The 72089-nt window shown below is 43.0% G+C and overlaps 1 protein-coding gene across 1 annotated transcript; it reads left to right on the plus strand.

The window, feature by feature from the left end:
- The first annotated feature begins 5083 nt into the window (after positions 1–5083).
- Positions 5084–38439, plus strand: LOC311234088 (uncharacterized protein). The gene is made up of 2 exons (XM_084321199.1): positions 5084–5243; positions 36032–38439. The coding sequence occupies exon 2, from the start codon at positions 36071–36073 to the stop codon at positions 37709–37711; it is 1641 nt and encodes a 546-aa protein (XP_084177325.1). The 5' UTR covers positions 5084–5243; positions 36032–36070; the 3' UTR covers positions 37712–38439.
- The last annotated feature ends 33650 nt before the right edge of the window (positions 38440–72089 follow it).

Here is a 72089-nt window from a genome sequence, read left to right on the forward strand (position 1 = left end):
CCGAGTGCGGTCCCTACCTCCTTTTTTTGCAACTTAATTAATGTTGGACTACGCACCTGTCTGAGCGCAGTGGTTACCCCCTTTTTCTACTAAAATGTGTCTACAATTTAACATGTCTCTTAGAGGTGCACTTCGCCTCAGAAACAGGAAGTTCCTCTCTCCCCCTAACACAAGGCTATGTCCTGTGCAGGTTTCCGTTTGCAACTAAATGTATAGTCAGCAGAAGGTAACCTGTCTCACAGAATTAACTGTCTGCTCTATTAACTGTCTCTTTGCGCCCAATTGTCACATGATGTTCTTGTGTCCACGCTTGTTAATAAAACTGCTGTAAAACGGGAAGTGCTCTCCAGTGTGCTCTGACATAGAGACACTCCCTGTACTGCAGAACTTGTAATAAGAAACATTTTGTCTTGTTGTTCTTTGAATACTGGATAAAGTGCATCTTGAAGCACATTTAAATATCTCTAACATTCTGTGTCTAATGTAATGCAAGTTTGTTTAGTGTTTTGCAAATCACTGTGTGTATTGTTTTGCAAAAAGTGTGAGGCTGACATTGTGCTTATAGGGGTGCAAATCTGGGCCTATGTTTTGCTCCTTGAGTGTAAGGTTTTGATAATTGTGTAATACTTTTGATTTGAGTGTTTATGCAATCGAAGAAAACTGTAAAGACTAGAGATTAACTGTTTCTTTCTTATGTACATGGGCTTTGTTTGTTTGTTTATTTGCTTATGTGTATGATTCTTAACTGTGTTTTTATTTTGTTATTGGTGTATATGTGTGTGTATATATATATGTATGTATATGTGTATATATGTATATTTGTACTCCTGTTGGGGCCTCTTGGACCAGATCAATGTTTTATCTGGCTAAATAAAGGTTAAATAAATAAATAAGAAACTGATGATTTGGTCCTGTTAACTTTGAATTTTCTATGGGGACTGCCTAGCCCCTTTCGTGACTGCAGTCACTTGCTCGACCTAACTAGCCATGGGAACATTCACTCTGAAGCACTGGTTATTTACGAACTGTTCGTTCTACATTACATACTGTGGCAACCCCAAGCCACCCCTGGGCTTGGTGATTGAAGGACGTTACGTAGCGACCCAATGGCTGGGCGCTGTGCATATTTGGGGCGTCCGCTTCCGGACGCACCTGTCGCTAGAGGATCATCAGGAGTGATTATCCAATCACGGCACGGTGCGCCTGTTGAGGAGGGGGGACTTGATGGAGCCGCGGAGCCCCCTCTCATGCCCCGAGCACACTGCTCACGAATGAACACGGACGGACGGACGGGCGGCTGCCTCTTCACTTCCGCTCCCATGTTAACGGACGATAGTAGGCACACTGGCCGCGAGCGGGAGCGCGCCTCCCGAGTGGCTGGCGAGCGGCAAGCAATTTTTTCGCCTCGATCCTATTTGAGGCGGCGCGCCACGCGCATTGTCACAGAAATACAATTGAATATCTGCATTATTACCACAGATATAGATGTTGTTCAACCAGCTGTGTCTGTATCTGCAAATAAACGCCTTGAATGTTTGTCTGTATGTTTGTTTATACCTATAACTATTACAATGTTGCATAATAATAATAATAATAATAATAATAATAATAATAATAATAATAATAATAATAATAATAATAATAATAATAATAATAATAATAATAATAATAATAAGCTCTTGCTGCTGCTGGGGCTACACGCTGCTCTTTCAGGAGTACAGTCACACTGATCATCATTCTAAAATGACTGACTTCGCATATAGACTAGGCATTTACAGCTGTCCCAATGTAAATATGCCTTCCTCGGTGCGCTTCCGCACGCTCAAGTCGTAGGTCCAGTGTGCCTGACCAGGCGCGCGATCTCACGAGGGAGCCGCACGTGAAATTCATTCGTGAGCAGTGAGTTCGGGGCGTCAGTCTCCCGTAGCAGCGCAAGGCGAGAGGCCACAGAGCGGAGACGCCGCCCGGCCGACAGATCCATGCCAGAAAGCAGTTATTATTTAGTGGAAAATAAAGAAGTATGATTTTGGGAACTGCAACCTGTCTGTGTGTTGTTTATTCTGCCACCCCTACACCTGGAATTGCCACAATACATTTACATTTTGTCATTTTGCTGACGCTTTTATCCAAAGCGACTTACAAGTTCTGTACGACAAGACAGCAAGAAGGGTACCACTCTATCAGCTGAGTAACAATGTTTATCAAAGTGTTGCGTGTTACAGTGTAGGTTAGTTTATTAGGACAAGTGCATGACAGTAAGGTTAGTCAGGGACCGGTTAGATTTTTTTTTTTTTTTATATTATCATTTCAGATAATGGTTCAGTTCTAAATTTATCACAGAGAAATGTCCAAGGTACTCACAGTTGCACTAAGGTTTCACACACAAAACCGGGGTGGTTTGAAAGCTTGGCGTTGCTAATAAACATTTTAAGTGAGAGCAGGGAGCAGGTGGAAGATAACCTGGAGAAGTGGAGGCATGCACTGGAGAGAAGGGGGATGAGGGTGAGCAGAAGCAAGACCGAGTATATGTGTGTGAATGGGAAGGAAGACGGAGGGGTGGTGATGATGCAAGGAGTAGAGATACCAAAAGTGGACGAGTTTAAGTACTTGGGGTCAACAGTCCAAAGTAATGGGGACTGTGGTAGGGAGGTGAAGAAGAGAGTGCAGGCCGGGTGGTGCGAGTGGAGAAGGATGACAGGGGTGATCTGCGATAGAAGGGTACCAGCAAGAGTAAAGGGAAAGGTCTACAGCACGGTAGTGAGACCAGCTATGCTGTATGGTCTAGAAACAGTGGCGCTGAACAACAAGCAGGTGGCGGAGCTGGATGTGGCAGAGATGAAGATGTTAAGGTTCTCTCTGGGAGTAACAAGGTTGGACAAAATCGAAAATGTCTACATCAGAGGAATGGCTCATGTTGAGCAGTTCGGGCAGAAAGTGAGAGAAGCAAGACTTAGATGGTTTGGACATGTGCAGAGGAGGGAGGTGGGGTACATCGGGAGGAGGATGCTGGAGATGGAGCTGCCAGGAAAGAGGAGGAGGGGAAGGCCCAAGAGGAGGTTTATGGACACAGTGAAGGAGGATATGCAGGCAGTGGGAGTGACGGAGGACGACGCAGATGACAGAAACAGATGGAAACGGATGATCCGCTGTAGCGACCCCTGACGGGAAAAGCCGAAAGAAAAAGAAGGAGTATAAACTGGTCAACACTGCATTATTTCCAGCGTTGGGTGCATGATGCGCATGCGCTGTGATCACAGCGCAGGCGCACCAGGCAGCCAAATACGGAAATAACGCCGTTTTGAGCAGTGTTGACCATAGATATCTATATATATCTATGGTGTTGACCGCGTGAATACCAAACCCAGCCGCATTTCTCGGAGACGCTCTCTGATTGGCCGACGCCTGTTTCTACACTGGTTTAGGCACTCTTCGAAGTTGGCTAAGGTTAGAGTTTGTCTTAGAGTGCTTAGGCACTCTTTCGAAGTTGGTTAAGGTTAGAGTTTGTCTTAGAGCATGGCGATAGAACGCCAGGTAGTTTGCAGGCTGTTTGACGTGGAAATGGGCAAAGACACAGCTCGTCACGGATTGGGCAAACGCGTCAGTGGCCAATCAGAGAGCGTCAGTCAGTGCCAATCAGAGAGCGTCTCAGAAAAATGCGGCTGGGTTTGGTATACACGCGTGTTGACCAGATCCAGTGACTCCTGAAGACATAAATGACAATTATATTGAAAGAAATCCTAGTTAAATGTTTCTGAAAGCGGTAGATGACAATGAAATTATAGAAACTACTAATAAATGTAAAAACAAGACATCTACAGACAGTAATGAAATAGATATGAAAATAGTAAAACATTTCATTTGTGGGATTTCAAAACCACTCACGCACATCTGCAATTTATCAGTCAAAACTGGTCGATTTCCAAATAAAATGAAAATAGCAAAAGTCATACCTCTGTTCAAGACTGGAGATAAACACCACTTCACAAATTATAGTCCTGTACTTCCTCAGTTTTAAAAAATATTAGAAAAACTCTTCAACAACAGATTAGATAAATTCATTGATAAACATAATTTACTCACCGATAGCCAGTATGGATTCAGAACACATCGGTCAACATCACTAGCATTAATAGAACTCATTGAACATGTAGCTGGAGTTTTTTGATTGATTGATTGAAAATTGTATTAACAGATTTCAGAATGGGTACAGTACAGTACAGCTCAATACATACAATTGTTAAGGGGATGCAGACCAAAGAAAGACTTTCGTCTTGTTTACATCAGGGTCCTCCATTTTCAATTCATCATAACATATATGACATACAGAGTATTCCATTGATCTAAAAAAAAAAAAAAAAAAGCATTTGATACTATTAATCATGATATATTAATCAGGAAATTGGAACGATATGGGATCAGGGGGTATTGGGGACGTATTGGACTGAGTGAGAAGCTATCTAAATAAAAGACAACCATTTGTGACGATGAGAGATTATAAATCTGAATGTTTGGACATTGCTTGTGGTGTCCCCCATGGGTCAGTGTTGGGTCCAAAACTGTTCATCTTATATATATGTAAAGGGTCAGTTTTGCCAAACTGCAAAGCCGCCAGACGCCAGTTGTCATACATTTTAATCTTAAAAGTTGTTTATAAACCTATCCCAAAACGTAACCACTCCCACACGCTAAACATACAAGATAATTAATGTAAACATTTTCTTCCGGGCCCTACGATCTTGTGTCTAAAGTTTGCAGATGGCCAACAGTTGTCAAGCTGATAACTTCCGGTTTAGCGATTTTGCCTTCAAAATAAAAGCGCAATCAATTATAGTATTGATTGAATGGGTACAATACAGTACGGCTCAATACACACAAGTAAACTGGCTTTTTATCGAAGCGGTACCAAAACGAAATAAAGCATTGTAGCAAAATCAAACTCGGCATATTGATATTATTCGGTGTGATGCTTTTTGTTGGAGCTGACTTGAGAGCTTTTATTCTGAACATTTCTGATCGGATGTCTAAACAACGTTGTTGCTTGCGTGATACAGCCGTAGCCATGGGCCTAGCCTGTGAGCTGACGCCCTTGTAGTGTTGTTATTTGATGCAAAGATTTAGAAAATATTGTATTCACTCATCATGCCCAACAACAGCCATAAACATCTAACGTTAGACATTACGCCGCCCGTGTTCCCATTCGTTTTGAAGAAGACGACCGTGATATTCGCACCGTAGCTACTGCTGTAAGTTAACGTTACATTAGCTACAAGCTATATTCATTTCTTACTGTGTCATTTTGAGTGTTTCATAAATGTTTCAATAGACAAATAGGTTTACAGACATATTTGTAGACCACAACAAGGTATGTGTTGTTATATCGTTAGTAGTTTAACGGTTACACGTTTAGTGTGTTGTGATATAACTATGCATTTATTATCTACTGTGCTTGCTAGCTGTCAAATTCGCTAACAGATTGCAGAATGGGTACAGTACAGTACAGCTCAATATACAATTGTTAAGGGGATGCAGACCAGAGAAAGACTTTCGTCTAGTTTACATCAGGGTCCCCATTTTCAATTCATCATAACATATGACACACACGACATACAGATAGACTACTGCTACATCTATAAATTTATGACATACCATACTTAGTCATTTACTGTACATTGGAGGGTATTGGGTTAGGACATTTATGTGGCCAGTTTCGAATTGCAGTCTCCCGTAGGTGTTCTTTGAGAGTGGTTTTGAAAGTGGGTAGTGATTCACATTCCTTTACAGCTTTGGGTAGGGCGTTCCACATTGATGTGGCATAATTGCGAAACATGTTTAGTCCCTTGTTTGAGCCGAATCTGGGTTTAACATGATTTGTGGAGCTCCCTCTGGTGTTGTGATCGTGGTATATTCACTGACCTTTGGGAAGTATTTTGACATGTACATGGGTACCTTGGTCGTGTAGTGTATCTTGTAGACCAGGCCCATTGCAAGTTGCTGTACTCTGTCGTCTACTCTAAGCCATCCTAGGTTGTCAAAGTGGGCAGGGGTGAGGTGGGTTCTAGGAGTAAGGTCAAGCAGTAGTCTGACCAGTTTGTTTTGAGATGTTTGTAATTGTGTTTTTAGCGCCTTTGAGGTGCTTTGGTACCATGAGGTGCAAGCATAGTCGTAGTACCCTTGAATGAGTGCTCCTGCCTAGGACCTTTGCTCTTCTCTGTATTTACTAATGACCTATCTTGGGCTACCAAATGTGCTACAACAGTTCTTTATGCAGATGATTCAACATTGTATTACGCTGCACCATCATGTAATGTACTTAATGAAGTTTTGAGCAGAGAACTTAAAGTTGTGCATAACTGGGTAGTATGTAATAAACTTGTCCTTAATATCTCCAAGACTAAATGTATTGTACTGGGAACAAGGCACAGGTTATCTACAAATCCAAAGCTTAATTTAAACTTGTGTAATTCGGCAGTTCAACAAGTTGAAAGTACTAAACTCCTTGGAGTGATGCTGGATTGCACTCTGTCTTGGTCTCAGCATATTAATTATATTGTTTTAAAAATGGGAAGAGCAATTGGTATTTCCAGGAAATGTGCTTCTTTTGTTGCCCGTCCCCTTTTATGTCAGATAGTGCAACGTTTAGTTTTATGTCATCTTGACTATTGCTCTGCGATGTGGTCATCTGCTGCCAGTGGTGACCTCAGGAAGCTCCAGGTGGTCCAGAACAGGGCAGCACGGTTGGTACTGGGCTGCTCACTAAGGTCTAATGTGAGCCGTATGCATGCCCGCCTCTCTTGGCTTAAGGTTGAAAATAGATTGTCTTTTAATATACTTGTGCTGTTCAAGTTGGTCATGAGCAGTAAAACTCCTGTTTTTATACATAATCAGATTGTTTTTAGTAATACTGTGCACAAGCATTACACTAGCATTACACTAGGGCAGCTTGAATTGCCAGGTCCTAGAACCAGCGCTTTGGGGAGATCTTTTATTTTTAGAGCATTAACTCTTTGGAATGGCCTGCCTCGGAACCTCTGCTGCATTTACAGTAGATTCACTTTTTAAAATAATCTTAAATAGTTTTTAAATTGTTTTTAACACTGTAAAGTAATTTTTTGTTTTTGTTTTACACTAATGTAATTTTAGCTATCTTAATTGTTACAGTAGTTTCATTATGCATTGTGTGTACTGACTTTTAATAATTTTGTTTTTGCAATAGTGATTGTTTTTGTATGTTTTTTGTGTGTGGACCCCAGGAAGACTAGCTGGTTGCTATCGCACCAGCTAATGGGGATCCCTAATAAAATAAAAAAAATAAAATAAATCTGCCAGAGTCTTCAGGGTATTCTTGTTTACCAGAGAGGAGATCCGGTACAAGAATCGAGTTTGTTGGTTGACTTTTTTTATTACATTGGATGCCATTTTGTCACAGGAAAGATTTGCCTCTAGGATGGAACCCAGGTACTGTAGGTAATCTCTTCTTTCCTTGTGACAATATTGTCACCCACTGTAACTGAGAAGCCGTCGGTCTTGCTGAGTTTGTTATTTGAACCGAAGAGAATGGACTCTGTTTTGCCCATGTGTAATGATAGTTTGTTATCAGCGAGCCATATGCAGATTTTGCCTAGTTCCGAGCTGAGGGTTTTTTCAACCTGTAACTTGTTCTTGTCAGAGACCAGCAGGGTCTGAGTCGTCCGCAAACAGGAACAAGTTGCAGTCACAAGCTGACGACATGTCATTTGCATAAATTAGGAACGTCAATCCAAATGCATAGCGGAATCGTCCTGACGTCACGTGACATCAGTGTTAACATTAACTATAATGTTAATATTTTGATCGTCCAAACGATCAAACGTTGGATGACAAACAAGCAATGCAATGTAGCTACTAGCTCATTGGAATCTGATGGGAATGAATGAATGAATGAAAACTTTATTTAACAGATTGCAGAATGGGTACAATACCACGACTTTGTGAATTGGTGTGATGAGAATTACTTGGACCTCAATGTCTCTAAGACTAAGGACATGATAATTGACTTCAGACACAACCCCGATCATCAAGCCAGTGTAGCTAGTGTAATTCACGATGAGGACGTCCAGATTGTTGAATCGTACAAATACCTGGGAACTGTGTTTGACTGTAAACTGAAGTTCAACTTAAATACAGAGTCTATTGTTAAAAAAGGTCAGCAGAGGATCTACCTGCTGAGAAAGCTGAACTCTTTTAATGTTAGTGCGAAGATCCTGATCGCTTTTTATAGTTCTTTTATTGAAAGCCTCCTAACTTTTTCTTTTATCTGCTGGTTCAGTGGCCTGTCCATTAAAGATAGGAACAGCCTACAGTCAGGGGGTGAATTTAGAGCCCGCCACCCGCCATTGGCGCTCAGTTTTTACGTTTGGCGCCTCCCACTGAGAGGTCTGCCCGCCGTGTGGCGTGTAATCAATCAATCAAGTTCATAACGATACTCTTATTTTGAAAATCTGTGCGGGTCTCATTTCCGCCCCAAGCGCAGCTCCAGTCATAATATCGATGGCTCCGGCAGTTAGCAACATTCGGTTCGTATGATACTCTTATTTTGAAAAAAAAACGTGGCAACGAGTCATATGCGCCCAGCCCTGCAGCGGGATACTATTGGCTTCTGCTCGTATCAACACAGAGGCAGTCTGCTCTAGTCTAGAGCGGACCTCCATGAGCTACCGTTACTGTTTAAACAATGACCCAGTCAACTATTCACTTTTAGTTTAATACATGACGAGGCATTGTCTAACGGTATCTAGCTGGCTAGCTACTGATAGCTGCTGATATCAACAAATGCTCCAGCAATAGTCGACTCGAGTGCATAATACCTCAGTTCCCTCATTAGCTAGCTCACGTTAGCAAGCTCACGTTAGCTAGCTCACGTTAGATCTATATGTCCCAGTAAACTAAATTGTCTTAACGTTATCTAGCAGGCTAGCAGTAGCTACAGATAGCTCCTGATATCAATGTCTTATAACATTGATTCAATGCGTATTCTAGCTGAGGGCATGTTGAATGTGATTTGACCAAAGAACCGTAACATTATACCAATAGGGTACAGCTGCAGCGCCGGAGAATCCTTGCATGCTGAATGTAGGGTCTAGCTGAATATAGGGCCTAGCTGCAGCGCCGGAGAATCCTTGCTGGAGCTGGAGGCTACTCAAGTATACACACAGACAGTGGAGCTGTTTGCAGATAGCGAGCATTTTTACTTATTGCGTGGTGGCGATGTCTCGCAGATAATACAACTACAAGTATGATTATATAATATATATTTTATTAAAAAGAATTTGTTTATATAAAATATATATATATTTTTTATTAAAAAAAAATTTGCAGGTAAGAAATATGCTTGGCGGGTAGATTCTTCCCATCTACCCGCCACTGGCCGGTGAGTCAAAAAGTTAATTTCGTGCCCTGCCTACAGTACATAGTGAAAGTGTGCTCCAAAATAATTGGAGTAAAACAGAGAGACCTATGTATGTTCTCTCTTGCCGTTTTGCGTTCTGATTGGCCGAGCGCGCGCATGAGCCGCGACGCGCTCCTCAGCCAGCTCCTGAGCCAGCTCCTCAGCCAGGCTCCGCTTAAGGCAATTTATACAAATGGAAGTATTGATTACGCCGTAACGAATCATTAAAAAAATATACCCTTAACTGGAATATGTTGTGCCTTTACACATATGTTGGATTATGTAATTGGTTTGTCATGACAAACCAATAAAAAATCGCGAATTAACCGGTGGCTACAACAACACACAGTAACTACATGCATCATTGTTTACAACTGGACACGGACGTGTTAAACGGCAATCAATTATTTTAATATAACAGTCCGGTTCTGTGTTTGTTTGTGTCTGTAGATTGTTGGTGAACAACTAACTTTAGGTTAGTTTAACGCGTCCGTGTCCAGTTGTAAACAATGATGCATATAGTTACTAGGGCTGACCTTCGATTTTTTTTGGCAATCGAAGCTTCGGGGCCGAGCTTCGATTTTAATTCGAAGCTTCGAATTAAAAAAAATTAATTTTCTTTAGATATAATGATTTTTTATTTTTTTTTATCTTATGTTGTGGGACTTGTACAGCACTTTGACAAACTTTGTTGTTTTTAAATGTGCTCTATAAATAAAGTGGATTGGATTAATGAATTAAGTAGCCCCTTTCGTGACTGTGACACAGCCAACACGGCTGTGTGATTTAATTCAAGGTGGATCGCTGTTGTCGTTTGAACAACTTCAGATTTCATGGGAACTACCAATCCCCCAAATCAAGAATGTTTAAGATGAATGAAGTAAGATTTTGATTATTTGAAATATGGCCTGTGTAGACTAAACTATGCACAGAATTATGTCAGTCTACAAGGTCCGGCTACCTTGTAGACTCCACTACAGACTAGGGATGCCCCGATCGATCGGCCCCCGATCGATATCGGCCGATAATCAGTATAAATATGCGATCGGTGATCTGTGATAATGTTTTATTTTCACCGATCGTCAAACCCGATCTCATTCGCTGTCGCTGAGTTCTGTCTCAGACACCGGTGGTGCGGTGTCTGCTCTCGAGTCCAGCCCCTCCCGCACGCATGTAAACACGGGAGGACGGGGTGTCGGCGTCTCCCTGAGCTAACGTTAGCTTAGCTACAGTTACAAAATGACCCAGTCAACTATTCACTTTTAGTTTAATACATGATGAGGCATTGTCTAACCGAACGGTATCTAGCCGACCAGCTACCGATAGCTCCTGACATCAACAAACGCTCCACAAAGTCTAGTAGAGTGTATGATACCTGTTAGCTGTTAGCTGTTAGCTCACGTTACGTTAGCGCAAGCTAGGTCACTGTTCAAAACGAAATGTCCCATTGAACTAAATAATTCACTGAGGCGTTGTATTAACGTTATATATCCGGCTAGCAGTAGCCACAGATAGCTCCTGATATCAATGTCTTATAACACTGATTCGATGTGTATTGGAGCTGAGGGCTTGTGAATGTGATTTAACGTTAAACCAATACTAGGGTCCAGCCTGGGTCCAGCTGCAGCGCCGGAGAATCCTTGCCGTAGCTCGAGGCTCCAGCTGCAGCTCCGGAGAATCCTGGCCGTAGCTGGAGGCTACTAGAGTACACACAGACAGTGGAGCTTGTTGCGTGGTGGCGATATCTCGCAGATAATACAAGTACAAGTCTAATTATATAATATATATATTTTATAAAAAAAAAAAAAGTTTTTATATAAAATAAATTTTAATTTCTTTTAATCAAAAACGATCGGTATCGGCCGATATGGCTCACGACGATCGGTGATCGGTATCGGTGGCAAAAAACGTGATCGGGGCATCCCTACTACAGACCAATTATCAGTGAATGTTCATGCATTTTTAAGAAGGGCTACTTCCACAAAAAAACAAAGAACTCACCAAAACATCTCAGTAGCACCTTATCTAAATGTTCTATTTCATATATGGAGATTCATATTTATTTATGTATTGCATGCATTTCTACATTTCTACATATTTCCTATTTTGTTTATTCATCCCAGTATCTTTCTTTCTTATGTGTGGTATTCTACAAGGCATTTACATTCACATTTACATTTAGTCATTTAGCTGACGCTTTTATCCAAAGCGACTTACAAGTTCTGTACGACAAGTCATCAGGAAGGGCACAACTCTATCAGCTGAGTAACAATATTCATCAAAGTGTTGCGTGTTACAGTGTAGGTTAGTTTATTAGGACAAGTGCATGACAGTAATAGTAGTTAGGGTTAGATTTATTTTATTTTATTTTATTTCAGATAATGGTTGAAGAAGTGCGTCTTTAGTCGACGGCGAAAGATTGGACGGGATTCGGCTGTCCTAACTGGGGTGGGTAGTTCATTCCACCATTGTGGGGCAAGGACTGAGAATAGGCGTGTAGGTGGTGTATATGTGTTTGAGGATGATATCCTTCAAACAGGCAATAGTGATTGTAGCTAAGGGGCTACACAACCCGGACTGTATTAAAAGATTGTTTAGATTAAACCACTACTGTACGCTAAGCTTTTTCACTAGGGGCACACTTGCCCCTAAATGAGAAATTTAGGGGCAAAAAAAACAAACAATTTTACCATTATTTATATCGATTGTTTTTGATTTAAAAAAAATAATTTTATATAATTTTTTTTAATAAAATATATATATTATATAATCATACTTGTAGTTGTATTATCTGCGAGACATCGCCACCACGCAACAAGTCAAAATGCTCGCTATATGCAACCAGCTCCACTGTCTGTGTGTACTCGAGTAGCCTCCAGCTACGGCCAGGATTCTCAGGAGCTGCAGCTGGACCCTATACTGTAGCCTCCAGTAGAGCTGCCGCGATAACCGCATTACCGCGGTATCGCTGTTGCATCACGCTCACCGCAGAGTTAGGCTGAATACCGCGTCACCGCTGTTTTTTATCATAATAATAAAGTTGGCTCTGCGGCTCTGCAGATACCCCCTACTCGACGCGTCACACTTTGTAGCCTCTGAACGAAAACAGAACGCCGCCATCTTTACTGCCTCGCTAAGGATGCATTTCATTCAGGATTTGTTTGCGACAGAACCAAGTGCAATAAACAAAAAAGAATGGATTCACTGTGTATTCTGCCTTATTTATTGATGAAACAAAACCGACATCAACCCAATTTACCACCGAGCGGAGAGTTTAGTGTCACAACAAGATCGCTGATGTGTTAAGTTTGTTGTTGTTATCCGATATACACAAGAGGTAACGTTAAACCCGGGTTTGCTTGGTAGAATACACAATGAGAGGTAACGTTAGCTTTGGCAGAATAGACGCAACGAGAGTCTGGTTAATGTTGTTATTGATTGATTGATTGAAACTGTGTTAAACTCTGGCTTGCTGCAAGCCCTCGGACATCTATGCCCACGGAGCTTTCAGTGTACACAAGCGAGCGGCGGCGGCCCCGCCTGCATCCCCATTCCCCAAACGGAGTAGTACCTGGCTGCAGTGGAAAAGGAACGAAGTACCAGGTGCCTAAAGCGGGTCGAGTCGAGTAGGTAATATGCAGTGGAAAAGCGCCATTAGACTAGAGGCAGGCTATAAGAGTAGACTACTAAAAAAAAAAAAAAAAAAAATGCATTCAAACTTTTTTTTTGTGCGCACTGTGCGGTAATTACCGCGGCGGTAGGAAATATTTAGCAAATTCGTGCGGTAAGGAAAATATCAATACCGCGGCAGCTCTACCCTCCAGCTACGGCCAGGATTCTCCGGCGCTGCAGCTGGACCCTATTGACTATATTCAGCGTGCCCTCAGCTCGAATACGCATCGACTCAGTGTTATAAGACATTGATATCAGGAGCTATCTGAACTATTTAGTTTAATGGGACGTTTAGTTTTGAACAGTTAGGGTTGGGTACCATTCACATTTGAACCAGTACCTGGGGATCGATAATGGTATACGACGACAGGGCTTGAGACTAACACCGTCCCGTCGTCCCGGGGGAAATAAAATATGTATTTGGGATGAAGAAAAATCCTCCACGGGGCCGGGACACAGTCGGGACGAAGAGGATTTATTTTCCCCCACTTGGAAAATGTCAACTGCGCCGACTGTCGGTGCGTGTCTTCCGAGTGCTCGCTTTAGTTGACAGTGGCACGAATATTTACCAGAGAGGAGATCCGGTACAAGACTCTAGTTTGTTGGTTGACTTTTTTGATTACATTGGATGCCATTTTGTCACAGGAAATATTTTCCTCTAGGATGGAACCCAGTAGGGAGTAGGGAATCATTTAGAAAGCATACAATGAGACTAGTACAGTTAATTTGAGATTACAACAACGTTACACTTTTGGTTAGGCTACTACTACCCAACGTTAGTTCTGTTTTGAATAGGAATTGTCCCTCCTCATGCCTTTGCTCCTAATGTGTTAAACCCTTCAAAACCTACCGGCCCCTCCAGGGGCCCATTTACCACTGCTGCTTGAATGAATGAATGAAAACATTATTTAACAGCTCGCAGAATGGGGGGCGGCTGATTGGCGCAGTGGGCAAGGCCAGGGCTCTACAGTGCGACCATTTTACTTTCATTTGCCCCTAAGAATATGTGTGTGTGAACCATTAGCGGCTGCGGCGGCCGCCATGAGCTCGCAGAACAAGGCAAGCAACTCCCCTTGCATACCTTCTTCCACTCACGTCACTCACGTACGGGAGGCTGCACCGGGCGCCATCGTACGACACGGCAGATAGCTGGGCATCTCGTCTCGGGGGTGGAGGTTCTAATCCAGTCCCAGAGTACAAGGAACCCCAGGGAGACGTAGCACTCCCTGCCACTCCCCGAGGGGGAGAGTAACACGTCTCCGCCGGGCCTTCGAACAAGAGAGCTCCCGCCCCCTCCATGTAATCCTTAGTTTCCATCGGAAATGGAGAAGAGGCGAGAGAACTCTTGCTCGGCTCCAGCACAACACTACAACTAGGCCGTTCACCCCCGCTGCTCTGCGTCTTACGACGAGAGCGAGGCAAAGAGTCTGCGACGCAAATCCCCGGCCACCAGAGGAACTGTCGGCCTATCGGCCGACTGTCCCCTGGCGGGGGAACCAGGGCCGGAACCCGGCCACCTCACAGGAGATGGGGGCTCAACGGCCCCTCTGCGAAGCACACTCTCTTCCGGGCGCCTCCTCTGCTGCTAATCGTTAAAAAACTACAAGTCCCACATTGCACTCAAGCCAACGGTCCAATCACAGTAGAGTGACCTGACCGGTTTCAAGGGAAAGAAAGGAAATGACCAATCGGAAGCTTTCATTTGCTTTTTTACTTCCGGAAAGTCCGCCATTGCGCTATGCAAGGCTTTTCCGAGACGGTAACATTAAGTTTTATGTAACTTATTCTAGTCTTACCAATAGCAATAGATTTTAGAACACCTAGATTTATCGATAGCAATAGTAATATAACGTTAATGCAACAAAACTAATGCCTTGCGTTGTTAATCATAACGTTGATTAGGGGTGGACGGTATAAACAGTATACGGTATAAACGGTATTAATTTGCTCTACGGTATGGATTTTTACTATACCGTGTAACCGGTAGAGCAGCTCTAAAATAGCAATGACGTCATGTAACCACAGCGCGACTATTTCAATCGCATTTGCCCCTAAAAATAGATAGAATTAGTCATAGATAATAGATATGTGCAAACTGGAAAAAGTTATTTAGGAGGCTTCGCGCAGTGGGCGTGTCAACACGCAATTGTCATTTCATAATAAACACATATCACCGCGGCGCACAGCAAGTTTCAATTTCAGTTCCTGGCATTTTTAACCAGTGGAGAAAGGTAAGAGATGATCGTTTTTCTTATATGAATTATTCTACGTTAATAAAACATACCTGGTGATCAACTACAGTTTGCTGTAAACATTATGATATGCGTGTAGTGTTATGATAACGACGGCTGCAGCGGGAGCCGGGAGGACAGCTTCAGCAGTGGATTTGCGAATAGCATGCAGCTGCAGAGCCAGCGGCGCTTTCAGGTCAGGTCCGCTCAACAGCGCCCCCCCACCCAACGGCTGAAAGCTGTGACCAGACCTGAAAGGCTCTGCGGCTCTGCAGCTACATATGCTTCTAGCAAAATCCAGCATCCAGCCCGGCTGTTTGCAATGGGAGCAGCACGGACTCGGGACTTATTTTATTTGGAATATAATGACTTTATACGCAAAAGTAGCCTAGTTTTAAGTTAAAATATTATAAATCTACATGCCTTGAGGATGTCATTCTTTATATAGCCTGCCTATCAGGCAAAAAAAATTATTCTAACGGAAACACTGATACCGTGATATATACCGTTACCGTCTATGCTTCAAATTATACCGTGATATACATTTTAGACCATACCGTCCACCCCTAACGTTGATGCAGTAGCATATGTCGTTGTGTTGGCTGTAACGGACATGAGAATAACATAACACTGTGTACACATTAAAATTGCGATAATCGGGGCGGCTAGGTGGTGTAGTGGGCAAGGCACTCGCCACCAATGTGGAGACGCTGGGTTTGCGTGTTCGAATCCAGCTCTCCACATTGTTTTCAGTTTAGCTGGTCGCCCGCAGTAATACACATTGGCCGTATTACGGGGAGGGAAACTGAAGGGTGGGGATCGGGCGTTGTGGACAGCGACTCCTACAGGTCGGTTGGTGCGCCTGCGCAGTAGAATCAGGAAGTGTCGGGGGCAGCGTGAGCCTCCCACGCGTTACTCCTCGCCACTGAGAGATCGAGCTGCGCAGGTGAAAAGATGCGACTGCTGTTACCTCAAGTACTGGAGGGGACTTGTGCTATGTATGACTTAGTCCACATTGCAGCCGGCTTGTGGGAGGCAAGAAACAGCGTTCGTGACAGGGGAGGGTTGAATTGGATGATACGAAATTGGGATGGGAGAAAATATAGAAAATGGGAGAAAAAGTGGATAAAAAAAAGAAATTGCGATAATCGATTCTAACATTTTCAAATCGATGCAGTGGAATTTTCCCCTTAGGATCGATGCATTGCGATGCATTACACCCCTACACCAAAGTCACTGGCCCACTGTGCGTGTGTGTATGTGCTAACTTGGCTAGCGTTATCAACAGCAGAGATGGGTGCAAGCGGTGTGACGTAATTGGCAGAATCGACTGTCAATCAATAGTCTACCTGACACGCAAACTCATAAACAATGTTTCTGTACCGGAGGTGTACAGTATTTCAATAGGCAACCCTGAAAGGATAATTTTTCTAGAAGAGCAACACTAGCCAAAACATAGGCATTGTATGCATAAAAGGGGCAAAAGCTAAAGTTAAGTGACTGTTACTTTTGTAGCAGTAGTTCAATGTCACTGTTTTTTTTATTAGGCCTAGTTGTTGGCTACAAGTAACTTTGCCACAGTAGGCATTGATCACTTAATAGTTCAAATGTCTGTGTCCCATTCCCGTTTGCACACGCAGATACACACACGCGCACACAGTGGGCCAGTGACTTTGGTGGTATGTGCTATTGCACAGATGTGTGTCCCGTTCCCGTTTGCACATGCACGCACAGTATACATTTATAAAAAAACAAAAATAAAACTCTGTTACTTGAAATATTTTCACTGTGCTCCTAAATATTTTTGTGTGCTTTTAAATGTCTTTGTGTGCTCCTAAATTTGTTCATTTAGGAGCACATGTGCTCCTTGGGAAAAAGGTTAGCGTAGAGCCCTGAAGGCGCTCGCCACTAACGCAGGAGATGCTGGGTTCGAGCCCAGCTCTCGGCGTTGCTACCGGCTGGCTGGTCGTTCATACTAACACAATTGGCAAGTGTTAGCGGGTCGGAAAGCCGGTGGGTGGGGATTGGATGTTGTCGACAGCGACTCCTACAGGTCGGTTTGGTGACACCGGTGCGGCGGAAACAGGAAGTAGCGGGGGCAGCGTGAGCCTCCCACGCGTTACTCCTCGCCACTGAGTTCGAGCTGCTGCAGTGAAAAGATGCGACAGGCTGCCTCCTCGTGCACCGGAGGGGACACGTGATGCAAGGCTTCTGTCCTCACTACAGCCGACCAGTGGGAGGCATAGTCTAGCAACGTTCAAAACAGGGGAGGGAAGAATTGGATAATACGAAATTGGGATGGGAGAAAAATAGAAAATGGGGACAAAAAGTGGATAAAAAAAAAACAGATTGCAGAATGGGTACAATACAGTACGGCTCAATACACACAATTGTTAACACATTGGTTGCCGTTCACATAGATTTAAGTTTCTGTGGCCCAGCGGTTGAGTGCCGGAAACGTAGATCTACGTTTTTGTCTCTGTTTTCCTTTTATTAGCTATTGCCATTCATAATCCATCGAGGCACCTTAATGGCATGCTGTACTGAATGTGTCTGAGATCACAGCCTAACGCCTTGCGGACGCTATTGCACTCCATTTGAAACAATGTGGTTTCTTTTCTCTACCGAGCTGCAGCGTGGGGGCGGGTTCTAAACACTCAAAACAAGGGCTTGTAGGGATGGCTTGGATACCCCGCCCGCCCGTTCATGTGCAATGCCGGATAACGTCGGAGACAGGGTCACTGTGGATATCTGGAATGGCGATCAGATAATTGGATTATTCTTTTTGCAGTACACCAGAGACCAGGTAAGGACTCTATATTACCAATCTTGCGTTGATCCAATATTTTTTTCCCTGCGATCGCTCTGTGTGTATGTGTGTACGTGCTGTGTAGGGATGGGTACCTTTCACATTTGAACCGATACTGGTACCGGTACCTGTGAATCGATACCGGTACCCAATGGTACCTTTTTTCGGTACTTTAGTCTCTAAAAATTGTATCTACCTACGTCAGTTGTAAAAAAATAAATCAAAACTTAATATTTAATAAATAAATAATGTATTATTATTACTTTATTATTATTTACATCTTACTGATGTAAAGTATTTTACAACTGATTAAACAAACAAACAATCTAGCAGCAATGAACTACTCTGCTGCTCATTGAGTATTCTAGCAGTTCTTTTCGCTCCCCACTCACTGTGTGCTTCTCCCCCGCTTTGGAGAAGACCCGCTCTGCGGTGTGTGTGAGGCTTGTTTACCGACATCACATCCTCTACTCTTCTGTCTTGAGTTGTGCCGGTGTTCTGCTTGCACTGTAGCCCTAGGAGCTAACGTTATGTCCGACTGTTAGCTAACGTTAGCTTAAGAACGTTAAACGGGTTACAAATATGTGAAACTATGGAAGGAGTAAGCCGACCGCTAAAAATAAAACCCACTGCGGCAGCGCGAGCACATAGCAAAAGAACGTTTCGAGAGGAGTGGAAGTTTGGAGATAGACGGTAGTGTTTCAAGAGACTGGCTACAGTAATATGATGCTGGGCTGTAGTGATGAGTTGTTCCGTGTGGCGCAAGTATGTAAAAAAGAAAAACAGAAACAACACGTTTGTCATCTGTAGTAAATAAATGAAGCTGGAATCCATTCGTGACCATGAACAGAGCCAGTGTCCCGTTGTGTCCCGGATTCAATCTCCTCTCCTCTAAAGACGCTCTGTGGCTAGGCTAACAGCCATGTCAGACAGAGCAGATGTGGAAACTGAGCTACACTTTCTAACAACCTGCCCACTACCAAGATATCAGAGACATATACTCCCCAGTCCCCATGAATTGCAACCACCCAAAGAGAGAGGCTCATTAGGCTTGCATTTCTTTGCATCAAAGATGCTACAATCTTCAGCTTTAAAAAATATGCTGTGTTTGACCAAGTGTTTCCTCAAGTTGCTTGTATTACCCTTCCCTGCTTTGCACGTCACGTTACAAATGTTGCAGAGAGTTGTCAGCATCTATTTTCATAAAGTGTAACCACACTTGCGACCGTTTTCGACTTGCCATATTGCCCTGACTGCTTTACCTATAGTCAAATCCTAGGTAAACATGTATTGTGCGCAACATGCCGTTCGTGCGGTTTCGTTTTGCGATAAACGAAACCTTGACGTCATCCAACTTATAATATAAATTTTAAATAAAAAAACAATTCATAGGGCATGCGTCTAGGGATGGGTACCGAATTCGGTACTTTTGAGGTACCGAACCGAAACACGTGACGTCGGTACTACCGAGTATCGAATCAAGTGAGAAACCGATTTTTTTTTTTATTTTTATTTCTTTTACTTTTTTATTTTCATGTCAACGTTCACACGCACAATATATGCTTACCTAGGATTTGACTTGATTCAACAACAAAGCAGTCGGAGCAATGACAAGCCGAAAACTTGTAGTTATTTGAAGTTTGGATTTTTTTTTTTCGACTGAGGTAGGTAAATTAAATTTCTTGAGACTAAAGTACCGAAAAAAAGGTACCATTGGGTACCGGTATCGATTCACAGGTACCGGTACCGGTATCGGTTCAAATGTGAAAGGTACCCATCCCTACATGCGTCCACCTATCTCACATTTCCAGCTGAAAAACGCTGGCAGTGCGCTGGTAGTACTGGGGTGGAGCGCTTGCGGTGAGAAAAAAATAACGCAGCGCAAGCCTTTTGTAGCTATGACAACGAGCTGTCAGTCACCAACCTACCTGATGACGAGAGAGAAAGAACTCTAGCGACACCTACATGACAGCCATCTTGTAATAATAACTTTTATCGTATTTTACCACCGCGGTTTTGTACATATAGTATATTTTAATATACTTTATTGTATATTAATTATATATATATATTGTTATTACCTGACACCACAGTTCGCCCTTTGCTTTTTATTAGCTTTTTATTAGTGTATTCGTGTAGTTATTATTATTATTTGTGCCGTCTCTTGTGGGTAGACAGGCAGGCAGCTCCGGTGTCGGGTTACAAACAGAGTGGTAGATATGATAGGCTGTGATTGGTTGTCTGAAAAGACACTCAGCGCATCGCTCTGAAAAGTTCAGAAAGTTTCAACTTTAAACGCTGTGTGCGGCCGCACAAAAAAGCTGAAAGGCGCTGAAAAAAGAAGCCGACTGCAGCGCTTTTCCTATATGCGGCCGCATACGCTCCCTCCCCATTGGGATACATTGAAAAAAGACGCTTGCGGTCATAAATATGAGGCAGGTGGACGCGGGCCCTTATACTGTACATTTTTTTTAAATAATCATACATTTTTATAAAAAAAAATGTAATACCGACAACGGTATCTCACGTGAATCGATACTCCGTAGTACCGATGTGTTTCGGTAAGTACCTTTTAAAAGTACTGAATTCGGTACCCATCCCTAGTGCTGTATCCCGTTGGTCACATCACGGGACGGAGGTGCACCCCGCTCCAACCCCCCTTTCATGCGTGCATGATGAAAGATAATACCGATAATCTAGCGTTGATTTCAGATTGATTGTTGATCCAAGCGAGGAATGGCAACGTGTTTATTGAATTACACAAAAATGGTGTTTTCGTGTCTTTTTCTGGGATTACTCAGAATCACTCAAACTATACTCATTCACCACGGTATAAAACAGAAATGTATAGATGAAAAAATTATCTGTTTTTTGTACGTTGACCGGAAGAAACCCACTGACAATCGACGGCGTTATTAAATCCATAAAATTATATAAAATATAGGTTTAGCTCTACAATCAAGGTGAGCGCTTACATGGGGTTAATGGGCGGCAAGGCCTATGCACTTCCCGGAAGGGGGCGTGGCACCCAATGTGTTAAGGGAATGCAGACCAGAGAAAGACGTTTGTCTTGTTTACATCGGGTCCCCCATTTTCAATTCATAGTGAATTCATGGCTTCTCTATACCGTAACTGTTTTAGTATTTGCGAAAAAAGGATTTTGAAAGGAAAGGAGCTGCCCGTTCTTCCCATACAGTATACGCCTTATTACGGTAATCCAAAAGTAGTCGAGGAAGTAAACACAAGTCTGCTCTGGTCTCTCAACTACCGGGGGAAATCAGCGAATTTTCAATGATTCCATTGTGATTTCTTTTTCTCATTTGCGCCTGTATACTTGCATATGATTTTCAAAGATTATATGTATTAGACATGCATAGGCGGTAGGGATGCCCCGATCACGTTTTTTGCCACCGATACCGATCACCGATCGCCTTGAGCCATATCGGCCGATACCGATCCAATATCGATCGTTTTTCGTTTTATATTAAAAAAAAATTTTTTTTAAACTTTTTATTTTTTTATATATATATTATATAATTATACTTGTAGTTGTATTATCTGCGAGACATCGCCACCACGCAACAAGTCAAAGGCTTTCAACAGCGGGGAGAGTATGCTGCCGTGAGCGGCATTGCTGAGCTCATCAACGACCCTCCGTGCTCCGATAAGGCTTTCAACAGCGGGGAGAGTATGCTGCCGTGAGCGGCATCGCTGAGCTCATCATGGTGTCCGCTGGACGAAGCCAGAGACGGTCTTATTATGGGGCTTATGCCGAGAAGCAGTAACACAACAGTGAACACATAGTTAAGTACGACTGACAGATGCATTGCAACTATGTGTTCACTGTTGTGTTACTGCTTCTCGGCATAAGCCCCATAATAAGACCGTCTCTGGCTTCGTCCAGCGGACACCATGATGAGCTCAGCGATGCCGCTCATGGCAGCATACTCTCCCCGCTGTTGAAAGCCTTATCGGCGCACGGAGGGTTGTTGATGAGCTCAGCGATGCCGCTCACGGCAGCATACTCTCCCCGCTGTTGAAAGCCTTATCGGAGCACGGAGGGTCGAGTCGCGCGATTTTTTATTGGTTTGTCATGACAAACCAATTACATAATCCAACATATGTGTAAAGAAACAACATATTCCAGTTAACGGTATATTTTTTTAATGATTCGTTACGGTATAAATTAGGTTAACTGGAGCTTAGTATTGCTGCCTGGCTAAGGGGCGTGTCGCGGCTCATGCGCATGCGCGTGCTCGGCCAATCAGAGCAACGCGGAAGGGCTTGTTGCTTGCCGAAAGTATTCACGCGTGCGGGAGGGGCAAGGGAGGAGGAGGAGGAGGAGCGGCAGTTTCCAGATCCGTGTGTCTGAGACAGACAGCGAGTGAGATCTCCGCTAAGAATTGGATAATGTTTTTCGATCGGTTTCCGCGATCTGCGAATATGACTCATTATCGGAATTCACCGATCGCATATTTATACTGATTATCGGCCGATAGCGATCGGTGGCCGATCGATCAGGGCATCCCTAATGGGCGGTCTTCAAGGGTCATTAGTAGTGATGGTGAGATGAAGCTTCATGAAGCATTGAGGCTTTCCATCCAATAGTGTCACACATGTGTTGAAGCTTCATGGTGGTTCATTTGCTCTACTGTGCCATCAAGTGGACAATAAATGTAGAACAGGCATGTGATGATGATACCAATAAACAAATAATATTGTGTCTGTTTTTCTAACAGAATCATGGCAGGGACAGATGAGAAAGTGCTTGTGTTACTACAACATTCTATTCTTTAATATAGTGTGTTTTTCTGACAATGATAGCAGGGACAGAGGAGAAAGTGCTTGCTTCATTCATTTTTATTCAGAAAAAGCAACTCAAAATCAACATGCCGTCCTGCATATATGGATCATACAGATTTAGTCAGATTAGGCACAGCAAGTTTATATTTAACGGAGCTGATATCGCCACCTTTTTGCGTTGTGTTTAACTTCGATGGCCCGAGGGAGTTTCAAACTCGGGTCTGCCGCGACAGGCGACAGCACAGACCGCTATACCAAGCGGTGAATTCACACTTAGTATCGTGTCTGTCTTTTTAAGTATCGTGTCTGTTTTTTTAAGTGGAGTGAGTTTAACTCGCAGTACCGTTACTCGCCAGTCACTTCACAACGCTTGAAGTCCATCGTGACTGTGCCTCGCGGTACCATCTGTTACATACGTTAGGATCAGTGATGCCACAGATTACTTGTAAAAGTAATCTGATTACTGATTACTCCTTTAAAAAGTAATCTAAGTTACTTTACTGATTACTTGATTATCAGAGTAACTTAGTTACTTTGAAAGTAACTAGGTTACGAAGTCGTCGTCGTTCCCCCAACAGTTTTTTTTTAAAACGCTTTATTGAAAGTGCATAAATTGTTTTTAACTTGTTTCTCTGCACATAACGTAAATTGTTAAACTAGTGCTTCAGCTTCTGTACCATCAAGTATGGTAAAGCAACAGTCTATGATGCTCACAGCATTAGAGCAGCCAGCCAGTGGTTTTACAAAACCAGTGTATCACATCTAACAAATGCAGGCTGAACTATTCAATTATATCAACTGTAACTATTAAATTGTTTTTATAAATGTATCTCTATAAACATACAATCAGTCTCTCTTTAACATGTAAATTAACTGTAAATCTGGCAAATAAGAGCTTTTGCTCTGCCACCATCAACCCTCCTGTACCTAGTCGAAGCGTCGGCTAGTGTTGTGATTCCAGATGCTTTCAATGCAATTGGATGTGCTGTTTTTAGCGCATCCATATATCCATATATTCCTCCGCATATGAATGTTTTTTTCACCCGGCTTAGCTGACACAAACGTGAAGTAGTGACTGAGGCTACGTTTAGACGAGCGTTTTGGGATGGAAGTCTGAACAGAAACCGCAAAAGTCATCTTGCGGTTTCACTTTTAATTTTGCCAAGCGTTTTGGGGTGGAATTCTCAGACGACGGAGCCCTGCTGTCACACGATTGGCGCATATGTCACATGACGTGCTGTGAAGACCCGCCCTACTCTGCCTCTGATTCGCAGACTGTGGATGGGGAATGTGATTGGACCAAAGCAGAGTCACTCACAGACAGAGGGTCCAGTCACGCCGCGGGACACATTCTTGTATTTAACCCTTTCACTGCCACACCACGTCACTCCCAAATAAGAAAAACAGCTCAAAATGTATTTTTGACTGTCGAAAACGAAATAAAATACTGCATTCCGCCTGCATTATGAATTTATGATGAGATAGTAACGAAATAGTAACGCACAGCCACTTGGACAAGTAACTGCAATCAGATTACTGGCTTTTAAAGATTAACGCGTTAGATTACTATTTTCTGGGAAAAGTAATCAGATTACAATAACGCGTTACTTAGTAACGCGTTACTGGCATCACTGGTTAGGATACACATTTATTTGTCTTTCCCAGTACTCAAGTGGATTCTCCAACGCAATGATGAATAATGAATTCCTATGTCGACACAATGTGAAGGGATAGGAAATGTCCATTGTGTTTCGTTGCCTCTTATACGTAAAATTGCGCACCAATCCCGAAGCCATTTCCTGAATCGGTGGCTGCGGATCGAGGCTTCGGACGTCATCACATACGTCACTGATACACGCCTCGATACACGCTCCACTTAAAATATGCCTGGATTACTCGACACAAGCATTGATGCCTCGCTTCAAATTACACATCAGTAGTCATTAGACCACCCAGCAGATTCCTGGATCATTAGATTGATTGATTGATTGAACATTTTATTAACAGATTGCAGAATGGGTACAATACAGTACAGCTCAATACACACACAATTGTTAAGGGGATGCAGACCAGAGAAAGACTTTTGTCTGGTTTACATCAGGGTCCCCCATTTTCAATTCATAATGACATTTACGACATACATGACATACATATATAGTACTGTTACATTTATGACATACAAGATACAAATATACAGTACTGTTTACCAGAGATCCTAACAGAAACTATATAATATACATTCGAGGGGGAGGAAACTGTACATTAGGAGGGGGTTGGACATTTACGGGGGCCAGTTTCGAATTGCAGCCTCCCATAGGTGCTCTTTGAGGGCGGTTTTGATTGAAGGTGGGTAGGGATTCACATTATTTTACGGCTGGGGGTAGGGTGTTCCACATTGTTGTTGCATAATAGCAAAACGTGTTTAGTCCCTTGTTTGTGCCGAATCTGGGTTGAACATGATTTGTGGAACTCCCTCTGGTGTTGTGGTTCCGGAATTCACTGACCTTTGGGAAGTATTTCGACATGTACATGGGTATCTTAGTGGTGTATTGTATCTTGTAGACAAGGCCCATTGCAAGCTTCTGTACTCTGTCGTCTACTCTAAGCCATCCTAGGATGTCAAAATGGGCAGGGGTGAGGTGGGTTTTAGGAGTAAGGTCAAGCAGTAGTCTGACCAGTTTGTTTTGTGATGTTTGTAGTCTAGTTTTTAGTGTCTTTGAGGTGCTTTGGTACCATGATGAGGTGCAAGCATAGTCATTTGCATAAATTAGGAACAGTAATGGTTAGGGGCAGGGCTTTACATTAACTTTTTGGCTCACTAGCCACTGTGGCTAGTGGTTTTCCAAAGTCACTAGCCTCTCAGCATTTTCACCAGCCAAAAATCCCCACACAAGCCGATCATAACCCAACGTTGTGATTATTAAAATGATCATGTGAAAATGGGCTCCAGACTAACTTTTTTCACCACCGTGATGAAAGAGTTTCCCATGTCAATAAAGCCCATTTGAATTGAATTGAATTCAAATTGAGAGAGAGAGAGCACGCTGGTTGAATGAATTGATGAACAATGTCGCCGTTGGAACGTTTCATTATAAGCGTCTTGCAAGTTGTAACGCTGGTTAATATGAAAATACTTGCCAGTAGTGTAAGGATGCATTAGCCATTAGCTAGCTTACTTACAGAGACTTGTGGAGGTTGTAGGCAGCTGTGTTCAACGAGCCCGCCAGCTTGATTGGCAGAAAACCGGTCCATAAACGAACGTTTTAATCCACACCAGTATGTAAACAAAGGTTTTAACCATCCACAACAGAATACTGCAGTCCAAATGTATTTCCGATGCTTGATTCTTCTCTCAGACCGACGCAATGTCTTGAAACTATTATGTTTATTGGCGACGCGAGTGCGACTCAGTATGAAAATAACTTTGAAGAGAGGTTTCAGGTTTCACCAACCGGCTTTTTTGTGTATTCCGTCATTCAGCATCGGGGTGATGATCAGAGCCAATCAGAGGCAGATCAGGGCTGGTCTTTGCATAATGAACGTGTTATAGCCAATCAAAGGCAGAGATTTCTTTAATTTTTTAGAACGCACATGGCCACGGTGAAAAAGAGCTAAACACACACACATACACGTAGACAGACCTTTAAGCCACTAGCCACTGGGGCGGGTAGAATGACGGAGGTACACGCCACAGAGGAATTCTACCCGCATCTGGCGGGTGGGCGGGTGCCAATGTCGAGCCCTGGTTAGGGGTGTAACGATGTGACCTCACGACGATTAATTTCGATTACAATTATTCAGGCAACGATTCAATGCATCATGACATCTCTTAATTTGACCATGATTCGATTCGATTAATTTTCTATCAGTTAATTCCCCAAAAAAAACTTTAATACAAAAGATTTGGCTGGGGGAATTGATTCACTCAGCATGAATGGACTATAGGTAAATAAAAACAATACACAAAAAAAAAATAACATTAAAAAAAATATGTGACGATGCAGTTGAATCGTCACATTAGAATCGATGCATTTCGATTAATCGAGTATACACAATGTATCGTGGCTTGTTTTACATGAGATGTAGTAAATTACCCTATCGTGAACATCGAGTATATGTTGACATGTCAGTTAGCCGCCGCGGCTAAAAACAAACTATCAAAACGTACATGGACCGACTTGCTTTAGTGCAGCGCTTTCCTCTCATTTCATTATAGACACAGACCTGCGCGGACCTTCAATGACGAGCAATTGGCATTTCATTAGACACAGACCAGCTCGGACCTTCAATGACGTGCAATTGAATTGAATTGGCGCGATCAACTAGCTAACATTAGCCGCTAATTAACGTTAGTCGCTCAGCTAACGCTAAACTAACTAACTAACATGACTACGTGACACCAGTTCCATTAGTGGGGGGGGGGGGGGGTATATTGACGAGGCTTGACAACAGAGGTTCAAAGATAACTTCACATTTATTGGCAATTCATTTCTTTATATCGCTTTATGCAGCTTCCTCCAGGTTCTAACGGTGTTGACAAAATGCCATCCTGGTGTGATCAACTACGCACAGCAACATAGGACGCTCAAACTCTAACCTAATATATCACGCTCTCTCGCTCTCTCTCTCTGTACGTTCAATGATTTAAAGTGGCCAACCGTTAGAATATAAATACTAACTGGATAGTTGATGATAAACATTTAATTTCATTATCTGAAATATTATAAAATCATTAAGTCTGCTATAAGCCATTATCCCTTTGTGTGTGATTATTATTGTCTCACAGTAGTGTGTAGTGTTGTCACCATACTGGAATTTCTAACTTCGATACGATACCTTGAAAAGTATCGATATTCTATACCATTTTCGATACCACAGGGGAAATCTAAATCTTAAAATGTAAAAAAAATATATATAATAATAATATATATATATATTTTTTTTTATTTAACTAAATTTTGCTTTTGTTGCTGGTCGATTCTCCTCAGCTTCTCTGGTACTATAAGAGAAGATAAATATAACATTACATACCGTGGACTGGACTCGCAAAACACGTGCGAAGATCACTCTCTAAAAGCCATGTCAGGAACACGGAAAAACACTGTGCTTCAAAACACACCAGCTCTCTAACGATGATCCCTGGTGATCACAATAGATACAGCTAGAGTGCGATGCTAATCACTGACACTATTGTGATGAAATAGCTATGTAACGTTACAGTACATACGACTAGAAATTATAGCTTCTTGCTAAATCTGGTGCACCCATCTATTTGTTTAATGCAAATTATTGTCAGTACACACTGTCCTTTATAAACTAAACTAAAGGTGCCTAAATTATTCATTACTATTTTTTTACCTTTTATTTTACCAGGTAGTCACTTGAGATCAAAGATCTCTTTTTCGAGCAAGACCTGGCCAAAATGGCAGCAAAAACAAAAAACAAACATACAAAAATACATAAAAGGCAAAGTGGGGCAAGGGGATACATTTGAGCTGCAGCAAATCAGATTGAATGGGATTGGGGGGAGATTGGAGGGTAGGGTAAAAAGGTAGAAAGAGGATGGAAGGTGAGGCCCTGCAGGAGGTTGCTGGGGAGAGAAGGTCAGGTTAAAAACATAAAATATAACAGCACATTATGCAGTGAAGCAGCGACATTCTCCCATCTCATTCTTTAAAATGCCCTTAATTTGAACTTTAAAATCAGATATGGTAGTGAGGGCCTGCAGTTTCAAAGTTTTTTGAAGTCCATTCCAGGCAGAGGGAGCAGAGAACATGAAGGCCCTTTTCCCAAACTCTGTGCGGGTTCTGGGTACTGAGGCATATAAATAGTCCTGGGATCGTAAGCTGTAAAATGGGTTTGATGTGATGGTGAGGTATGAACCGAGGTAAAAAGGGAGCTGACCAATAATTGCTTTATAAATGAAGGTGTACCAATGAAGCAGTCTACGGGCAGTCAAGGACGGCCAGTTAACTTTAGCATACAGAGTGCAATGATGGGTAAGTGATCTATATCCAGAAATAAATCTTAATACACCATGGTAAGCAGTGTCCAACATGTGTAGTGAGGTGGAACAGGCATTCATGTATAAAACATCACCATAATCTAATACTGGTAAAAAAGTGGCAGCAACTAGTTGCTTCTTTGCATTAAAAGAAAAGCACGATTTGTTTCTGAAAAAGAAACCCAACCTCACTTTTAGCATTAAAATGTGTATTTTTATTTTGTCACAATATTATTTGAAAAATATTGTGTAAAATTGAACTGTATTTCTGAGTTGCAGCACTTAAAAACATTAAATGGACTGTTATATCTTATAAAATTGTGGACATTTATTCATTCCCACTTATTAGACACTATTTCTGATGGTAAAATGTAGGGCTGACCTTCGAAGCTTTTTTTGGCAATCGAAGCTTCGGGCCCGAGCTTCGATTTTAATTAGAAGCTTCGGGGGGGGAAAAGATTTTTTTTTTCTTTTTTTTCTTTTTTTTCTTTTTTCTTATGTTGTGGGACTTGTACAGCACTTTGGTAAACTTTGTTGTTTTTAAATGTGCTCTATAAATAAAGTGGATTGGATTAATGAATTAAGTAGCCCCTTTCGTGACTGTGACGCAGCCAACAAGGTTTCACTCTGCTGCGCTGCCTGGGTGCAGTGGGGCTGCTCTCACAGCCAATGACATGACATTACATAATTATGTTGCAACCTTCGTCTATCAAGCAAACAATTATATAAATATTTATATGTAGTTGATAGAGACAAAGGCAGAATTCGACTTAATTAAGCACGTTTTATTAAGACATATTTTTATATGGGTCGGGACACTTTAAAAAAGCAGCACAATGAACACAAATCTGTCCGACATAGTCTTAAATAACAAATCAAATCAAATGTATTTATAAGGCCCAACAACACACGTTAATGTCCCCATGGGCCGTACAGGTCTTCTTTAAACAAGTCAAGAAGAAAACATAACAATACGTCAAGAACAGAACAAGGACACCATAAGGTCCAACAAATTTAAACTATATGCAAATAAATGAAAGAATGCAAGCACTCCCAGACATACCCCATGCGAAGGTAAGGAAAAACTCACTAAAACCTAACAATAGGTAAAAATGCTCCACAGGCAGTGTGGAGGAGAGAAACCTTAGAAGGGCCATTCAAGGGGGGATCTCCCTTCTTAGATGTCGGTGATAGTAGTGTTCCAGACTAACAGTTGGTAAGCATGCACTCAAGTGTGTAGTGAAACACAGATGAGTGCATGCAATAGCAACTGAACATTTTGAAAGATTTAAAGATAGAGCTGATAGCGATAGCAACTGAACATTTTGAACATTTTGAAAGATTGAAGATAGAGCTGATGGCGAATCTATTTGAGGCACAGGGGCGGCACAAAGAGGGTCGCGTCCTCCCCGTCTTAATCACGGGACATTCAACACTCCGGTCATTGCTCAGGGACAGCCGGAGACAGGGAGATAGGGGGCGGCGCAGAGAGGGTCGCGAACTCCCCGACATCATCGCGGGACGTCCGGCACTCCGGTCACCACTACGAGACCTCCGGAGACAGGAGGGCACGCAGAGGGGGTTGCATCCTCCCGGCCTTCATCACGGGACGTCCGACACGCCGGTCAGCACTCCAGGACAGCAACTCGCAGGGAGACGGGACAGGCGTTAGACAGCTCATGTGATTGTAGTGGGCGGACATAGCAATAGATACAAGTAGTAAGCATATATGTGAATGGAGTAGATATATGAAGTAAGCATATTATGTGAATAGAATAGAAGTACTTAACCCAGCAATGAAACCGCGTTGGCACATCAGTTGACAGGACCACGGACAGACGACGGTAAGTAACTGATCCAAGGCCTCGGTGGTGCATGTAGAGCAGTCACTGCAATCTTGCTCGGCCAAGACCCCGAGGCATCCATCACCTTAGTCAGCGCTGGGAGACGGGCACTCAGATAGATGGGGGAGGGGGGGGGGGGGGGGGGGGAAGGAGGGGAGGGAGGGGGGGAAGGGGGGGAAAGTTAGAGAGTTCCCATGTTTGTGGTGCTGCAAAAAAGCAGACATGGGGAAAAATAAAATAAACTTCCTAACTAAACTAGACAGTGTGTACACAAACTAGAGGGGGGAGAGGGGGGGGGAGTTCGCATCAGATCTCGGAATGGACTAGAACGAAATGGAATGGAACCAAATAGGTGAGTGAGAAAGGGCCCTAGGAGTGATAGGGTGAAGATGTGTAGATTGAGGCTGGGACACTGTGGGTTGAACAGTACCTTGTGCATTGTGGGAAAACATCCAGATGGGCGGTGTGAATGTGGAGAGACTGAAACTGTCGGGCATGTCTTCCTAGAATGTGAAAGGTATAGGAAAGAGAGGGAAATCTTTTATAAAAGTCTGGTAGAGTTGGGAGTCTCTTCCTCATGGATAATGAGAACCACCAGCTGATCATAGAGGCAGTGCTGACATTTCTGCACGCTTCAGAGTTGTACCAGAGGATATAGCGTTATTGTATTTATTAGTATTGGACAGGCAAGAGAAGCAAAGAAGAAGGAGATAGAGTCGATAGTAATGTGTTTTGAAGATGAGAAGAAGAAGAGGGTAAACAATCAAAAGTTGGTTTACCAGAGGCCTAACTATGGCACACCACTAGCGTGGTATAAAGGCCTCTGCATGCTACAGCAAATTCAAAGCAACTTCAACACAACATCGGCGCGATTTCAGCGCGCTTGTTGCAGACAGTCTTGTAGACTGTGTTGCTTGGGCGTTGCGTACCTGTGTCCAAAATCTAATCTAAAGACCCGTTGCGTTGGTATTGCGTAGCAGTGATTGGTTGGTAGTGAATGGGGGCGGGGCTGTCTGTCACTTCTAGTGTTCCTGGCTCGAGACCAAAAGAAAACTTTCTGACAGGAGCTCGAGACCAAAAGAAAACTTTCTGACAGGAGCTCGATAGCTAGTGTATTGTTTCATTACACTTGTTTAATTGTTTGTTTAAAATGAATCAAATGCAGGAACGTATTGCAGAGGAGGTCCGAAAGTACCAACATTTATATAATAGCGGGTCTAAAGACTACAAGGATAGCATTATGACGATGAATTCGTGGAAGGAGATTGGGGAAACAATGGGGATGGACTGGGTTGATATTACACTATATACAAGAACACAAGCGAAAACAAACATAAACAGGGCTATTATTATACTAACGATGTATGGTTGAGAAGGGAAATCCGTTTGTAATGGCTAGAGTGCGCACCTTCGGCTGCCCAAAGTATTCAGGCGGGCTGGGCGCGCTCGAGCCGCACATCCGGGGTACATTTTGTTGCATCATAGGCTGCGCGTTGATTTTGCAGAAGCATAAAGGTAATGTGTCTGCAACACCGTTGCTTTGTCGATGTTGTGTTGAAGTTGCTTTGAATTTGCTGTAGCATGCAGAGGCCTTAAGAACTGAGGAGGGCAGTAATACGCCTGCGGGAAATTCAAAAGAAGAAGAAGAAGAAGAGCTCATCAAAAGAACTGCGGAGGGCAGTAATACGCCACGATGCGTCTACACTGCCAGAAACTCTAAAGAAGAAGAAGGAGAGCTCATTGTGCATCTTGAAACTGTGCTGAGCAGTACTGAACAGATAGACTCACTAAACAACATAGATTGAAGCCTGCATTTCTAGACCAGGGTGCCTTGCCTACTGTTTTGCTGTTTATTTTTTTACGGCTTTCAGGTGAGGAGGAATTTTCATGTGTCGAGTCGGCGGTGATTTTGGAGACTGGGAAAATACAGTTTTCTTACCTTGTAGTAGTGATGTGAATATTTAGGAAAATAGCTTTAGGATCACTTCTGTAAAGAAAGACTTCGCTGTGGAAGAGAAATAAACCATTTGGATATCTTTGTTTTACACCGGAGCGGCTGTGGACCTTATTTTTCTTTATCAACGAATGTACTACTCACGAGTAAGCAACTTTAACCAGTAGAGTGGAACGTCGGCCCTGATCAGTGCATGTGAGCGGATCGGAGCGTGAGCGGCGCGAGGAGCGGGGCGGGCGGTTTTGACGTGAGCGAGGAGTGGGTTTTAAAATGGGTCGGCGCGACGTCCGGAGCGAGAGTTCTCCTCCGCTCCAATCCGCTCCGGGCCGCTCACAGTGGTTTAACACTGATGTAATATACATGTAGTACAATGCCAAAGCAACAGATGGCGATGTACAAAAATGAAGGCCATTTTCAACCAATGAGAAGGGTGAACCATCACTCACATCCTGTTAGACAAAAGTATATGACGCCATTGTTGTTGTCGTTAGCTTACATGCTAACGTGAATGGAAACGACCATAGCATTGTGGCTAGGCGAGCTACCATCGCTTAGAAGAGGTAGTGAATGGATAAACAACGTTATTTAACATTGCAGAATGGGTACAATTACAATACGGCTCAATACAAACAATTGTTAAGGGGCCCAGGGGGTGTAGACTGTTGTAGTTTGAGCTAATTTACACCATGCTCCAAAAATAAGAAAATAAAATCTGCCGAGCGATGGGGAGCGCTCGATTCAAGGTGAGCGGTGAGCGAGCGAAGAGCGACTTGGGGGCGGGGTCAACATGAGCGATTAGCGGAGCGGAACAAGCCGTCTAGAGTGAAGAGCAGATTTCACGCCCGCGCCGATCCGCTCACGTGGCCTGCCCTGATACGTATATTGTGCGTGTGAACGTTGACATGAAAAGAAAAAAGGTTAAAAAAATATATATATATTTTTTCTGTATCTCACGTGAATCGATACTCGGTAGTACCGACGTGTTTCGGTAAGTACCTTTTAAAAGTACCGAATTCGGTACCCATCCCTAAACTATACGTTTTTCTCTCTTGTTAGAAGAGGGATAACTTATTCAGTTGGATTTGATTTGATCTGTATTTATCTCGAACATTTTCAACCATAAACACACATTTGTAATAACAAACAAAAAAAAACGAAATAAAATACAAATACATTTAAATATATCTTCCTATGGAGGGAATAATCAACATAGCTCAAGACGAATGGTTTTGTTCGAGAAGGGACAGAAAGAAGCAAAGCTTATCTGGTCCTGCCCCTTACAATATCATATTAATATGTAATAAGTTATCTATCAATACATAGTTAACTAACGGAATAGATAGTTAACTAATCAAAGTATCAGAATGTTTATAGAAATTCCTGCGGCCTGTGGGCCATCTCCTCAGTCACGACTCACAAGAGCACTCGCAAATTATGCTGCATGCATGCATATCATTGTCAAACGGTGCGCGTCTCGAGTCATGCCACTGTCGGTCGCTTGGTTGATAGTGGCACGCACGAGACCACTGCACAAGACCTGCGAAAATATCAGAATGTTTCATAAAAATTCCCGCGGTGGCCATACTCTCAGTGCACGTCTCATGACAGCTGTCGGTGGCTATACCGGTCATCAACACCGTAATGACCAAACGACCAGGATGTTCTTCATAGCATTAACACATTTATTGACCCAGAAAATGTGTAGTTTGACACCAAAATGTATCTTCTATGTTCAACATTCTAACAACAAACCCTAACCCAATGTTCGACATATTTGTACCACATGCACAAACCTGCTTGATTATTGCCCCAAATAGCATGCAAGTTGGACAAAGTGGGTATGTCTGGAAAGAAGAGGCGTGTGGGTACCTATAATGTGCACTCTGATATATTCATGTGAACAGCCAAGGGACCTTTTGGAAGATGAGCATGGCAGTTTTCTCTAGGTCGAAAATTTTACATAATTTTGAATCATTGCCTATTAACCCATCTCCCGCCAATGACGTGTTACCACGTCATTCCTCGCCATGCGTAATCTGCCAATGATGTCTTACAGCGTCTTTGAGATCAATATTTCAAATTTTTGTCATGGTATTCACATTTCACCCACGGAGTCTTGACTGGTGCTGTAGATCTCCGCTCAACTCTCCAACGCTTCAATACCGCCACCTGGTGGCCGATCGGCGAGTTGCCAAAACCGGAAGTGGCCGGAAGTGCTTAGTCCGTCCGCTATTCCGTCCGTCTGGACTCTATCCAGACACCGTGCATATCGATCCATTGCCATAACTCAATAAACAACATGATTGGACGTATATTAGTATTATACAAACCGGAACTGGATCACCTAGATCAACATCCCATAATAGCGATCTTTTTGCTCCAGTATCATCCCCCATCGCTACGAAGAACCTGCAGTGAGTTTCAGCGTTTTTGATTATTATTAACCATACAAACTGCTCTGATCTATATATCACCCATACTACATGAATCATTTAATGTCGGTCATTGCATTATAAACGACCCCCCCCCCCCCCCCCCCCCCTCCGGTCACCAGCAGATGACCAGTCATGACGTTTAGGATCATGTACATGTGACATTTTTTATATAACGTTGATCGGTATCAAACTGCATTTGATCATCTAATATATGCATTTGTGGCTATATCTCACGTTCTATGAAATACAGCAGAAAACGATAAAAACATATTTATACTCTGGACGGTATTTTAGTATGAATGTGTGAATGAAAAAGTAAAACGTTCCTACATCCTGAACGATAGATAATTGATGTTGAATGGGCCATAGTAATGTCAATTTAGCAATACAATTTAAAAAGTTATAGCCCTGCAAAGAAGGTGAACATCTCCATAGACAAATAGTGCTGGCAGAGAGGCTACAAGGATGAATATAAGCTCCGGCAGAGAATGGGTTAAAACCCCCATAAAATGAAAATGGTACCAATGGAAAGCTTAGCTTCTCTAGTTTACAGGGATACCAATACCTTTGTGTTCGCTCAAATATTGAGCGCGCTATGGACCAAGATATTTATTAATGGGCAGAACCTTGATGGATCTTGAAATCCATCATGATGACGTGGCCCCTACCCCAAAATTAAAGCTATGGCGATGGACAACACGTGGACAAAATTTGGTGCTTTTGTCCGGCACGTCCAAATTTTTTTGCTAAGCCACCATACTATAAAGCATACATATATACATAGCCTTAGACTGCCAGTTTACAAACCAAAACTATCTCTTCATTTGAATGTTTCTTTCTCTCTCTGTTCCCCAGATCCACCCCCTGTCCTGCTGCCCAGCAACCAATAGAGACATGGAGGAATTGAGGCGTCATTCCTGCGACCAGTGTGGGGAGAGCTTCAAGAGAAAGTCAGAACTTAAAATACACCACATGGTACACACAGGAGATAAACCTTACTCCTGTGTCCAGTGTGGGAAGATCTTCCATAGAAAGAAAGACCTTGTAAGACACCACATTGTACACAGAGAAGAGAGACCTTACTGCTGTGACCAGTGTGGGAAGACCTTCAAGGTAAAGAGAAATCTTGTAAGACACCACATGATACACACAGGAGAGAAGCCTTACTGCTGTGACCAGTGTGGGAAGAGGTTCAAGGCGATGGGAGAACTTAAAGAACACCACAGGATACACAGAGAAGATAATCCTTACTCATGTGACCAGTGTGGGAAGGGCTTCACAAGGATGGCACCACTTAAAAGACACCACATGATACACACAGGAGAGAAACCTTACTGCTGTGACCAGTGTGGGAAGAGCTTCAGGGCGATGGGAGAACTTAAACAACACCACATGATGCACAGAGAAGATAACCCTTACTCCTGTGACCAGTGTGCGAAGAGCTTCAAGACAAAGGCTTATCTTAAACGACACCACGTGTCACACACGGGAGAGAAACCTTACTGCTGTGACCAGTGTGGGAAGAGCTTCAAGAGGATGGGAGAACTTAAAAAACACCAGCGGAGGCCACCATGCAAGGAGACATCTGTGACGGGAGACAAAGACTTCCCATATAGAGCTGAGAAGGATGGTGACTGGATGGTCGTGTCAGACCTGACATTTGAACCCACAGATGGAGACCCTGTTCTGCTACAGGATGTTAGAAATGAAAACCAAGAAGACAATGTAGTCATTCTTCCTCTTTGTGAGGCGCAAGACTCCACCTCAAAACTAGCAGCGGTGTCTCCCTCCTCTGACATAGAGGTGTTCGACTCTTGCGACGGATTCCTAAAGGCGAAGAACATCAATTATGCGCACTGTCCCATTTTTTCTGCCCCAGAGGAGGAGGACAACAACATTCAGACCAGGGATCAGAACCCGAGGCCACAGATAACACCTTCATGTGATACTGAGCCTGAATGTGATGGGGAGCTAAGTACCTCTGAAACTGAACACAGTTCTGATTACTCAACATCTTCACCAAAATATAACTATTTAACGGTGTCCAAAAAGCTTCAGAGAAGATTCCGAAGAGCTCCTTCCAAGTCCGATTGTAAGGATGAAGAAGGTGAGGGCATGTCAGACGTATCGCAGAGTCATCCGTTTCCCGAGTCTGACTCAGAGAGTGACGATGCCGATTCTGCAAAGAATGTACGCAAATATCAAGAGAAGAGACTTCCAACCGAAAGCGAGGACACCTCTGATGAGTCCGATTGTATGATAACAAACGGACAATCGGCTGAATCCAAAACTGCCATTCAGCGCAGGTCACCAACGACTTCAAGTGGCAAACACATGGCGACTGCTGAGTCTGACCCCGAATCTGACTCAGAACCTGAGCAGTACAGTGAGAACACACGTAGGCCGGAGAGGAATCTGACCCACACTGCACCAGAGGGAGACTCTGTTACTTCACATAAGAGGCATGCAACTGAGCGGTCTCCTCAACAAGCCAGCCTCTTGTCTGAAATACAAACCGCTCTGATGACTCCATAGTGTCTGGCAAAGACTTGTCCAGTTCAGAAAAGGCCCATCATCCGCCAGAGAAGGATTGGCCACCTCAGGGGAGGAAACAAACTTTTTGGCTTACCAGCCAACTGGCGAGTAGATGATTTTTTTTTACCAGCCAAAAATAAATCACGTATATGTCCCCCACCGGCAGCCCTTTCTTCTCATCTAAACTGCAGAGACAAAATGGGTGATTATTAGCTTGTTAAACTGACGTTACCGTAACCACCAGTCCCCACCCCACCTACCCATCCCCCTCCAATGTACAGTTTCTTCCCCCTCAAATGTATATACTCTTTTTAGAAACTCTGTCTCTTAAACAGTTTCCAACGCCAGGGTCTATGTGACAGGCGTTGTACTCTTAACACAATCGCGGCCACTGGGATGAGTCTAATAAATCTCTAGAGGACCAGCAAATGTAAACAGACGTGGGGCTGTTTGTAGAGCTAAATCTATACTTTATACTATTGCTATCTGTCCATTCTCATTGTCAATTGAGACCATAAACCGTCCCTTCAAAATGGCTTAAAGAATTTTTTTTTTCATCAATACGTTCTTATTTCATAGCGCCGTGAATATAAGCGTTATACGGGATTTCGGCTAGGATATTTCCTGGAAGGCGAGATACAGGCCGCTAAGCTACTACCGTTATATTCAATGCCATTTCCGTTATACATATGCTACAGAAATAACTCAAACTGCATATGATCGGCACGATCCTCAAGCATGTATGCATGAAAGGGGAGGGGGGGGGGGGGGGCGGGGTGGGGTGGGGTATGTCGTTTCTGATTATTGATTACCGCGTTAGCCTCATTAGCCTCATTCATTGATCGGATGGATGGCTATCAAAACAATGCCCGATCGGGATGTACTTTACGTGAAAAAGATATTACAGTGGGCCGGTGGGATCCCCCCGAGCATTTTCCCGTTATCGATCGCCATCTGGTAGATCGATATGTCCATTGGCTGATGATAAATCCCCTTATTGCATAGTGAAATCTCTGCGATCCAAAACGTAATCCAAGCTACAGGCTGCACATCCAGAATCCAGCTACTATAAACTCCATTGAAAGTAAAAAAAAAAAAAATAGTCCACCGTTCAGCCACAGGGCACACTCCATTATCGCGACAGCGCCCCTAAGAGGATCTGGCCGGTAATGCACGTTGGCGAATTCAAAGAGTAGGGTAAATCTTTTTTTGTGTTTTATTTTTTTATAATTTTTTAAACATAACATACAATTAGATATACAAGCATTAATTAACAGTACACATCCAATGAAATCACCATTTAAAAAAAATTTAGCATACGAGATATACACCTAATACTTGCTATCTAATACCCTACATACATATGCTCTCGCTCGCTCGCTCCCCCCCCCCGGACCCCCACTTGGATAATCATTCACTCCTAACCAGGCACTACTATTCATATGCTAGCTTTTATTCTCTCCACCACTTCTAACCACATTGCAATTTTGGTTTCACTGACACCTAGAGTTCTTGCTGTAGATATTTCTAGATAAATCATGTCGAGATATGTAAGAACCCAAACCTTCCGACAAATTTTTTCCGGTTGAAACCATCTTGATGCTATCAGCGTTTTAGCCGCTGTGATACCAGATAAAACTAATCTCTTTAGCTGTATAGGGACTGCATACTCAAAAACATTATTCAACAGCAATACAGAGGGGTGTACAGGTATATTCAGAATTAAGAAATTTGATAATTGCTGGGACACTTCTTTCCAGAATATCTTAACTGGTGGGCAATACCAGTACATGTGCATAAATGTACCCTCATCCCCATTTGTACATAAGGAGCATCTGGAGTCTTGTTTAAGTCCCATTCTGTTCAATCTTATAGGAGTCGGGTATGTCCTATGAATATAGTTGAGATTAATTTGTTGATGGTCCGGGTTACGTGACGCAAGTCGAACGTTTGCCCAGGCTTCTTGCCAGGCTTCTTGCCAATCAAAATGTATTTCCAGGTCTGGTATATCCCTCCTCCAGACTGAGTCTAGGGGGAGGATTCCATACGAGGACGTTAGTAATTGATGATAAAAATCTGATACAAAACCTCTCGATGTTTCTCTTTCATAGAATAATTTGTGGTATCTGTGGTGTTCAATTGGTATCCTTAATGGGACTCCATGAGCCTTCAAACATACCAATAACTGTGCGTAAAAATAATATGTGGAACTGGTGAGATACATTTTTTTGTGTATGTCTTCATATCTACAAAAACCCTGTTTGTTGAAAACATCTCCTAATGTGTGTATGCCCTGCTTTTCCCATTTAGGGTATCTTATAGGTCATTTTCCAATCAGGAGTGCATTGTTATTGAATAGGGGAGTATGACTATGCCATTTATGTGGGTTAGAATATTTTTTTTGTGTTTCACGCCATATCCGGATCTCATGAGTAATAAATGGGGCCAAATTTCAATTCGCATTGTTTAATTGATAATTTGGTGTATACTATGTCCTGCAGTCTATGTGTTGCTACTATATTTACTTCTAAATTTCTCCAGGATACTGATGCTTGGGAATCAAACCAGGTTGTCAGTGGTCTTAAAGTGTACGCCTTAAAATAGTGGTAGGAATCTGGAAATGCCATACCTCAGTCGGCTTTGTTTCTCTGTGCGGTGGATCTTTTTATACGTGGAGGTTTGTTATTCCAAATAAATTTGTATGCGGTAGAGTGTAATTTTTTCCAGTGACCATCTGGAGGGGGTAACGGTAGCATTGAGCTAATGAAGTTGATTCTAGGTAGGACATCCATCTTAACTATTGATACCCGTGCCTGTACTGAGTTTTTAAGTTTTGACCACCTGTCAAAGTCGTATTTGATCTTATCTTGGATTTTTATGTAATTGTACTTCACCGTTTGGCTTATAGTAGGGAATACTTCAACTCCCAAACATCTGAAGTGTTTAACCATTGGTATTTCTTCTGGAAGGAATATATTTTTTGCAGGGGCATTAAGTGGAAGGAAAGCCGACTTTGGCCAATTTATCCTAAATCCCGATAGATTGCCAAAGTCATCAATCAACTTGAGAAGATGAGGCATTGAGGTGTTAGGGTTTTGCATGAACAGTATTACGTCGTCCGCATATAAACTAATTTTATGTTGTGTGCCCTTGATTGCGATTGGTTCTATGGATTGGGATTGTCTTATATATTGTGCTAAAGGCTCTAATGATAAATCGAATAGGGCAACCCTGTCTAGAAGAGCGTGATACCGGAAAGATTTCGGAGGTGATTATACCTGTTGTAATCATGGCAGATGGGTCTTTGTATAATACTTTAATCATATCAATGAATCCTTTTCCTAACCCCATCCTTTCTAATACTGCCCATAGATAAGACCATTCCAACAAAAGCATCCAGGGACAGCATCGCCTTAGGTGTGGTGTCATCCTTGCTGGCATCTAGTACATGTAGTAACCGTCTTATATTATCCGTGATCAAGCGGCCTCTTATGAAGCCAGTCTGATCAGGATGAACTAAAGACGTCATATGTTTTTGAAGTCTGATGGCTAATACCTTGGAGTACAGCTTGATATCGGTTCCGAGGAGGCTTAAGGGTCTATAACTACCGCAATCGGTGGGGTCTTTGTCTTTTTTAAGGAGGACTGTTATGAGTGCAATATTGTCATTCTTATGGAAGTTCCCCTCCTTGATTGAATATAAAATCATATTAAGTAATAGGGGTCCAATTACGTCCCAACATGAGAGGTACATTTCTGGTGGGATACCGTCTCTTCCAGGGGCCCTGCCACTTTGCATTTCAGATATGGCCTCCCTAAGTTCATCTAGTGTGATGGGTGTTTCTAACTGTTTAGCGTCATCCTCTGATAGTTTAGGGAGGTTAATTTGATTAAGATATGTGTAAATTTTTTTTTGATCGAAGGTCATTTCTGATTTATACAAGTTGGAGTAGAACTCTTTGAATGTCTCGTTGATTTTTTTAGGGTCTGTAACAAGTCCTTGTTGTGCTTTAATGGTAGTTATATCTGCAAATTTTGCGTTGACTCTTAACCGCATAGCTAGTAGGTGACTTGGTTTAGAACCATGAAAGTAGTGCTGTTGTCTTGTGCTACGTATTTGTACTTCAGATTGTTGTTTATAAATGGCATTAATCTCTTTTTTTAACACATTAATTTGAGTTTCCAGTCGAACCGAGTAGTTGTATTGTAAAGAGGAAAATAACGTAGAGTAAAGCGTTTCCAGCTCTGCCAGTTTTGAGCAACGATTCTTGTGTATTTTGGAGGAAAAGTACCCGGTAAAATCCTTGATCAATCCCTTTACCGACATCCATAATATTCTGGGGTCCTGTACCGATTTAGCATTCTCCAGTAGGAATACAGAAAGAGCTTCTTTGAGTTGTGTAATGAATTCCTTGTTATTCAGCAATATCGAGTTAAATCGCCATCTTGGGGCTCGGGATGACAGTATACCAAATGATCCTTTTAGGAGTAAATAACAGTGATCTGATGCATTGGGTACCATTTCCACGTCATAGTTATCAAATAGTCTCTGGATGCAAAAACATAATCTATTCTGGAAAGTGTGTTATGTCTTGCAGATCGACAAGAGTACTTCCGGGTTGTGGGGTTGAGTGATCGCCATAGATCATTTACACCTGTATTCTTCGACCAATCCTTTAACGCATTAGATGAATTTTTCTGTTCGTTGGAAAATGGGATAAGATTTATCCATCCCAGGATCCTAAATGGCATTAAAATCCGCACCAATTATAAATGAGTATTCAGGAAGGTTTAACATTGTTCTGGTAAGTGTAGTGTAGAAGTTAGCTTCGTACAAATTTGGGGCATATACCGCTACCAACGCTATTTTCCTATTCCTGTATACAATTTTAGCTATGGTTATCCGACCATCTGCATCAGACCATACTCCCTTCAATTCAATATTCAACTTCCATTTCACGACTATAGCAACTCCACGGGTTCTCGTTCCAAAGGAAGAGTGACTAATGTTATGGTATATGCATAGGCGGCGCGTATATTAAGGCTAGGGGCGGCTATGCCTACCCAGAATATTATGCTCGGAATCTTGAAATGTATATAATATATATGCGCAGGCTGGCTAGTGTGTGTCTTGTGCTGCAGCCGGCTCGCTGGCCGAGGTGTCAACGACGAAGGTGTCAATCTGTGGCAGCGTTTAACATTCCAGGTATACAGGCAGTAACCAATCACGCATAGGCTCAGGTTAAATAATGTGGCCAATCACATCATTCACATGATCATCCTGAATCTGATCCCGCAGGCAGAGTAAAGCAAACATCTGTGTTCTGAATTTCAGCCCGCCGATCGCTTTGTAGAGAAGCGAGGAGAGGCATAACTAGCGATCACCTGAGGCTGTATGTTGTTTTATCTTGGCAAACAAGGGCTTGCTCTAAGAGGACATGATGAGAGTCCGAGTTCATCAAATTGTGGAAACTTTTTAGAGCTACTGTATGTACATTGTTTTCAAAGCATGATGAGATCTAAATTACGAAAAACTTTCACTTCATTGCAACTTGTGATTCAATTCTCACCAAGACGAAACGTCGCATTTATCTGCCTTAAGGTAAGACAATGGTTCATATATTATTGGATGCCTTCATTTGAACACTTAATTTGCACTATATATAAATGAGTGGGGCTCGCTGTAGTATAGCCTAGTAGTGTGTGTGTATATGAAATCAGAACCTGGACAGTTTGCGTGAAACCAAAAATAAAAGGTCAAATTTTTCTCGCGCTGCGCGCAAGGGGCGTTCCCGGTACAGCCTACCTAGACCTTAAGCCCATCCGCCGCCTATGGGTATATGTTGTCCGCTAACGTAGCTTTGTCTTCCACTAAAATAGTAGAGTAGGGTAAATCTGCAGTGCCGCTCGGCGACCTTGAATAGGTTATTAAAATGGAATAAAAGCCAAAACAACTTGCCACGGATTGATTGATTGATTGAAAACTTTATTAACAGATTGCAGAATGGGTACAATACAGTACAGCTCAATACACACAATTGTTAAGGGGATGCAGACCAGAGAAAGACTTTCGTCTTGTTTACATCAGGGTCCCCCATTTTCAATTCATCAGGACATATATGACATACATGACATACAGATAGTCAGTACTGCTACATCTATACATTTATGACATACCAGATTTGCAAATACAGTACTGTTTGTGATACAGAAGGAGTCAAGAAAAGGGAGTATATACATTTGACGTAGAAACTGTACATTGGAGGAGGTTGGGTGGGGGGGGTTGGGTACATTGGGATATTGACAACCATACTGGGTAATTTACATTGGAGGTGGTTGGGGGGGGGGGCACACTGTATAAACAAGCAAAACTGTACATTGAGGGGGGGGGGGAGGAGACACTGTACAAACAAACAAAATTGTACATTGGACTATTGACAACCATACTAGGTAAATGACTGTACATTGGAGGGGGTTGGGTTAGGATATTTACAGGGGCCAGTGTTGAATTGCAGTCTCCCGTAGGTGTCCCTTGAGAGAGGTTTTGAAAGTGGGTAGTGATCCACATTCCTTTACAGCTTTGGGTAGGGCGTTCCACATTGATGTGGCATAATTGCTAAACGTGTTTAGTCCCTTGTTTGAGCCGAATCTGGGTTTAACATGATTTGTGGAGCTCCCTCTGGTGTTGTGATCGTGGTATTCACTGACCTTTGGGAAGTATTTTGACATGTACATGGGTACCTTGGTCGTGTAGTGTATCTTGTAGACCAGGCCCATTGCAAGTTGCTGTACTCTGTCGTCTACTCTAAGCCATCCTAGGTTGTCAAAGTGGGCAGGGGTGAGGTGGGTTCTAGGAGTAAGGTCAAGCAGTAGTCTGACCAGTTTGTTTTGAGATGTTTGTAATTTTGTTTTTAGCGCCTTTGAGGTGCTTTGGTACCATGAGGTGCAAGCATAGTCGTAGTACCCCTGAATGAGTGCTCCTGCCAGAGTCTTCAGGGTATTCTTGTTTACCAGAGAGGAGATCCGGTACAAGAATCGAGTTCGTTGGTTGACTTTTTTTATTACATTGGATGCCATTTTGTCACAGGAGAGATTAGCCTCTAGGATGGAACCCAGGTAGGTAATTTCATCTTTCCTTGTGACAATATTGTCACCCACTGTAACTGAGAAGCCGTCGGTCTTGCTGAGTTTGTTATTTGAACCGAAGAGAATGGACTCTGTTTTGCCCATGTGTAATGATAGTTTGTTATCAGCGAGCCATATGCAGATTCTGCCTAGTTCCGAGCTGAGGGTTTTTTCAACCTGTATATCGGATATATCCGTCCTTCTGTCCACAACGGGTGGAATTGAAACACGGAGATCTCCGTGCTTGGGCGGGATTGTGTTAAACAGTGCTGTATTTCTGTAGATCTGGTATGTCATAAATGTCGGGATGGAACAGTACTGTCTATCTGTATGTCATGTATGTCCAGTGATGCTACAGATTACTTGTAAAAATTATCTGATTACTGATTACTCCTTTGAAAGTAACTAGGTTACGAAGTCGTCGTCCCCTGTTGCTGCCACAACATAAGAACATATTTTTATTTTATTTTTATAATGCTTTATTGAAAGTGCATAATGTCATAAATCATGATTGGCTGCTCAGACAGGTCATCATGAGACGTCATCAGCCATCAGTTGCCATCCGCAAGTCGCACGTAACATGAATCTCTCTCGCTCTCACTCTCTCAAGTACAGTAGCAAAATTACACTATAAAACTAACTGGATAGTTGATTTAACTTCATGCTGAAGCCATTCTAAAATCAGCTATCAGCTATCAGTCTTTCTCTGGTCTGCATCCCCTTAACACTTTCAGTGCCAGCAGGGGGCGCACGATTTAGTGCTTGAGTGCCACCACCCACTTCAATGATAGCGTTAAAACGCCTAATCTATGTTTTAAATTATGGCTATGTGTCTAATCTACCTGTCGCTTATCAATGACTCGTTTTCCAGTCAACATTGTCGAAGCGGATTGTTTTTTTATTGGTTCATTTTCGTTTTATAGCATTTTGAAAAGCCCTCGTTTTCAAGGAAAATATAAAGATTCCATGATAAACGCCCTTTACTGGAATATTCTAGAATACACAAAAACGTTGTCATTTTTCGGCATATATATGAATCGTTTTCAAATAAACGCTAGATTATCGATAGTATGTGTACGTATGCACGCTAGAGACGCGAGCTGAAAATCGATTCTCTTATTTCCTCACACACACAGACAGATCACACATAGGGCAAAAGCTTATATCTCAGCGAATACAACTCTGATTATCCCAAGACTGGTAAAATAGATTCCTTACCTCAGATCGGATGTTCTCCAAAAAGATTATTCCAATTGCTGATCGCCATTCCAAATATCAATCACGCTTATCAATTGATTATTGGCTGCTGTAAATACATATTCCAGGCTGATTCCCGTCCTGCGAGCAGATCCCTCTTGAGCAGACAGCTTACCAGCACAAGGAGCGAGTTGGCTCCGCCTCTACATATCAACTGATCCCAGGTCAGTCGCCTGCAGTTACACAGGGATAGACGATAGGGGGCGCTTTTTCCAAATCTGAGCTCCTACAGGGGCTGCTGTACCAACGGGAGACTCGGTTGATAAAATATGAATTCAGATCGCTAATAAAAAAATAAGATTATATTTGTCATGATCGGCATTCAGGCGTTGGGCTGATAAAACGAGATGTCGTGGCTGGCACTCAAAGTCTTAACAATTGTGTGTATTGAGCTGTACTGTATTTATAGGAGCCAAAGCACTCATAAGTTATACCTTATTTTCTATTGGCTTAGTTGCCTACACTGTTAAAGTCTACATTTCAGAATACAATGGGGCTTAGCTGTATATTTAGGTTATTGTATTATATTTAGTGAGAATGTTTATAATGTTTATTTGTATAACCTTACATTGAAACGGCATTAGGAATATTGATTGGATTTAGATAAAGTAATTGAACCGTTTTATTTAGCTCAGAACTGTTTAGGAAATTAGTGTCACTTTCCCTTTAACTCTTTCAGTGCCACGCCTGGTTTTCCGTTTTACCGCTTGAATGCCACCATCGGCGCCAATGTTAACGTTAATATCGCCTAATCTATGTTTTAAATTATGGCTATGTGTCTAATCTGCCCATCGCATTATCAAAGACTATTTTCCAGTCAGTGCTGTGAAGACAGATTGTTTTTTTATCACGTCGTTTCCGTTTCAGAGCAGTTAGAAAAGCCCCCGTTTTGATATAAAAAACAGCTCATTCTGGAGCATTCTATGAAAATCGTCTTTTAGTGGAATATTCCACAACGTTGATATTCGTCTGCCTTTTTATGAATCGTTTTCAAATAAACGCTAGATGATCAATATTATACGTGCACGCAAGCACATTACGGCCGCGCACTGATAATCGCTCCGTTGATTTCCTCACAGACTTTTACAGTGAAACCGAAAGAAGACATTTCACAAAACAGCTTATAACTTCATCAAACTTACTCCGATTATCCTACCACTGATAACATAGAGTCCTTACCTGACATCAGATGGTATCCAACTGGTATATTCCAATTCCTGATCACCATTCGAAAAAAATCGATACGTGTATGGATCCAACGCGACACAGTAGATCTCCATGATCCGCGGGGATCTGAGGCTCCAGAATGAACTCTGGTAACCCCGGCTGGATCAGTGAACTGGAAAATGTGGAGTACTGGATTTTTTTCCCCATTCATTTTCATTGAGTCCATTCCAAAATCACTTATGTCATCTGGGAGACGACAGGGGGCGCTTTTTTCCACAGTGATCACCGGCGCAGCTCGGCTATACTCGGGTAGGCTCGGGTGAAAAAAATCTCGCAAAAAATCCGAGAAATCTCGTGAGTGGCACGCAACCACCTATAAAAAAACCCGAGAAATCTTGTGAGTGGCACTGAAAGAGTTAACACTTTCAGAGCCGGCCGTGTTTTCCTTTTTACCCCCTTGAATGCCCAGCAACCACTTCAATGTTAACGTTAATATGTGTCTAATCTGCCCGTCGCATTATCAATGACCCATTTCCAGTCAACATTGTCGAAGCGGATTGTTTTTTTATCTGTTAATTTCCGTTTTATAGCATTTTGAAAAGCCCTCGTTTTCAAGAAGGAAAAAAAAGAATCCCTGATAAACGCTGATGTACTGTAATATTCTAGAACGTTGTCATTGTTCGGCTTATTTATGAATCGTTTTCAAATAAACGCTAGATTATCGATAGTATATGTGTACGTATGCACGCTGGTGCCGCAAGCTGTAAATCGATTATCTTATTTGCTGATCACTCACACAGTCAAAACAGCCATATCACATATAGGGGGAAAGCTTATATCTCCGTTAAAACAGGTCTGATTATCCTAAGACTGGTCAAATAGATTCCTTACCTGAGATCAGATGGTATCCAAATGGATTATTCCAATTCCTGATCGAACATTCCAAAAATCTATCCTTTTATTGATCCCACGCATATACTGTAAAACAGCGTATACACGCTGTGCTGAGGGTCCAGCATGAAGCTGATCGGTCCCGGTTACATGCGTGAGCTCACATCTGAGCGCCTGGGGTGGCTGATTTACCAACGGTAGACTCAGTTGATGAAATATGAATTCAGATCGCTAATAAAAATAAAAAATATTAGAAAAAACGAATATTCTCGTTATGGGCATTCAACCCGTGGGGGGTAAACCCGAGAAAACTCGGGTTGGGCATTCAAAGTGTTAAGAGCCGGCAAGTAGATTTTTACGTCTTGCAGGTGTGGAGGAATTTTGTCATGTGTCGAGCCGGCGGTGATTTTGGAGACTTGGAAAATACAGTGAATAGTGAATATATTTCGTGGCAGTAAACAGCCAAACAAGTTTTGGTGTAGAAAAATATCTTTAGGATCACTCCTGTAAAGAGGACTTCGCTGTGGAAGAGAAATAAACTGTTTGGATATCTTTGTTTTACACCGGAGTGGCTGTGGACATTATTTTCCTGCTATCAATGAACGTACTACTCACAAGTAAGCAAATTTAACCAGTAGAGTGGACCGTCGGCCCTCATAGTATTGTACCCATTCTGCAATCTGTTAATAAAGTTTTCAATCAATCAAAACCACCGTAGCTGGCGTTGGTAACGGTTAGAAATGTTAGCTAGCTAACTTGCTGGTCGGGGAGCCCAGCATCTAACGTTAGTTTGCAAGCAAGCTACAGGTTGACTAGCCATAGATATATATCACTAGATGGCTTTCCCTCGCTGCTGGCCAACGGAGACCAACGTTGCCACATGGTGGCCATCTTGCAAGGGTGGAGCACACCCACTCATAACATGCATGTCTATGGTGCATGTACTCTCGCAAGATGGCCGCCGCTGAAGTATGTGGGAGGCGTCTCTACAATTCGTAGCCGCATTTCTGCAGACCCCTCTCTGATTGGTTGAGCTCCATTTCTGCAGACCCCTCTCTGATTGGTTGAGCGAAGCCCCTCTCTGATTGGTTTAGCTCGTCACGCCGTAAAAGGCGGATGTAATGTTATCATATCAAGAAGATAATCCTATCCAACATATGTGTAAAGGCACACGCAACATATTCCAGTTAACGGTATATTTTTTTAATGATTCGTTATGGCGTAATCAATACTTCCATGCGTATAAATTGCGTTCGCGACCTCCATGTTTTGGGGCTATTCATCAGAAAACTCTGATCCGGGATTCGGCTCCCATCCGTCGGGCAACAACTGTGGGTTTTCAGCCTCTCTCTCTGGAGCTTAACGGAGTTTCGACTCCTGGCTAGAGTAGCTTGTCGCGGCTCATGCGCGCGCCCGTCCAATCAGAGAGGGGTCTGCAGAAATGGCCTCAACCAATCAGAGAGGGGTCTGCAGAAATGCGGCTACGAATTGTAGAGACGCATGTGGGAGACTCCGCCTTGAGCCATCTAGTGTTTTATATCTACGTGACTAGCTACCAGTACCTAACGTTGGCTCTGGCGATTGTCTTCGCATTTGGCGAGTAAAATGGCCTAATTTCCTCCCCTGCTTGGCCTCTTCAAGAGATGGTTTGTCTAAGCCCCCCAGAGAAGGCCCCTCCACTTCCAGACATGCTCCATTTACCTCAAGGTTGAAAGAAAGTATTCTTTTCAGCGACTCTTAATTACATCAATAATGGGCTGTCTGTCAGAACAGTATTATGTTTGTACTAGGATGTCCCGATCCGATCACGTGATCGGGATCGGCGCCGATCACGTGCTTTTCAGAGGATCGGGATCGGAAAAAAATATTTAATAAAAATCGGCAGTAAGAAAAGATTTTTTTTCTTTTTTTTTTACAAACATGACCATGTTCACGTCTTAAACTCATACGGAGGCCTTAGTTTTGGTTTTAAATTACATATAATATATCATTAATGTATTTATTGTCACACAGAGCAGAATAATTGTCCACAACAAACACATTCCCTTTAATTTACACCGTTGCAACAAACACATTCCCTTTTAATTTAGACCGGCTACACGCTCACATCACAACAACAGTACAACACGTCGCTCCCGAAACACTGTTATCCACTCACTTGAGCAGCTAGAGGTTTGGAAGTTGGAACTAAGCATTTTAAAATAGAAAGTCAAGCCAGTCCAACAGCAATTGCAATGTTTGCAAGGACGACATTCCGTGTGGAGGAACAACTCATGAAGCAGCAGGCTGGAGCCTGGAGGCGGACTTTTCAGACTAACTTTTCACCTGGATAACGTCTATTTGCTGTGACTAAGGATTATCGTCGGCGTTTCAGACCGTAAGTCGAACACTGAATGTATACTAATGTGCAAACATATATTGAAACTTTTAATATTTCTCATGAAGCACATTTCTCAGGGTGAATGTAAAGAGCTGCCGCGCTCGCGCCCCTCCAGGGACTATAGCCAACAGAGGGACTTGTCTTGCTCCGCCAGTTTCTGACAAAAATGCGTCAAAATTGATTACTAATGTGAAAGATCGGATCGGGAACGATCGGAATCGGTAGATATTTAAAATCACATGATCGGAATCGGATCGGGAGCAAAAAAAGGCGATCGGGACATTACCTTGTTTAAAGGTACTATAGATACAATTTCTATGTAGAGTAATCATTACGAAAATATATACATCCACACAGCTTTTAGAAAGGTGTGGAATAAAAGTATTGCTTTTCCCCCCCAAAATTGATTGAATCCCATGATTGACCACCGGGAATTAGTCTGGCCCCGCTCTAGCACTGCCACGCTTTAAAAGATAGGAGTGCATCACCTTGTTTGTAGAGCTATGACCAGTGTTGCGTTGCTCATTTCAACACTGGGTGCACGCACACTAATGACGCCACGTGCACGCGTGCTCCCGGGCGCGTGTGCATAAATATTCCCTCGCATATTAAGGACAGTGCCTAATTGCCTCTAAGAATGGAATGTAACACATTTCATTAAAAGTTTTGTGTGAATGTATCTGAGAACGTATTTGAACACACCTGACGACCGGCGCTATTGATATGCAAAGTACTTACAGAGTTGGCGCATCAGTCGAGTGCAGCGCATTCCTGTGTGCACGCGCTTCTGCTCTCAAAAGCATGGTTGCACATTGTGCAACCCCGTTCCATGAGCAACGCATCCCTGGCTATAACTATATTCTATATAGCTATGGATACAATACTATGGCCCATTTGACATCACCTATCTATCGTTCAATATGTGAAAAAGAATGAATTTTTCCATCCATACATTCTCGTGTTATACCATGGTGGAGATATGTATGCTTTTAGAGCGGTCTAGGGTAATTCCCGAAATGCTGAGTTATAGCCGTATATGTCAATTCCACTATAGAAGTTGCCGTTTCTTGCCTGTACACGCTATTATTCCGAAATCAAATCTACATCATAGGTATTATGTTCCATCATGAATGCATGAAAGGGGGGGGGGGTCGTTTCTGATTATTTGATTGTTAGTAACGGCATTCGTATTGAACATTAAAAAAGGCTTATCAGCCCGATCGGTATAAAAGCATTCCAGGATCAAACTAAAATTGATGTCAGATCATCCTTACCTGTGATCGGGAGTATTCCAAAAATAATATTCCAATTGTTTGATCGCCATCTGGTACATCCAATGTCCATTTGGTCCACGCCATAATCCACCACAACATATGGATCAGGGATATTTGACGCACTTCAATGGAACCGGGAGAACCGCTCGCCTCGCCCAGCAAGGAAAAATGAAAAGAAAAGAAAAAACAGAGAATTTTGGCCGTTCCACAGGCCAAGATACAAGGTTACAAAGGGTGCTCGATGGGGGGCGGTCAGGTGGTGTAGCGGAGATTGCGTTCGTCACCAACGCTGGATTCGCCTATTCGAATCTAGCTCACAGCTCCGGGGTTGTCACCAGCTTGGCTGGCCGTTCACACTAATACAATTGGCAGTATTAGAGGGTGGGAGAAGCTGGCGGGGTGGGTCCGGGTCGTTGTAAACAGCGACTCCTACAGTTTGGTCGGGGCGCCTGCTAAGCGCGGATAGGATCTAAGGGCGGTAGTGTGATCCTTCCACACGTTACACGCTCTCAGTGAGAGTCCGCGCTGCCAGGTGAAAAGAAGCGGTTGATTGGCTAGACGTGTGTCGGAGGAAGCATGTGATAGCCTCCACTCTCCCAGACCGACTGTGGGGGGTAAGTACGCAGCGACCAGGAAGGGGATTGGGAATTGGCATAACGACTAACATTGGGATGGGAGAAAATCGGAGGAAAATGGAGGGGGAAAAAGATAAAAAAAAAAAAAAGCTGCTCGATACCGCCGTCTAGCTGGATGCGGCCGGTATTGCACTTTGGCGACCTCAGACTCATTCCCTATGGTAACACCAAGGTCCCTGGATGAATAATGAATACAAATATTGAATAAAAGGAAAAACGATCAAATAACGAGTATACTTGTTGTTGGCGTTCAACGATTGGCGCCCAATAACGAGTAAACTTGTTGTTGGCGGGGAATGAGTTAATGGATTTATCATTAAAAACAAATTGTGGGTCCAAAATGAATGAATACCCTTCCTACTTCGAATTTCTCCACATGGAATGCACCTGATTGGATAAATGACATGCTGGTTCTCTAGTGCGACACCTTGTGGCCAAATGTTATCTATAGCACCTTTAACAACCAGGAAATGCCCAAGAGAAAGTTATGTTGTAATCCATGCCCAGAAATCCTTTCTTTTCTTGGCAGAGCCTGAGGTGTGGCCAGACAATAACAACCCCTTCAAATCCCATTAAATTCTAACCAACACATCTTAGAAAAGCGCATTACGAAGCAGGGCTATTTTGCTTAGAGGTTACAGATTATACTGTTAAAAGAATCTCCTGCAAGATTGGTATTGAAAACTGGTCAACTTTAGTTAAAATACTGGGCAGTTGCCTGCAATATGTCATTGTGGTAGTATATTTCGTTGTACAAATAAACTATTGAGTCTCAGAATAAAAATGTAATCAAAGAGACTAGTGCTCAAGTTTAACATGGGGAAACAAGAATCAACATTGTATTATTGACCGTCAGTTAGCTGGTGACTGAAACTGTGATTCTTGGATTATGCCACCAGATTACAAAAACATTTGTCAGGTCAGGATATTGTTTTACTGACGTGATTTCAAGATTAGCAAAACATCAAATGTTGACAATGTATTTTATATTGGTTCATGTAATTCACAATATATTTCTAAATACATTTCTAATGGCTCTGCACCCCAGTGCCCCTCCCTGCCTACCCCCAAACAATTTAGACATGAAACTATACAGTGACAATGGAAATTACAGAGCCAATGGCCCAGTCTTTTGTAATAAGCATTTGTATAGCAAGTGAGATACAGTGGCCACATCCACCTCATGATAGATTTGCAATTGAAAAGTCAATATGATGAGACTGAAGTACCCTATAAACATGTACATAGAATGCAACAATTATGGTACTAAGGCTGAATGGGGGTAGTTAGTGTGACCAATACAGTAGCATTATTCATGCTGAATACCTCAGATAGGCCTCACATCTCCAATGTCCTGTATTCTGCTATATATCCATAGAACCTACGCCTTATTTCTTACTTATCAATGATGATGTTGAATCAGTATAGTGAGTTATTTCGTTCTTGTTTCGCATGTCAATGGGGTCAAGCTACTTTCAATACAAGCTGACTGAAGACAACTGAAATATATTCCATGGTGTACCCAAAGTAGATTTCTGTGAGTTTAAGTCAGCCTGTACAGACAGGAACTTGACCCCATGAATATAGAATATTGAGTATGAGTTATGACATATTATAATTTTTTTTTATTGATCTTTTCCCCCCTCCATTTTCTTCCGATTTTCTCCCATCCAAATGTTAGTCGTATGCCAATTCCCAATCCCTTCCTGGTCGCTGCGCTCTTACCCCCCACAGTCAGATCATCTGGGAGAGTGGAGGCTATCACGTGCTTCCTCCGACACACGTCCAGCCAATCAACCGCTTCTTTTCACCTGGCAGCGCGGATCCTCCCTGAGAGGGCGTAGCGTGTGGAAGGATCACACTATCCCACTCAGGTCCTATCCGCGCTTAGCAGGCGCCCCGACCGAACTGTAGGAGTCGCTGTTTACAACGACCCGGACCCACCCCGCCAGCTTCTCCCACCCTCTAATACAGCCAATTGTATTAGTGTGAACGGCCAGCCAAGCTGGTGACAACCCCGGAGCTGTGAGCTGGATTCGAACAGGCGAATCCAGCCCACAGCTTCGGGGTTGGTGACGAACGCAATCTCCGCTACGCCACCTAACCGCCTGAGTTATGACATATTGTAAGTTTATTCAGGCCTCTCCTTAGTTCAGTGGTGTGTCTGTGTTAAGGCCAAGCACCTGTGCATTTCCCTAGTTATCTCTGGGTCAACGTGTAGCTAAATGGGCTAGGGGAGAAAACACGTCAGCAAAAACACAAACTATGCATTTGAACCTAGGTTTGGTGGGAAAATGCACAGATGCCTTGTTTGGGATTGGCCACCGACCACATACACCTATGGACAGAGCAGAGCATAATAAGGAGGGCTAGGACATTTGCTCGCTCTCTCTTTCTGGTGTCTCTTTTCTAGCTGGACTCCACTCTCTTGGCCTGGAATCACACGCTCTCTTTCTGGACTTCAATCTTTAATCTCTCTTTTCTCCATCTATTCTCTTATTTCCTACTATACTTCTCTATCCCCTTTATGGTTATTCTTCTGTCATGTCATTCATGTCTGTTAAGTGTTCCATGGACCACCCTATGATGTCATTATGATTTTGATCCTTTCAATAAATACAAGACATATTATTGTTGAACTCTTTTCCTGTGTCTAACATTCTATATCCTTTTGTCCTGATTCGAGGAGTAAACAAAATTACCCACAAGGCCAAATGTCATATCTCCTCAACCTTGGTCTTTGTTAAGAGACACTGTTAAGACTGTCGTCCTAGTGTCTTGAGCTGTATACTAGTTGATCATATTAACTTTGATTGATTGATTGATTGAAAATTGTATTAACAGATTGCAGAATGGGTACAGTACAGACTAGTCTCTGTGTCTCTCTCTGTCTATCTGTCTCTCTCCCCCTCCCTCTCTCTACATCTGTCTCTCTCCTGAACCTATTTCATTCAAAAGGAAGATATTGATGGACAGTAGCTATAGTATAAAGCTCAGCAGTAACCGAATAATTGTATTAATTACTATTAATTAACTATTATTCAAAAATAGCGTTTAAATGATAATGAATTAAATAATTTTATAAAGAATGTTCCATGTTCTGTCATCTAATAATATATTCCATTACCTTTCCTATCTGTATCGAAGTCAGAATGTTGGTATCGTGACAACACTACAACATACAAAAGCAGCTTGACAACCGATATCCTTTGTGTCTAGTAGGCATGGGCCAATGTGTGATTTTGGTGGTATGTGCTATTGCACAGATGTTTCCCCCTTAGTATGCACACGCACAGTATAATATGCATGTAACAAATAGTTTGTTAATAAACGACTGTTACTTGAAAATGTTTCACTGTGTGCTCCTAAATTTCTTTGTGTGATCCTAAATTTCTTTAGGAGCACATGTGCTCCTTGGGAAAAAGGTTAGCGTAGAGCCCTGCCTTAGTTCTAATGGGTGACTTTAACCTACCCGGCTCTTCCCAGTCTGACACAGTGGTCTCCTACAATCCTTCAACCTGACTCCCACTGTCATGCCTCCCACCCAGAAAGCCAGAAGCTCCCTGTATCTCATATTCTCCCATGACTCCAGCATAATTAACACAATGGTAACTCCCCTCCATGGATCAGATCACTTCTTTGTGTCCTTTTCACTAACTCTTATGCTAAACCCCAAACCACCCACTCCAACTCGAACTGTCATTCAGACGTAACCTACGCTTCCTGTTCCCCTCCACCCTCTCCTCTGACATCCTGTCTGCTCTACACTTGAGTGAGACTTTTGCTGCTCTCCATTCAGATAGGGCAACCTCCACCCTCCTCTAAGCCCTCTCAACCTCCACCCTCCTCTAAGCCCTCTCAACCTCCACCCTCCTCTTAGCCCTCTCAACCTCCACCCTCCTCTAAGCCCTCTCAACCTCCACCCTCCTCTCAGCCCTCTCAACCTCTACCCTCCTATCAGCCCTCTCAACCTCCACCCTCCTCTCAGCCCTCTCAACCTCCACCCTCCTCTCAGCCCTCTCAACCTCCACCCTCCTCTTAGCCCTCTCAACCTCCTTTGACACGATCTGCCACCTCGCCAAGAAGCCTGCCAGCCGTTCCACACCCAGTCCATGGCTGATGGATGTAGTTAGATAAGAAAGACTGAGAGTTGAGCCTGAGAGCTGCAGAGAGGAAGTGCAAAAATACCTATCTCACTGATGACATCACCACTTATCATGACCTCAGCATTCTCCAAAAACATTACTTCTGAGTTGATTCCCTTGTGATCTTATCTGCTTTCTTCACCGTCCTCTGATCATAGAGCCGCTGGAGGGTTGATCACTGCTCCCTGCCTGATCTCCAATCTACCGAAGTCGGCACACGTCGGCCCATTTCTCAGAGAGCTGCACTGGCTTCCCATTGCCGCACAAATACGGTTCAAGGTTCTTGACCTGGCATTCCATGCAACAAGGGGAATGGCTCCCTCCTACCTCCTTTCAATGGTCTCCAACTACACGCCCTTAAGACCTCTACGCTCTGCATCTTCTGGCCGCCTGAGACCCACTCCTATTCCGGCTCCTGGGGGTCATCAAAGAGGAGCAGGCTATTATCTGTCCTCACTCCACAATGGTGGAATGAACTTCCCACCACAGTCAGGACAGCTGAAACCTGCCCACACTTCTTCAATCAATATCTAATAAAAAAAAAAACTGTATTTTACTATTAGGCTGTAGGGCTGTCATGATTCGCCGACCAGCGACGATGAAATTTCGCCGATTTTGCATATTCATGATCGACGCATCGTATTGTTAATTGTATGTGCCTTTTGCGGTGGAAATGGCAGACGTTCAAAGTCATAACATGCGCAACGTGTAATCTAACTAATCCGCAGTGAATCACGTTCAAAATATGAATAGCTTCTCTTAAACCACTATTCTCTCTCTCGCTCTCTTTCTCTGTATGTTCAATGATGATGATCAATGAAGTAGCCAAAAGTTACACTATAAAAAATAACTTGATAGTGGATGATAATAAATATTTCACTTCATTAGCAAAAATATTGTAAAATCATTAAGTCTGCTATAAACTATTCTCCCTCTTGTGTGTGTCTGTGTGTGCATACATTTACTATAGGCGACTCTTTTTGACATGGATTAGGCTGCAGGGGTGGTAGTGCAATACCCGTAGTGCGCTCTGCTGAACACAGTGTCTGTGTGTATTGACCATGTCAGGTCCTCTGCGATGTGGATTCCCAGGTACTTGAAACTGCTCACCCTGTCCACGATAGCCCCATTAATCCACAGTGGCGTGTGTGTCCCCTGCTGTATTCTAAAAATCCAAGATCAGCTCCTTGGTCTTACCCAGTGTTTCTCAAAGTGGGGGGCACGCCCCCCAGGGGGTCGCAGAGGCATGCCAGGTGGGGCCTTGAGATTTATTTAAAAAAAAAAAATTGATTACAGAAAATTATCACTAAAGTGCTATCTGTTGCAGCTGCACTGTTCTCCATGAAAATACCATTTCTCAAAATCTGAAAATCATTATTTAATAAAACACAGAAAAGGATCACCAAGTTACTCTGGATAAAAAAAAACCTTTACAGACAACATTGAGACAAAGCTTCCTGACACATCCATGACAGCTCTGAAAACAAAATATAGGGCCAATTTGAAAGGTCACGATATTGGTGTTATTTCAATAAATTTAAACATGGCCCATTTCATGACTATTTTGTTGGGGGGGGGGCCCAACATATTTTGGTCTGCCAAAGGGGGGCCTGACAGAAAAAGTTTGAGAAGCACTGGTCTTACCAATGTTCAGGAGTAGGCTGTTATCCTGGCACAGAGTGCCAGGACATCAACCTCCTCCCGGTAGGCCTTCTCGTCGTTGTTAGAGATCAGGCCCACCACCACCGTGTCGCCCACAAACTTCACTATGGAGTTATGAATGAATTTAATGAATGAATTATTTTATTTCGAATGTTTACACATACAAATAAATAAACAAACAAATAAAAATAATAATAACTTTATTTGTATAGCACTTTTCATACAGAGGTTGCAGTTCAAAGTGCTTCACAACAGTAAAAAATACAGGCATAAGCGAGCATAAAAAGATAGACAGGTAGAATCACAGTGTTTCACATTAGGATCTAGCATCCCAATAGGCTCTCCGCTTACAGTTTTCAGTAACACAAATAGTAAAAATAGTTTAAAATGATTCAGTTTAAAAATAGTCAAAAAATTATAAAATAGAACGGACATAAAAAATACAGGCATGAGCGAGCATAGCAAGATATGGCAAATCAGTGTTTCACATTAGGATCTAGCATCCTAATAGGCTCTCTATTCAGTAATACTAGTGATAGTTAGTGATTAGTGATATTAGATCACAGGGACACGAACCCACACTGTAACTTTAGTGATACTAGATCACAGGGACTCGAACCCACACTGTAACTTTAGTGATACTAGATCACAGGGACTCGAACCCACACTGTAACTTTAGTGATACTAGATCACAGGGACGCGAACCCACACTGTAACTTTAGTGATACTAGATCACAGGGACTCGAACCCACACTGTAACTTTAGTGATACTAGATCACAGGGACTCGAACCCACACTGTAACTTTAGTGATACTAGATCACTGTAACTTTAGTGATATTAGATCACAGGGACTCGAACCCATACTAAATAGTGGGACCTATTGCATGAACAAATAATCAGTGTTTCACATTTGGATCTAGCAAATAATAAAAATAGTTTAAAATTATTCAGTTTAAAAATAGTCATCAGTAAGAAGTAAAAATAATTTTTCGAACATTTTTACAAATAAACAAACGAAAAGTATAGGTTTGAAGCCGAAGGCTTATAGAGCAACCTACCCCTAATTAAAAAAACGAATTAAAAAAAGTTAAAGTTTTCAAAATATAACAAAAAAAAATCAAAAATCAACTAAACCCGATCCAGAAAAGAACAAAAAAAGTTTAAGTTTGCAAGATAAAACAAACAAACAAACAAAAAATCAACAATCAACAAAAACCGTTCCTGAAAAGAACATAAGCCAACATAGGGAAATCAAAAATGCATCTGCAATACCAGAGTTTCATGGTAGAGAAAAACAGATTGTAGGTTAAATTTTACTATAAGATTCTAGAACCCTGTTTTTAAACATCTTTTTAAACTTAAAAATACTCCTGCTGTTTTTTATTTCATCCGGTATATTGTTCCAGAGTTTCACTCCTTTAACTGACACAGACATACTTTTACTATGGAGTTGGAGCTGAGCCTGGCCACACAGTCTTCTCTCCTTCCTTTCTAAAACACTTGAACGTGCTGTATCCAACCAACTTACTGCTTATCTCTTACAGAATGACCTCCTAGACCCTAATCAGTCAGGCTTCAGGACTGGTCACTCCACAGAGACAGTTCTCATTGCGGTCACAGAGGCACTTCACTTAGCAAAAGCGAAAGGCCTCTCCTCTGTCCTGATTCTCCTAGATCTATCTGCAGCCTTCGACACAGTCAACCACCAGATCCTCCTTGCGGCCCTCGCAGGAATGGGAGTGGCTGGCTCTGCGCTGACATGGCTGTCATCATACCTCAATGACCGCTCCTACCAAGTGTCATGGAGAGGGACCCTGTCGGCCACCCGCCCCCTGCGGACGGGTGTCCCCCAGGGCTCGGTTTTAGGACCCCTTCTCTTCTCCCTCTACACTAAATCACTGGGTAACATTATCACGTCTCATGGCTTCTCCTACCATTGTTATGCCGACGATACTCAACTCTTCCTCTCCTTCCCTCCCTCAGATATCCACGTCTCTGAGCGGATCTCGGCCTGTCTGTCCGACATCTCAGCCTGGATGACGTCCAACCACCTCAAACTGAACCTAAGCAAAACAGAATTGCTCCACCTGCCGGCCAAATCCTCCCCCCTAACCGACCTTTCAATCACAGTCGAGAATGCAGCTGTGACTGCGTCCCCGACCGCCAAGAACCTTGGTGTTGTCCTCGACGACCAGTTGAACTTCTCTGCTCACATCGCAGCGACGACCAGAACCTGCCGATTCCTCCTGAGCAACGTCAGAAGGATCCGCCCCTTCCTGACAAAAGAAGCCACCCAACTCCTCGTCCAATCAACAGTCATCTCCCGCCTCGACTACTGCAATGCACTGCTCGCTGGCCTCCCGGCCACTGCCACTAAGCCTCTTCAACTCATTCAGAACGCAGCAGCCCGCCTGATCTCAAACCTACCGAAGTCGGCCCATGTCACCCCACTTCTTAGGGACCTGCACTGGCTCCCCATTGCTGCACGAATTCGCTTCAAGGCCCTCGACCTAGCATACCGTGCAGCAAAGGGAACCGCTCCCGCCTACCTCCGGTCAATGGTCTCTAACTACACACCCTCAAGACCCCTACGCTCTGCATCTTCTGGCCGCCTCAGACCTACTCCTATCCAAGCTCCGGGAGGGTCATCAAAGAGAAGTCGCCTATTCTCAGTCCTTGCCCCACAATGGTGGAATGAACTACCCACCCCAGTTAGGACAGCCGAATCACGTCCAATCTTTCGCCGTCGACTAAAGACGCACTTCTTCAACCATTATCTGAATAAAAAAAAAATAAAAATAAAAATAAAAAAAATCTAACCCTAACTAACCGTACTGTCATGCACTTGTCCTAATAAACTAACCTACACTGTAGCACTCAACACTTTGATGAACATTGTTGCTCAGCTGATAGAGTTGTGCCCTTCCTGATGGCTTGTCGTACAGAACTTGTAAGTCGCTTTGGATAAAAGCGTCAGCTAAATGACTAAATGTAAATGTAAATGTACAGTGAATACAGCAGGGGGCTGAGGACACAGCCCTGGGGGGACCCGATACTCAGGGTGATGGAGTTGGAGGTATGTCCACCCACCCTGACCACCTGGGGCCTGTGGGTCAAAGTCCAGGATCCAGGCGCTCAGGGTGGAGTTCAGACCCAGATCGATCAACTTGTCAGCCAGTCTGGTGGGGACTATGGTATTGAAAGCTGAACTATAGTCAATGAACAGCAATCTCACATAGCCCCCTTCTGACTGTCAAGGTGCGTAGGTTGATGGTGAGAAGGGAACAGGAAGGGGACCATGTATGGGCCTGGGAACCTGCTGACAGACGGGGGAGAGAAAAGCCCTGGCTGTGACTGTAACAACAATAAATAATAACAATGGAGAACAAGACGGTGTATGGAATATCGATACGAAAGGGCAAATATATAGTCTACATCAGCGGTTCTCAACGGGATTACTGAAAATTATCACTAAAGTGCTATCTGTTGCAGCTGCACTGTTTTCCATGAAAATTCCATATTTGGATAAGTTTGACCATTTCTCAAAATCTGAAAATCATTATTTAATAAAACACAGAAACGGATCACCAAGTTACTCTGGATAAAAAAATTCTTTACAGACAACATTGCGACCAAGCTTCCTGACACATCTCCATCCAAACTCTTGGAAGAACTCATTGAAATCTCATCTGATACCACCTGGAGAGCTAGTTTCAGAGTGTGGTGCTGAGTACCAAGTATCTCATGATGCAGCAGTTAAGGTGTTGATACCATTCAGCACCACATATCTGTGTGAAGCTGGCTTTTCATCCATGACGGCTCTGAAAACAAAATATAGGGCCAAGTTGAGCCTTGAGGATGACATGCGTGTTGCCTTGTCAAAGATCTCCCCACGTATTGACCGTATTATTAGCCAGCAGCAGCAGACCTCGCATTGAGCTAGAAATTTCCACTGAGTGAACGAGTGCTTATTTTCTGTATTTATTTATATTTTGAGAAATGGTAACTTGGTGATCCTTTTCTGTATTTAAAAAAAATACATGATTTTCTGTTTTTGAGAAATTGTCAAATGTATCCAAATATGCTATTTTTATGGAGAATAGTGCAGCTGCAACAGATAGCACTTTAGTGATCCTTTTCTGTATTAAAAAAAAAACATGATTTTCAGTTTGAGAAATGGTCACACTTATCCAAATATGCTATTTTTATGGAAAAGTGTGCAGCTGCAACAGATAGCACTTTAGTGATAATTTTCTGTAATTTTATTGAAAGAAATATGCTATTTGATTTACTACTACAAGCAGTGTAATGTCAACAGTACTAAGCCATTTAGACCTGAAACAGCTGTTAATAATGCATTATATAGCCTGCATATACACACAAATGTGTTTCCCGGTTTCTTAAATAAACATTATTTTGAAAGCAAGCACTTTTGTCATCATTGTAGCAAAAAAGACAGGTCCGGAAAAGTCTTTATCGTATGTAGGGGTGCCCTGGAATATTTTATTGAACACAGGGGTGCCTTGGCAGCAGAAAGGTTGCGAACCCCTGGTCTACATGAAAGGAATGGGATGTGCTGAGAGCAGAATGTAGATGTTTCCATTCTATTCCACTATAGCTATATCCGCACAATTGAGTTATTTTTAGTTCATTTATTTATTTGCAGTGTTTGTGTAGTGCTTTTTATCTTCAGACATCACGATGCCTTGTTGAATCATGACTATAAATGTAAAACGTAATTGCTAATGATACAAATATTGTCGTATTTATTATTATTATAATTATTTAAATCCGAGGATGTCAATCACCAATGATTTGTACCAAATTAAGCCCTTATGTGTCCAGTTGAGAATGAACAGTCACCTCATGCTACTGTATGTTTCCAGTGGAGAATGAACAGTCACCTCATGCTATGTGTCCATTGGAGAATGAACAGTCACCTCATGCTATGTGTCCAGTGGAGAATGTCACTGCCACAGTCACCTCTGTAATTTCACTGTAAGGCACGGTTCCTCAGAAGGTCTTAAATCATACATATATACATAGCCTTAGACTGCCAGTTTACAAACCAAAACTATCTCTTCATTTGAATGTTTCTTTCTCTCTCTGTTCCCCAGATCCACCCCCTGTCCTGCTGCCCAGCAACCAATAGAGACATGGAGGAATTGAGCCGTCATTCCTGCGACCAGTGTGGGGAGAGCTTCAAGAGAAAGGCAGAACTTAAAATACACCACATGGTACACACAGGAGATAAACCTTACTCCTGTGACCAGTGTGGGAAGATCTTCCATAATAAGAAAAACCTTGTAAGACACCACATTGTACACAGAGAAGAGAAACCTTACTGCTGTGACCAGTGTGGGAAGACCTTCAAGACAAAGAGAAATCTTGTAAGACACCACATGGTACACACAGGAGAGAAGCCTTACTGCTGTGACCAGTGTGGGAAGACGTTCAAGGCGATGGGAGAACTTAAAGAACACCACATGATGCACAGAGAAGATAACCCTTACTGCTGTGACCAGTGTGGGAAGAGCTTCAAGACAAAGGCTTATCTTAAACGACACCACGTGTCACACACAGGAGAGAAACCTTACTGCTGTGACCAGTGTGGGAAGAGCTTCAAGAGGATGGGAGAACTTAAAAAACACCAGCAGAGGCCAACATGCAAGGAGACATCTGTGACGGGAGACAAAGACTTCCCATATAGAGCTGAGACGGAGGAGAAGGATGACTACTGGATGGTTGTGTCAGACCTGACATTTGAACCCACAAATGGAGACCCTATTCTGCCACAGGATGTTGGAAGTGAAAACCAAGAAGACGATGTAGTCATTCTTCCTCTTTGTGAGGCGCAAGACTCCACCTCAAAACTAGCAGTGGCGTCTCCCTCCTCTGACATAGAGGTGTTCGACTCTTTCGACGGATTCCTAAAGGCGAAGAACATCAATTATGCGCACTGTCCCATTTTTTCTGCCCCAGAGGAGGAGGACAAGCACATTCAGACCGGGGATCAAAACCCGAGGCCACAGATAACACCTTCATGTGATACTGAGCCTGAATGTGATGGGGAGCTAAGTACCTCTGAAACTGAACACAGTTCTGATTACTCAACATCTTCACCAAAATATAACTATTTAACGGTGTCCAAAAGGTTTTCCAAAAAGCTTCAGAGAAGCTTCCGAAGAGCTCCCTCCAAGTCCGATTGTAAGGATGAAGAAGGCGAGGACATGTCAGACGTATCGCAGAGTCATCTGTTACCCGAGTCTGACTCAGAGAGTGACAATGCCGATTTTGCAAAGAATGTACGCAAGTGCCATGAGAAGAGACTTCCAACCGAAAGCGAGGACACCTCTGATGAGTCCGATTGTATGATAACAAACGGACAATCGTTTGAATCCAAAACTGCCATTCAGCGCAGGTCACCAACGACTTCAAGTGGCAAACGCATGGCGACTGCTGAGTCTGACCCCGAATCTGACTCAGAACCTGAGCAGTACAGTGAGAACACACGTAGGCCGGAGAGGAAACTGACCCACACTGCACCAGAGGGAGACTCTGTTACTTCACATAAGAGGCATGCAACTGAGCGGTCTCCTCAACAAGCCAGCCTCTCGTCTGAAATACAAACTGAGGACAGCTCTGATGACTCCATAGTGTCTGGCAAAGACGTGTCCTCTTCTAGAAAACATTTGTCAGAGTTCAGAAAAGGCCCATCATCCTCCAGAGAAGGATTGGCCTCTTCAAGAGAAGGCTTGGCCTCAGGGGAGGAAACAAACTTTTTGGCTTACCAGCCAACTGGCGAGTAGATGATTTTTTTTTACCAGCCAAACAGATTTTTTACCAGCCAAAAATAAATTGCGTATATGTCCCCCACCGGCAGCCCTTTCTTCTCATCTAAACTGCAGAGACAAAATGGGTGATTATTAGCTTGTTAAACTGACGTTACCGTAACCACCAGTCCCCACCCCACCTACCCAACCCCCTCCAATGTACAGTTTCTTCCCCCTCAAATGTATATACTCTTTTTAGAAACTCTGTCTCTTAAACAGAGTTTCCAACGCCAGGGTCTATGTGACAGGCGTTGTACTCTTAGGTCGCTTTCACATATAGTTTTGGTGGACTCGGTGCGGTTCTGGGGGTGAAGTTGCAACATTGTTGCATTCTTCATTTGGTTCGCCTGCGTTCACATAGAAATCTGTGAGGCGGACCGAACCTTCTGAACAATGTCACGCAGTCGAAAAGGGCGCTTGTCTATTGGACAGTGGAAATGTGTGTGTGGCTGCGAGCCCGTGTGTGCGCGCGCGAGCGTGTGTGTGTGTGTGTCTGGACTGCGAGTCCTCCAGATCAGCGGAGCGGAGGCGAGTTTTGACATGGCATTGATCCATTGTTCTATTGAAGCACATTACCACCATCCTCTCGCTAAACAACTTGTAGACCACGGTGTTTTTATGAGTGCCCACAAGTAGCTGTTTTATTAATAATATAATAAGCCACGTTTTTTCTTCCTTCTTCCCAAGATGCACAGATATATAGATATATAGATAGATAGATAGAGAGAGAGATAGATGCAGTGTGCTTGTTTTGCAGTGAATGAATGCTGCGAGCAGTGGTAAGGTAATAATAGTATTGACGTGGCATTGATCCATTGATCCAATGCCGTGCGCCTCGGTAATAATAATAAGCCGCGTTTTTTCTTCCTTCTTCCCAAGATGCACAGTTAGATAGATAGAGAGATAGAGAGATAGAGAGAGAGAGAGAGAGAGAGATAGAGAGATAGAGAGATAGAGAGATAGATAGAGAGATTAGATGCAGTGTGCTTGTTTTGCAGTGAGTGCTGCGAGCAGTGGTAATAATAATCACTTCCTATATTTGGTTCGCGTTTGGTTCGATGAAGCCGAACCGAGACCGACGTTTTCAGCCGGACCAGAGTTCGTTTGGTCCGCGAACCGAGTTCGACACACATTCACACAAACCCGAAAAACCGGACTATCGAATTCTGGTCCGAAAGTCCGGACCAAACAGCCCCTGTGTGAAAGCGACCTTAAACAGTGCTGTATTTCTGTAGATCTGGTATGTCATAAATGTCTGGATGGAACAGTACTGTCTATCTGTATGTCATGTAGGGCTGGGCGATATGGAAAAAAAATCATATCGCGATAACGATATGATAATGTTATCATATTTCTCGATATCGATAATTATCGAATTGTTATAAGTATTAATTTTTTTATTTTTTATTTTTTTAACAACAGATGTATGTTTATTTTGCAGCAATTCTTTGTCATTGCCGCCATCTTTAGTGTTACATCCCCTCACACTCCAGTTCTCAGGCTGCAGCTGGTTTAAAAGCGAAAGTAAACCGGCTTCTCTGCTGGCTGTGGCTCCAGGGGAGTTGAACAGTTCTGGCTCTGCTAGTTTATTTTCGATATTTTGGCGCTTTTTTGGTGGACAAACCACCGCACATGTGCACGTGACTCGTGACTGGAGTCTAGTTCTGCTAGCACACATAGCCTACTGTGTACAGATGGTTTCAAACTGTATTTTAAATTAGAAAGCAAACAAAATAAATGGACAAGAGAAAAATAAATCTCAATTTGGTCAGTATTGTCATTTGGACAAGCAAAGCCATTACTTTAAGTTGCAGGCAAGAAAGACAAGTCTGTCCACTGTCTCTGGTTTTAAAACTGCCCTGTTGCAGGTAAAAAAAGAAAACGATTTTTCGATAATTTTTTTATTTCGATATTCGATATCGATTATTAAAATATATCGCGATATTTATCGTTATCGTTATATCGCCCAGCCCATTGTCATGTATGTCCAGTGATGATACAGATTACTTGTAAAAATTATCTGATTACTGATTACTCCTTTAAAAAGTAATCTAGTTACTTTACTTATTATTTGATTATCAAAGTAACTTAGTTACTTTGAAAGTAACTAGGTTACGAAGTCGTCGTCGCCCCGCCCCCCCCCCCCCCTGCTGCTGCACAACATAAGAATTTTTTTTTTTTCTTTTTTTTTTTTTTTTTTTTATAATGCTTTATTGAAAGTGCATAATGTCGGGGAGCTCCAGTAGCTCACCACGTACCGCGAGTGCTATTTCAGCGCCGTGGACAACCGTGCTCATCACGGATCTGGGGCTGAGCGCGTTCGAATCCCGGACGGCAGCCGTGCCTTTCCCAGAGTGTCTTCCCCCCCATCTGAACCCTTTCAGCCTGCTTCTGTCGGTCGAACTTGACCAAGTATGAATGCGATGAAAAAGCGATAAACGCTAAAAAGAACCAGCTGACTGGTCAAAGTTTAAAAAAATAAATAAAGTGCATAATGTCATAAATCATGATTGGCTGCTCAGAGACAGGTCATCATGAGACGTCATCAGCCATCAGTTGCCATCAGTAAGTTGCGCGTAACATGAATCTCTCTCTCACTCTCACTCTCTCTCTCTCAAGTAGCAAAATTACACTATAAAACGAACTGGATAGTTGATTTAACTTCATGCTGAAGCCATTCTAAAATCAGCTATCAGCTATCAGTCTTTCTCTGGTCTGCATCCCCTTAACAATTGTGTGTATTGAGCTGTACTGTATTTATAGGAGCCAAAGCACTCATAAGTTATACCTTATTTCTATTGGCTTAGTTGCCTACACTGTTAAAGTCTACATTTCAGAATACAATGGGGCTTAGCTGTATATTTAGGTTATTGTATTATATTTAGTGAGAATGTTTATAATGTTTATTTGTATAACCTTACATTGAAACGGCATTAGGAATATTGATTGGATTTAGATAAAGTAATTGAACCATTTTTTTTTAGCTCAGAACTGTTTATAGGAAATTAGTGTCACTTTCCCTTTGTGGAGGAATTTTGTCATGTGTCGAGTCGGCTGTGATTTTGGAGACTTGGAAAATACAGTTTTCTTGTAGTAGTAACGTGAATAGTGAATATATTTCGTGGCAGTAAACAGCCAAACAAGTTTTGGTGTAGGAAAATAGCTTTAGGATCACTTCTGTAAAGAGGACTTCGCTGTGGAAGAGAAATAAACTGTTTGGATATCTTTGTTTTACACTGGAGTGGCTGTGGACATTATTTTCCTGCTATCAATGAACGTACTACTCACGAGTAAGCAAATTTAACCAGTAGAGTGGACCGTCGGCCCTCATAGTATTGTACCCATTCTGCAATCTGTTAATAAAGTTTTCAATCAATCAAAACCACCGTAGCTGGCGTTGGTTAGCTAGCTAACTTGCTGGTCGGGGAGCCCAGCATCTAACGTTAGTTTGCAAGCAAGCTACAGGTTGACTAGCCATAGATATATATCACTAGATGGCTTACCCTCGCTGCTGGCCAACGGAGACCAACGTTGCCACATGGTGGCCATCTTGCAAGGGTGGAGCACACCCACTCATAACATGCATGTCTATGGTGCATGTACTCTTGCAAGATGGCCGCCGCTGAAGTATGTGGGAGACTCCACCTTGAGCCATCTAGTGTATGTGACTAGCTACCTAACGTTGGCTCTGGTGATTGTCTTTACTCGCCAGTGTGGCGAGTGGTCTTCATGAATCACTCGCCAAACATAAAAAAGTCTCTCATTTGGCGAGTAAAATGGCCTCATTTCCTCCCCTGCTTGGCCTCTTCAAGAGATGGCTTGTCTAAGCCCCCCAGAGAAGTCAAGTCAAGAGTTTTAATTGTCACGGCATACAAGTATACAATGAAATGCGGGTGGTCTTGCCCGCAACGATGTGCAATACAGTGGTACAACATATAATAGAATCCAATAAAAAAACAACATTGTGCAATAAACAGGTAACAGGTAACATGGTGTGACATCTCGGTATCTGTACATAGTTATTTACAGAGCATATAGGACATGCTAGGTAGCTTTGGTAGTGCAATACACTGTTCCTGTTATTCTAATTTAAAGTGGCCTTTCCTTTTGGCCATAAGTGTGCGTGTGTGCGGCATGAGTGTGTGCCCACTCATGTTAAAGTGTTAAGTGGCTGCTAGTGTGTGAGCGTGCACAGCGTGCGTGTCGTGTGTGTGTTCATGTGTGCTTGTGTGTGGATAGTTCAGTGTTCTGTGGCACTCAATGTTCATTGTTCAGGGCTCTGATGGCCTGGGGGAAGAAGCTGAGCCTAAGCCGCTCTGTCCTAGTAGCTGGGGTTCGCAGGCGTCTGCCTGACCTCAGCAGCTGGAACAGGCTGTTATTGGGGTGGTGAGGGTCTTTCATTATCCTGCAGGCTCTGGATTTGCACCTCTTGTTGTATAGAGGTAGTGCAATACCCGTGGTACGCTCGGCTGAGCGCACCACTCTCTGTAGGGCCTTCTTGTCCTGTGCCGTGCTGTTTCCATACCAGGCAGTGATGTTTCCGGTCAAGATGCTCTCTACAGCTCCTGAGTAGAAGGACTGGAGTATCTTCCCCGATACTCGGAACTTCCTTAACTGTCTCAGGTGGTAGAGGCGCTGTTTCGCCTTCTTTACTACTGTGTCTATGTGTGTTGACCATGTCAGATCCTCTGAGATGTGGACCCCCAGGTACTTAAAGCTGCTCACCCTGTCCACGGTAGCCCCGTTAATCATCAGTGGTGTGTGTGTCTCCTGCTGTCCTCTTCCTATAATCCACGATCAGCTCCTTGGTTTTACCAATGTTCAGGAGCAGGCTGTTGTCCTGGCACCAGCGTTCCAGTACCTCAACCTCCTCCCGGTAGGCCTTCTCGTCGTTGTCCGAGATCAGCCCCACCACCACCGTGTCGTCTGCGAACTTCACTATGGAGTTGGAGCTGAACTTGGCCACACAATCGTGTGTGTAGAGTGAGTACAGCAGGGGGCTTAGAACACAGCCCTGGGGGGACCCGATTCTCAGGGTGATGGTGTTGGAGGTCTGACCCCCCACCCTGACCGCCTGGGGTCTTTCACTCAGAAAGTCCAGTACCCAGGCGCTCAGGGCGGAGCTCAGACCCAGCTCGATCAGCTTGTCCACCAGTCTGGTGGGGACTATGGTGTTGAACGCTGAGCTGTAGTCAATGAACAACAGTCTCACATAGCCCCCCTTCTGACGGTCAAGGTGGGAGAGGGTGCTTTGCAGTACCTGGGAGACCGCGTCGTCAGTGGACCTGTTTGTCCTGTATGCAAATTGCATAGGGTCCATATCACTGGGGAGGGAGGCACAAATGTGGTCCTTGACCAGCCTCTCGAAACATTTCATGACCACAGAGGTGAGTGCCACCGGTCTGTAGTCATTTGGACATGTTGGGGAGGGTTTCTTCGGTACAGGGATGATGGTAGACATCTTGAAGCAGGCAGGGACCACTGACTCCGCCAGGGATTGATTAAATATGGCTGTGAACACCGGGGAAAGCTGGTTGGCACAGGACTTAAGTATGCGTCCTGTTATACCATCTGGGCCAGCAGCCTTCCTGGTGTTCACCTGCATAAATGCTCTTCTCACACTGTGTACCGTCAATGAGAGAGCGTCCCTGCCCCCCCGCGGATGCCCCCCCCCCCCCTCCACAACAGCCGGCGCACCAGTGACGTCACTAGCCGTTGGGCTAGCAGTGCCACTGTTTGCACCAAACCGCGCGTAGAAGGTGTTGAGCTGGTCCGCAAGGGAGGCGTCGTCGCTCCCCATTGAGGGGGCGCTGACTTTGTAGTCAGTTATAGCCCTCAGTCCCTGCCATAAGCCTCTTGTGTCATTCTGTGCCATTTGTGCCTCCATCTTGTCGGCATACGTCCTCTTAGCAAGTTTGACAGCCTTGCGCAGAGTGTAGACTGTTGTCTTGTACTCTTCCATGTTTCCTGACTCTCTGCCCCGGTTATAAGCAGTGGTGCCGGTTATAAGCAGAAGGCCCCTCCACTTCCAGACATGCTCCATTTACCTCAAGGTTGAAAGAAAGTATTCTTTTCAGCTACTCTTAATTACATCAATAATGGGCTGTCAGAACAGTATTATGTTTGTAGGTGAAGTATTTACCTTGTTTAAAGGTGCTATAGATACAATTTCCATGTAGAGTAATCATTACGAAAATATATACATCCACAGAGCTTTTAGAAAGGTGTGGAATAAAAGTATTGCTTTTCCCCCAAAAAAGTATTGGTTAACTCATTGACTGCCGGGAATTAGTCGGGCCCCGCTCTAGCACTGCCACGCTTTAAAAGATAGGAGTGCATCACCTTGTTTGTAGAGCTATAACCAGTGTTGCGTTGCTCATTTCAACACTGGGTTCACACCAGTGGAGGCTGCTGACCAAATTTTTAGGTGAAGCACAAATTATTATATTATATTATATATTAAATTATATTTTTTAAACATCCCCAACGCTGCAACACCCCCATTCCTCCCAGGTGTCAGGCTCCTCATTCGCTTCCATTCATTTTGGGGACCATGTTTAAATATCATACTTGTCATACTGAAGTATAAACAAACTATACTGCTGTGACGATTTCAATAACACAGACCATTCTGAGTCAATGGTATGCAAAACTGTACATTGGAATATCTAACATGTATTTACCACCTTCCTCTGCACGAGGCCACAGATGGGTTTTATGTAACACAAGGACAATGAATGTATGAATGAATGAATGAATGAATGAGAGAGAGAGACAGAGAGAGACCACGGGTTTATATTAACACAACAGAACTGAATGAGAGAGAGAGAGAGAGAGAGAGAGAGAGTGTGTGTGTGTGTGTGTGTGTGTGTGTGTGTGTGTGTGTGTGTGTGTGTGTGTGTGTGTGTGTGTGTGTGTGTGTGTGTGTGTGTGTGTGTGTGTGTGTGTGTGTGTGTGTGTGTGTGTGTGTGTGTGTGTGTGTGTAATAACAAGCATACTATAATCACA

Source organism: Notolepis coatsorum (genome assembly GCF_963971535.1).
Source record: "Notolepis coatsorum genome assembly, chromosome: 1".
In the NCBI taxonomy this organism is placed as follows: domain Eukaryota; kingdom Metazoa; phylum Chordata; class Actinopteri; order Aulopiformes; family Paralepididae; genus Notolepis; species Notolepis coatsorum.

Bases quoted from the DNA above. Each gene is read 5' to 3' on its own strand.
- LOC311234088 (XM_084321199.1), top strand. From the start codon at position 36,071: ATGGAGGAATTGAGGCGTCATTCCTGCGACCAGTGTGGGGAGAGCTTC.